General features: G+C 43.1%; 3 protein-coding genes across 19 annotated transcripts; 1 reads left to right on the top strand and 2 right to left on the bottom strand.

Moving 5' to 3' along the window:
• Positions 1-1,316: 1,316 nt before the first annotated feature.
• Positions 1,317-14,089, bottom strand: ATPSCKMT (ATP synthase c subunit lysine N-methyltransferase). 5 transcript variants are annotated; one of them, XM_058831683.1, is made up of 5 exons: positions 13,702-14,089; positions 13,176-13,495; positions 11,143-11,280; positions 8,920-8,970; positions 1,317-4,159 (listed from the first exon to the last, which is right to left on the bottom strand). In XM_058831683.1, the coding sequence occupies exons 1-5, from the start codon at positions 13,742-13,744 to the stop codon at positions 3,962-3,964; spliced, it is 750 nt and encodes a 249-aa protein (XP_058687666.1). In that variant the 5' UTR covers positions 13,745-14,089; the 3' UTR covers positions 1,317-3,961. The 5 variants fall into 5 exon arrangements, with proteins under 5 accessions (XP_058687666.1, XP_058687668.1, XP_058687667.1 ...); XM_058831685.1 differs by having other exon boundaries at positions 13,859-14,089; XM_058831684.1 differs by having other exon boundaries at positions 13,891-14,089.
• Positions 14,090-14,193: 104 nt separating this feature from the next.
• On the top strand, positions 14,194-22,012 carry CCT5 (chaperonin containing TCP1 subunit 5). The gene is made up of 11 exons (XM_058831663.1): positions 14,194-14,374; positions 15,058-15,118; positions 15,211-15,375; positions 15,877-16,075; positions 16,830-17,022; positions 17,913-18,062; positions 18,387-18,506; positions 18,905-19,090; positions 20,076-20,213; positions 20,606-20,786; positions 21,728-22,012. Exons 1-11 carry the CDS (start codon positions 14,270-14,272, stop codon positions 21,853-21,855), a joined length of 1,626 nt encoding a protein of 541 aa, XP_058687646.1. The 5' UTR covers positions 14,194-14,269; the 3' UTR covers positions 21,856-22,012.
• Positions 22,013-38,939: 16,927 nt separating this feature from the next.
• LOC131575762 (serine/threonine-protein kinase SBK2-like) lies at positions 38,940-49,671 on the bottom strand. 13 transcript variants are annotated; one of them, XM_058831669.1, is made up of 6 exons: positions 49,493-49,580; positions 49,115-49,202; positions 42,430-42,511; positions 41,072-41,267; positions 40,154-40,356; positions 38,940-39,894 (listed from the first exon to the last, which is right to left on the bottom strand). In XM_058831669.1, exons 2-6 carry the CDS (start codon positions 49,141-49,143, stop codon positions 39,325-39,327), a joined length of 1,080 nt encoding a protein of 359 aa, XP_058687652.1. In that variant the 5' UTR covers positions 49,144-49,202; positions 49,493-49,580; the 3' UTR covers positions 38,940-39,324. The 13 variants fall into 13 exon arrangements, with proteins under 13 accessions (XP_058687652.1, XP_058687653.1, XP_058687659.1 ...); XM_058831670.1 differs by lacking the exon at positions 49,115-49,202 and adding an exon at positions 45,385-45,573 and having other exon boundaries at positions 49,493-49,569; XM_058831676.1 differs by lacking the exon at positions 49,115-49,202 and adding an exon at positions 45,385-45,573 and having other exon boundaries at positions 42,299-42,474; positions 49,493-49,569.
• Positions 49,672-70,601: the final 20,930 nt, after the last annotated feature.

The raw sequence follows: 70,601 nt of genomic DNA, 5'->3' as shown, positions 1-70,601 counted from the left end.
CACTTTGAGCGCAGAGCTGTTGCAGTAGAGAGAAGAGAATTTGCCATCACCTAGACTGAGCTGCTGCCTCTTCTCCTTCCCTCTTACTTGGTGGCCTCACACCCCCTGTCCTGCCGGGACATGTGGCAGTGCCAGGCACCGCAGCAAAGCTGCTGATACACCTCAGCCACCAGCCCAGGATCTCTGCTCATCCCTGCTGTTCCAGCTGAGTGTTCCTCAGAGCCCTGCAGGAGCACTGGGACTGCCTATTGGTGTCTAAAAAGCTCACTTGTGGTGAGAGACTTCTCCTGGGTCAAGCTGTTCAGGTATAAGCAATTTATTATAAGGGTAAAGAGAGGGAGAGACCTGTGCCCGCCACCAGCCTCGGCGTTCACGTGGTCCCAGGGGGAGGGGGGAGAGTGCGGTGAAAGAGGGAGAAAACTTAGAGATGGGGAGGGAGGAAACAAGAGTAACAGAGGGAGAGCAGGGGAAACCGGGGAGGCTTATGAGAGAGGGGGGAGACAAGAGAGGGGTAAGAGGGGGAAAAACCATGGGAAAACTAGAGAGGGGTAGGAGTAGGGAGAGGAGTAAGAAGAGAGGGGTAGGAGTTAAGAGAGTGAAGTTCTTGTTACAATACATCTTTTTCTGTAGTGAATATTCTAATTCCTAGTAACCAATCACTATGAGATATACCTACTAAATAATTTACATACAGCCTATAAGCAGCACCGTATTAACATACAGTGTTGCATTTTAAACTCTAAAAGCTTTACAAGTTCTTTCCTTGCTTCTTGAACTTTGGATTTTCTATCAGCAGAAGGACATTGTTTTATCAGCAGGGATTCTCCTTTAACTGGCTAGGCTATTGTTCTTTGGTCATATAGTAACTAGTACTCAGCATCTTATCACTCAAAGCAGGCTTTCATTTCTACTTTGATTCTAGGCTTCATATTTTCAGAATCTTCTGCTAAACAATCACATTCATAAGGTTTCCCTGTTTCATCCTCCCCAACAACTGCCCACCTGAGGGTGTTTGTGAAGCAAAACCTCTCCTCCATGCCTTCTCGTCTCAGCTGAGAAAGCTGTCATGAGATCCCTGGTTGTGTTTTCTTGTTAATGCTGTAGTTATTGTTGTTTGTTTACCTGGTTATAAATATTAGTAAAGAACTGTTATTCCTATCGCCAGATCTCTGGGGAAATGCCTGAAAGCCCCTTGATTTCAGGATTATCATTATTTGGAGGGAGGACATCTACATTTTTCATTCCAAAGGAGGCTCCTGCCCTCCCTAGCAGACACCTGTCTCCCAAAACCGAGATACTTGGGTAAAATCAGTGCATACAATAGAACAATGTAAGTTTAATAATTGATACGTAAGTTATATAACAATAGAGTATAAAAACATGTTCAAAAACAAGTTGGGTCAGATTTGGGTATGTGTACCTCTGACACCCAGAGCTCTTTAACAAAGTACCTTCATATAATCATTCCATGGTTATGTGTTCCTGAATGCTAACATCACTACAAAAAAAAAAAAAAAAGGAGGGGGGAAAGAACAAAGAAAACATTTTTAATTATCACCCTGACCTTTTACTACTTATAAACAAATTAAATTCTTCAGTATTTCAGGAAAGCATTAGTCATTCAGCACTGTAACACCTTTTTTTGCTAAAATCTGGCAGGGCAAGTAAAAAAATAACACAACTCCCAAAAGGCAAATGATCCTACTAGAAGATACAAAGATAAAATATATGTTTTTCTGTGTACCTAAATTACTTTGGTGTTGAACAGCATGTGTAGCTTGTTTCCTCCTTTTGGCTTCAGAACTACATTATAATATGATTATGGTAATTCTCTTTCAGAATTTCAGAAGAAACCATTTTTTGTTTTGAAGTATCATATCAACAAAATCATAATACATTACTACAGCAATTGGAAGTATATCAATATAATCCAGACAGTGATAACTGGTCACAGTAAAGTAGTGAATCTTGAAAACCATCAAATGAACATAGCAAATGATAGAAAAGGACAATATGTCAACAAAATTATTTCCCAGTCCTCCTGTGTAAATTAGGACATTTTGCTTTCCATTTCACACTTAAGCCATGGAAACAAGAAATACAGCACATTTCCTTATATCATAAGGAATCCCAAACCTTCAGACTACTGCCTAATTCAGTGTAGGCTCCCAAAAGTAAATAGTCTGAACAAGAAACAGCTCTCTGCTTTACTTTAAAATAATCATAAATCTCTCTTTGCCTGGAGGACAGCACTTAGTAATCCTAAAGCTCAGGCCATCAAATCATTAATTCTACTGTGTCCTCCTCAAAAAGTATTCCTGGAGCAATAGGTAGCAACTAGGAAGAGCACATCCCAAAACCTTTACCACAGACAAAAATGAGAAATTCAGTTTTACCTTTTAACAGGCAAAGGTTAATGAAATAGAAAAATATATAGTCAAATACAGGAGAGAAGTATATAATAGCTTCATTTCCTACAAGCTAAATTTAATGAATACAGGTTGTAGAAACCTGGGTCAGAGCACTGCACTGCAGATGACAACACAATTCAATAGATCAAAATACTTTTCCCTCCTCTTTCCCTTTATGATCATTCAGGGAAGAACTTTGCTTAATTAGCTAATTTCTCCTTTGTTAGTCTCTTCATTAGAAATAATTTCAGATTTACTTTGTCTGAGGTTCTAGTTTTATGGCCCTGGGATATTAAATTCAGGCATTTTAGATAAACCACTCTATCCCTGTCCTGTCACTCTATCTCTGTGGAACAATCATAACACTTAAATCATTATAGAAAGAATTTAGTGCAGTTTTACAAGATACTTCATGCATTCTTGCAGCAAAAGGCTGTCAGACTGTTTACCAGACACTGGTGTTCTTCAGTACACAGAGTCTCCATGTTCACAGTTGTGCCTTTCTATGCAAGGCTGAAATCACCTCTCCTTTGTGCACTACACACCCATTTTCCCCTTTCTTGTACTGCTTTGTGTACATTTTCAGGACAAAACTATGCTCCATTTCAAATCTTCATTGTAGGTTTATGTTTTAACTTCTTCCTGTCCCCTCACATCAAAAACCTAAAAGCATGGGTACATGCATCATTGTAGACTACACATCCCAAATAGCACCCAACTTCTCTTCAAGCCAGATTCTACAGACCAGCCTAATTTGCTTTTTCATATTGAAGTTTTCCACTTCTATAAAAACTTTTTTGCAATTTTGACTAACTACATATTCTGCTTTCAGCTGGGAGTTAGTTTTCTTCCTGATAGCTGGTACAGCACTGTGGTTTGGATTTAGAACAGACTAAAGCTGATAACACACTGATGGTTTTACTTGATGCTGAACAGTACTTAATCCAAGCCTTTTCAATTTCTCATGCTCTGCCAACAAGGAGGTATGCAAGACGCCAGGAGGAAGCATGGCCAGGACAGCTGAGCTCAAGTGGCCAAAGGGATATTCCACACCATAGAACATAGTGTCCAGTATATAAATTGGAGAGAGTTGGCAAGGAGGGATCAGGGACTGCTATGGGATGGGGTGGGCATCCATCAGTGGGTGGTGAGCAAGGGTACAGTGCATCACTCAGCTTTCTTGGGTTTTACTCCTCTCTTGTTGTTATTATTAGTAGTAAATTTATTTCAATTATTAAATTATTCCTATCTCAATCCATGGTCATGGGTATGACCTTTTTTTTCAGTTTTCTTTCCCATCCTACTGGGGGAGTATGGGTGAGTGAACATCTGTGTGGTACTTCACTGCTAGATGGGGTTAAACCAGGACACTGTATTAAGTCATTTAACTACACCTTTTCAGTAACCTTTGTGTGCTTTCAGACAACCACTGTACTTCAGTTTTTATAGTGAATACACATCTTCATATGCCAGGATTCTCTCCACATTAATCTTATCTTCAACAGGTCCAGTCAAAGCCAAAAATTTCTGTAAGAAGTCAAATTAGATGTTTAAGATTCTGTCTCTGGTGTAATTTCCAAGCTTTTTGTTTCACATCTTCTAGAATGTTTCAAATCATAGGCCCACACAGTGTCTATTCCCTCTCCAGTAGTATGATCTGGAATCCAGCAAGGGAAAGGGAAGCGACAGGCAATGACTCTGGCATGGCGTTCAAGTTCTTCTTCCAGCTTCTTCTCCAGCTGTGGCATCTGTTGAGTTACACGAAGAACCTCTCAGAAACAGTAACAAACAGAAGCATTCTCTCTAGAATCTAATTCAGGTGCTCAAGAGAAATCCAAGACTTCAGCAATTTCTTTTGAAAAATCTTAGGAAAGTAATCATGACACATATTTTGGCTTTGATGCCTTGACAAAGAATATCTAAAACCAGAAAATGGTTATTGTGCCCCAATTGGTGAGATCAAGGAAATCATAACTTTAAGATCCAAAAATTAAATCAAAACCTATAAATTATCCCTTAAATTAAAAAAAAACCAAAACAACAAAACAAACACAAAACCAAACCAATTAAAACTGCAGGGAAAAGACTTTGTATTTCCAATTCACAATTCTCTTCAGTGGGATTCTCCTCTGAGGGAATGAAAGTTCAGCCCCTGGAATTTATGCTAATTATGACACCCCAAGGTTCATGAGCTTGTGTGATACTCAGAGGCCATCACTGCTCAAAATTTACAGTCTAACACCAAGATTGATCCTGGGACACTCAAAACATCACACAGAAAACAACCCAAAGCAAACATTCTGCTGTCACTCTATGGTAAAATACTGTTATGTTAAATAATATTGAAACTGAGCTCAAGTAAGTCAATATAAAATTATATATTAACATATATGCATGTGAATCCCTTCAGCAGCATTCCATGAAACAGAATGTAGAATCATGGAATGGTTTGGATTGTAAGGGACTTTTAAAGGTAATCCAGCTGAACACCCCTGCCATGGGCTGGGACATCTTCAACTAGATCAGGTTGCTCAGAGCCCCATCCAGTCCCCATCTACTGCCTCTCTGGGCAACCCATTCCAGTGTTCCATCCCATTCATAAATTTTTTCTTACTTATATCTAATATGAATCTGCCCTCTTTTAGTTTAGAACTATTACTCCTTGTCCTGTCCCTACACACCCTACTAAAAAGGCCACAATAAGGTCTCCCCAGAGTCAATGCTCCTCCAGGCTGAATAACCCAAATTCTCTCAGCCTGTCTTCATAGGAAAGGGGCTTCTCTGAACCCAGTCCAACAGATCTACATCTGTCTTGTGCTGGGGTGCCCAGAGATGGATGCAGCACTCCAAATAGGGTCCCACCAGAGCAATGTAGGGGGGCAGAATCCCCTCCCTCCCTTGCTGGCTTTGGATGCAGCCCAGGACATGTTTGGCTTTCTGGGCTGTGTGTGCACATGGCTGGGTCATGTCCAGTCTCTCATCCCCCAGCACCCCAAGCCCGTCTGGTCAGGGCTGCTTTTGATCTGCTCATCCCCCAGCCTGGTACTTGGGATTGCCCTGACCCAGGTGCAGCACCTTGCATTTGGTCTTGTTGAACCTCATAATATTCCCATGGGCCCATTTCTTGTCCAGCTCCCCTCTGGACAGCATCCTGTCCTTCAGGCATGTCAACTGTACCACTCAACTTGGTGTCATCTACAAACTTTTCTTAGAGTACACTCAGTCTCACTGTTTTATACCACTGATGAAGATATTAAGCAGGACTGCTCCTAATACAGACCCCTGAAGGACACCAATTGTAATTGATCTTCATCTGGACATTGAAACATTGGCCATTACACTCTGAATGGAGTTATCCAGAAAATTCCTTATCCACTGAACAGTCCATCCACCAAATCCATCTCTCCCCAGTTTAGAGAGCAGGCTGCTAAGGGGAGCTGTCTCATATACCACTATGCAACTCTCTTTGGCTGAACACCTGCAGTCCAGCTTTCCTCTGTTCACAGAAACTGAGAGGATATGAATGTCAGGGGAAGCATCACTAGTTTTCTAGAACAGAGCAACACCCTGACCAGTCAGATGCTCTTTTTCTAGTAAGTGCTTTGCAAATTCTGTCATGGATTGAGAAATGAATTAACACATGCAGACTTAAATTTATTTTCCATCCTAGATAGTGATTATGTTCCAGGAAAAAAAAAAGAAACCTAACAGATCTAGCCACTTTTGTCCTTTGGAAAAGGTTGATGGTGTATTTAAGTACATCAGCAGTCCAAATCCATTTGGAGGTCCTTTTATTCTTACATATTGTACCTATCTGAATGAGTAATTTTAAGGGCAAACTCTACAGGCTACTTCTGTAACATGTAAAACACTATTTACTTTGGTTATCACGATGTAATGTATAAATGTTTAAAAAAACTTAAAGGGCAATAGTTATTTAGAAATATAGCTGAATTTAAATCAGAGACAAAAATACATAAAATTTCACAAAAAAGATAAAAAAAACAAAACCCAAAAGAATATTATTAGAAAATAAGACTGACTAAAGAAAAGGTATTTCCAAAGGCTTCAAAGAGCTTCCACTATCACATACATGCAGGGTGTGCCTTTGATGTAATATCCTATTATAGCTACGTTTAGGCTAACAATGGAGTATCTTAAGAAAATTACAGCCATAGATCAAATGTACCAAGGAGTTACCTCCAAGTATTTTTAAGGCTCTGATTTCATCCACACTGCAAATGATTTTAAACATTATTGCTGCCTTAAACACCTAAAAAATAAGCCTACTACCATCTTAAACAAACTAGAAAAAAACCCCACTTTGTTATCTAAAACTGAGTTGAAACACCAGAAAAACTATTGTTACAGAAAATATATAGACATGGACTAATTTTTAGGAGTAATTATGAAAATTAGTGACACTGTATGTCCATATTGGCACAAATTAGAAAACATCATTAATAGTTCAGCCAAATTTAGCCAAAAATAATAATATCCTTGAACCAGTCAAACTAGATTTTAAGCTAAATATATCAGTTACATTAGGTGTTACAATCATACTGTATTTTATGTGAAGCCAGGGTTTAGGGGAATTTTTTGGTGTGTCAAAATAGACATATAGTTTAGTAAACCTTTTGTACAGTATATAATCAGTTAAAATAAACAGGAGCTGCAAACATGAACACTTGGCAAGAATTACATCATCCTATCCTGAACAAGTTAAGTATCTATCAGCAATAACTTTGAAACAAACACATCTTCACCCCAGATGTTTGCAAGAACAAGACAGGTCTTAGTCTTCCCTGAAGATCAATAAACTCAGGATTTTAAAGCTAATCTTAGATATGAAATAAAAGCACTGTGCAAAAGCATCAAATCAGACCAGCACTATTAAAAAAGCTAAAGTGATCTACTGTTCCTCAGTAAAAAAGAAATGCATTAAGGTTTCTAGAAAATTAATTTAGTCATTCAGGAGGCTAAGCATTAACAACTTCCAAAGTAAATTTAAAGGGCAAACAAATGCTCAGGAAATACAGAGGTTCATATGTTTGCATCTGTTGCATTTATGGCAGTACTTTTGCAGAAGGAATTTAACCTAGTATTTACTGGATCTACAAAAGTTATTCTGAGCCCTATACCTACCCTTTCTATCACAGCTATTACTAATGTATCCCGCTTTATTACATTTAAAAGTTAACTCAGTATTTCTGCTGGTTTTACTCACATTTTCCCAGGGCATTTGTTTATTCCTAGTTTACTGAGCCAGCTTTCCTCACCAGCACTTTTCCCCTCGGTGCAATGGCAGAATTCCTGACTGAAAAACCCAAACATTTCCAATGCTCGTTGCCGGAACTCAGGCAAGGGAGCACGTAACATCCAGGGCTGGCAACATGAGGAAAATCATGGTGCTCACTAATATCCCACCCATATCCACTTTAGTTTCCAATGCGAGTTATAATTGAAATCTGAAGTAGAGATTTACTTCTGGTGCCATTGAAAAAACAATCAAGCAAACAAAAAAGCACAGAACAGGAAGGTTTATTATGCCTCCTGTTACTGCTGCAGAAATGTTTCTAGTGTATGCTGTATAGTATGGCATCATATAAAGCTCTTCACTCACTTCATCTCGCCTTAGTAAAGGAACAAGCAATCCAGAAGCACAGGATGACAGAATAGGTTTGTTCAGCCTGGAAAACAGAAGGCTTCAGGAGGATCTAACTGCAGCCTCCCAGTACCTGAAGGGAGCCTACAAGATGGAGAGGGTCCTTCTACAAGCACATGTAGCAACAGTATAAGGGAGAAGGCCTTCAAACTGAAAGTTTGAACTAAGAGTAGGTTTAGATTGAGTATTGGGAAGAAATTCTTCACATGAGGGTGGGTGAGGCAATCAAACAGGTTGCTCGGAGAAGTTGTTGATGCCCCAGCCATGGAATTGCTCAAACCAGGTTGGATGGAGCTCTGAGGAACCTGATCTAGTCAAAAGTGTCCCTTCTCACAGCAGGGGGGTTGGAACTAGAGGTTGCATGGAGACCTCATAGCAACCTTCCAATATCAGAAGGGAGCCTACAGGAAAGCTAGAGAGGGTCTCTTCATCAGGAATTGGAGAGATAGGACATGGGAGAATCAGTAAAAATTGAAAGGGGAAATTTAGGTTAGACATTAGGAAGAAATTCTTTACTGTGAGGGTGGTGAGACACAGGGACAGGATGCCCAGGGAGGTTCTGGGCAGTGTTCAAAACCAGTTTGGATAAGGCCTTGAGCAACCTGGTCTAGTGGGAGGTATCCCATGCACAGGGCAGGGTGGGACTTGATAATGTTTAAGGTCTTAATATTTTATGATTCTATGATTATTATACCTTTGACCACCTGCAGGTTGATTCATTTTGCAGATTAATGTATTAATACTGTGTGCCTTGGCATTAAAATAATTAAATTTTGTAACAAATAATTAAACAGTATAATAAATAAACAACAACAATATAATAAAAGTAAAAAGTAAGCTTACCATTTGAGGTACTCCAAAAACAACAACATTTCTATAATGGGAAAAAGAAACCTGAAATAAAATTTGAGCATAAATCTTACTGAAAATGGCATTTGTAGTTAGAGAAACTCTCGCCATTCTTTTCTCCTAATCCCTCTAGCTGCAGTTCAATATGTAAGGAAATCCCTTACCAACTTTTCATCCCAAGAATTTCCACATAAAGAAAACTTCATAGTGTTGAACAGCAACAAACTTCTACTGTCTGGCCAAGAATATGGAATAGCAATTCTAGAAGCACAGAAAGCATTAATTTAGAAAATACCTATGTGACTTTACTAATAACTAAAGGGTTATTTTCACAACTCCTGTATATGATAAAATCATGTATGCTTTAGATTTCCCCCTTCTTTTGTTAAATCTTAGCTAGCTATAAAAACTTTCTAGGCATTCTTATGACTGAGTTCTTCTATTCAGTGCCATGAAGTTCTCCTATGCTCCTCTCTGCACACACACACCCCCACAGCCAAAAAAACCCCTCACACTTAATTCATCAGGCCCAGGCTTGCTCAAGGAGGCTTTACTGATAAAGGAAGCACTTGAATAAAGCACAAAAGCAGCAGAACAGCATACACCAGACTCCCAGCACAAGTCCTTTGCTCAAAGCCAATACAGCATCTTGTGGTCAGACAGCATTTCAGCTCCTTCAGGAAAGTATTTCCAAATTTATAAAATCTCTCAATCATCCCAGGTTCATTCTTGTATCATTCACTATTGTGATAGATTGGAATTTAAGAAAACAAAGAGAAACACCTAAGGAAGTTAAAACTGCTGGAGGCTGATGGGAGTTTTTCTCCTAGCCAACAGCTGGCCATTTCTAAGAATTGATAGCAGTTTTAACCATTGAAAAGTGAGATCAACCTGTGAACACCACCTTAAGACCTAAGCCTGGGAATTTCTTTGTCTCTTTGTTTCCTGGTTGTGAAAGGTAACTGAGCTTTAGCTGGCTTCCTGTCCTCTGCCCAGGCCGGGGCTGGGGCTGGGCTGAGCCTGCCGCAGCTCCCAGCCAGGAGATGGGGCCTGCGGGGGGCTTGCCCCGGGCTCTGGCCAGGCGAGGCCGGTCCCTGGCTCGGCTGCAGTTTCTGCTGTGACTGAATTCACCAGAGACTGCAGAGTAAAGAAAAGAAAAAGCTCTTGACCTGCAGCAGGCTGAGACAGTGACCACACTCTCCAGAGCAGCCATGAAGAATCTTCCACCGCAGACAACTCCAGCTGCTGCTCCGGCAGAGATCATAGAACCATCTACAAAGCCTGGGCAAGATTTTAACCTTTTTATTACCCAGATGAGATTTGCAGATTAATCCTTTTTTCCAGAGAAAGAAAAAAAGAGTAATCAACGTGTAAAGAGACTTTATAAACTATCAGAGACAGTAAAGAAAAGAATTAAGCTTCAGAAGAGGTAGAGAATAAGGAGATGCTTTATAAGCTGAAATATTTTTCTGTAAAGCTATGGAGATGGACAATAGTGTTCTGAAAAAACTCCTTTAATTCATGACAGAGTATATTGGGATGAATGGAGTGTTCAAAGTGTGGATTTTGAGCAAAAGGTAGAGTAATTGTGATACACTGAGGTGCTGGAACAGAGGGGGAAGAAGTAATAGTTGAAGATTTGTGGCCATTGTAGAGGCAAAGAGAAAACTTCTGTTTTCCAGAGAAGCTCACAGAGACAGATGAAGAAAACTTTTACCTTTGAATAACTCATCCTTAAAAAATTACATCCCTAGACTCATTGACCCATACACACCTCAGAGTGATGTGAAATGGGAGGAGTGAACTGATGACAGGATTTCGGGGCAGCTGGCATCAGAAAAATAGGAAGCTATAACAGAAATAGCTTTCTTGTGAGAAACTCCATAGATTAGCTGAAGAAGACTTCTGTTTCTCTACAAAGGCTGATGAAAAGACTCTAGCAGGAATTGGGACTGTTTTAAACACCAAAGTTCCAAAGTTTTTTGTCTCTATATTGTCATGTGAACAAGGAAATGGTTGAGAGTGGGGGATAAAGGAGTTTTCTGGAGGTTTATTCTGGTGTTCTTATTCTTGTAGTTTTGTTAATAAACTTTCTTTCTTCCTTTTAAATTTTAAGCCTGTTTTGCTCTTGTTCTAATCCACATCTCACAGCAAGAAATAAGTAAGTTTTCTAGTAATTTTTTTAGTTACTGCTTTAAAACCACAACAACTACCTACCTTCCATAAATCTGAAATATAAAATTTGGTGTTCTGATGTACCCCATCTCTCCAGGCACAATATCTGGAGTACCAGACTAGCCAGGGATTCAATTCATAACCGACAGCCTGGAATCCCTTTTTTGCAGCTGCTATCACCTACAAGAAAGAAAATAAATCTTCACTGAGAAACATATATGTCTATTCGCCTAAACAGGAGCACACAGTTTTATTTAAAATACAAATCAAAGAGCACTTTTCTAAGTCATCTTGGTTTTAATGCCCAACAGATTAGCTACATAGTGAACAAAAACTCAAAACTACATTTTACTATTATTACTAGTCCAACTGAAATATAGTCAGGCAAACAAAATTAAAACAAACATTCACAGGGCAAAGCTGTGGGACTGCAGTACATCTCTGATTTACATAAAAGTTCAATTTAACACATTAATGACACTGTCTTGGAATTAGAATACCAACATTGATCCCTGAGAGAACAGTGAAACTCGCAAGCAAAACCACTCAAAATTAGACCACTTATTTGAAAAGCAGTGAGGGATAGGCACTTGAGCAGCCCCTGAATCAAAATGACATACCAATAGAAAGAGTCTGAAAGTAATCTGTTGATCTACATTTAAAAAAAAAATTAAAAATGCAGTGATTTCTAGAATAAAGGTTTAAAACATAATTTAAACAGTTACTGCCAACTTCTAATCAGGAATTGCCTGATGAACTATCAATTACAAAACAAGCAAGGTAAAATCAGGAAGTACACATTTCTTAACAGAACTTCTCAAACAGCCTTACCTGGACTGTATATTTTGCACTGTTAAAATAATGAATCTTCCTTCACATACAGAGCACTTGCAAATTCACCAAAAGAATCTGACATTTTTACCACACTTGGAAATGTAATTATTTTCATATTTATCCACCGATTACACCTGAGTAATTGCTAAATAATTAAAAGCATCTGAACTGACTTTTTTCAGAACACATGCATCAAGGAAACACCAAGTGCTCAATTTTAGGCACCTAGCTTTCCAAATAATCTTCAGTCTCCATTTAGGTACCTATATAATATACAGAATTAATGACACAGTACCTATTAAAATTAGATACCTCTGATGAGAGTCAGCAGCCATAATGATGAACAGAGAGAACATCAGACACTGCAGTTCTCTCATGCCTAGGTTTTTTCGTCTTTTCCTATGCAGGTACAATTCAAGCAATCTTCACAGATTTGGGGTTCTAAATCAATTTTTTTTTTACATGGACAAATAGTTGACTCATTCACATAAAACATGGACAAAGACAGCATTCAAGAACTTGCATGTTTCCATCAAAAACCACCACCCCGTTGCTAAATTTGACTTGAAGCAGATAGTTATGAAAAAGCACGCAAAACATCACAGCAACAAAAGAAAAATCAAACCACATCTTTCTCCACTATATCCTCATCACATTTAACAAATTGGGGCTGAAGCAATACTATGGAAACACAGCATCACTTTTTCTTTCATGATTCTCACCATTTCTCTTGGTGTTTATTCTAGTTTCACCACATGGATTTGGAAGTAGCGAAGCCAGCACAAAGATGTGAAGACTACAGTTCTAACCACACCAGGATTTTTATTTTTATAATCCATCACTCATTGTCCATTTCTTTTCGCATTTCTATCATCTTTATACATTAAGAATCTCACAGCCTCACTTGCTGCAGCTACACACCTTTGTGGAATCACAGCTATTTGTCAATCAGTACCAAGACTCTGATTGCATCTTCTCAAGTGAATGCACTGTGATTCCCTCCAGTCATCACAATGACATTTTGTCCACTACTTTGGTCAAGCTACAGGTAAGGCTGCAGCAAAATCTATTACTCATCAAAACTTCGAATTTTCTTTCTCAGCTTTGATCCTTTTCATAAGACTCTGACACAGCCATCGGATGCCAAAGACAAGACATTTTTAAGTGTGAGAAAACGCAGCTCCAGCATTTCGCACTTTTTAAAGAGGTGATCTAAAGGGAAGGCAACATCCACAACTTACAACGCGGCCATCTCCGCTACCGATGTCAACTAGGGAGCCATTTCTGTTTTCCAACATTTTCAGCACATTCTGGATCTGAGCGGCGGTTGCAGGAACGAAGGGCAGGCACACCTTCCTCAGGGCCGGGGTCACGAAGGGGGTGGCCACAGCATAGAGGGCCACCAAGGTCCCTCCCACACCCGCCGTGACCAGCAGCCCCCAGCTGCTTCTCCGCGAGCCCCTCTCGCCCTCCTCCTGCGGGACCTCTTTCGCTAGCGCCTGGGACATCGCGCCCGGGGACGGACAGAGACTGTTTTCGGTCACTTGAAACAAGTCAGTATCTTGTAGGAAAGAGCAAGCACGTGAGAGAGTTGAAAAAAAATACCGTATAGCACCACTTCAGCCGATCCCAGGGAAATGGTACAGCAGCTAAAAAGCTGAGGCACGATGGGGCAGGAGTACGGTTTCTATTTAAACCCCTGGCCCTCCACATGCGGGAGGGGAGTAGCGCGCCCCAAATCAGCTCAAGGGCGGCGCAAGCAAGGACCTCCCCACCACAGACCTCCCGGGAGTCCGCGATGGGGACACATCCAGGAGTTACCGTTATTCCTTTGCGGACAAACTTTTTCCTGGTACACCCCAACTCGCCAATGCTCAACCCAGAGTTATGCTCAGCCTGCAAACTTTGTACGGAAGGGCAGTACCACTTTGCTATGAAGGGGTGGGGGACCGAAACCTTTCCGAAGGCGCTCCGGTGAGAAGTGCCGAGCACGCTTTTTCCACGGAGTGTCTGTCTTCCCTCCTCTGCCCTCACGTAACCCGGCGCAGCACGCTACCACCGCGCCCAGCGCCCGTACTCCGCTCCGTCCAGTACATACTCCCTCCTTCCCTCCCCACCCCCGTGAGCCGGGAGGTGCGGCAGCGAGCGCCACATTCCCTCCCCAGCGCCGGACGGCTTCCAGAAAGCTCTTCTGGGGGCGTCACAAGGGTCCCGCCCGCGAAATAAGGCGTGGCTGTGGCAGTTGCGCAGGCGCGGCGCCGTGCGTGGTGTCGTGAGGGGCGCGGCTTCCGGGCGGTGCGCGGGGGTGGCTGTAGTCGGAGCTGGCGGTGTAGCCATGTCAGCTATGGGGACTCTGGCGTTTGACGAGTATGGGCGGCCCTTCCTCATCCTTAAGGATCAGGAGCGCAAGACTCGCCTCATGGGGCTGGAGGCGCTCAAGGTGAGCGAGCGGGGTGGCCGCCGGGGCTGCCCGCAGGCCCGCTCTGGCTGGGCCGCTCCGCGCCATGCTGTGCCGTGCCGTACCATAGTGCTGCGGGGGGAGGGGGAGGGGAATGGGAATGGGAATGGAGTCTGGACTAGGCTTGTAAGCGGGGGAGGTGTGGAGGAAGAGAGAAGGCATCGCTTCGGGGCTGGGAATGCGCGGCACGGCGTCCGTGGAGTCTCCGTGCTGTGGATCCGCCCCGGAGCCGCGAGGCTTTGGGGCCGTTACCCCCGTGGGTGCAGCGCGGCCCTCCCCGTGGCTCCGGCCCAGCTCCCCACTGCTGCCCTCCCCTCCTTAGACCGCCGCCTGAAGCTCGGCCGCCGAAGGAAGGCCGGGGCTGAGTGCCTGTTGTACAAATCCCGACGGAAAAAGGAGTGGACACGGGAACAGAGAGGTTGTGGATGCCCCATTCCTGGCGGTGTTCATGGGGAGGTCGAATGGGGCATTGAGCAACCCGGTCTAGCGGAAGATGTTCCTGCCCTTGACAGGGAGTGGGACCTGGATGATCTTCAAGGTCCCTTCCAAGCCAAACCATCCTGCGATGATTTTATGATGGGCAAAATTCTAGTGCCTTATTTTTTAGTATTGCCGGCTTCTGTTGCTCCCTGCTGATTTCTAATTTATTGTCCTTTGTTTTACAGTCTCACATAATGGCAGCAAAGGCTGTAGCAAGTACTCTGAGAACATCCCTTGGGCCCAATGGTAATAATGAAAAACTTCTAGTGGTTCTCTCTTAGTAATTGTTGGGGGGATTTTCAAAATTTTCCTTCATCCTTTGAACACGTGTTTTTTAGGCTTGGATAAAATGATGGTGGACAAGGATGGTGAGGTGACTGTGACAAATGATGGTGCTACCATCCTGAATATGATGGATGTGGATCACCAGATAGCCAAGCTTATGGTGGAGCTGGCTAAATCTCAAGATGATGAGATTGGGGATGGAACTACTGGAGTCGTTGGTAAGAAAGTATTTTAAATTTAGCTTCCTCTTTCAGGTTTAAAATCAAGCTGCTTCAGCTATTAAAAAAATATGTGAGAAATAACAGTAGCTTTTCTGTAGCACTTCTTTGGAGTATTTATTTTTGCAGTATTCCTGTCAGTTCTTGTATTAGAAGTCTTCTAATCAGGAAGAAGTATTTTGTGTCTTTTTGAAGTTTGGTTACATTTTAAGGTAGTGCTGAGAGCCCCCTTGATACTTTCAAAAGTTTTCTGCATAATTTTGTTCTGTAATCTCTTTTGTCCTTCCTCGATCCCTGCATTTCATTTTGTTCTTAACATAATGTGGTTTTCTTGCTAAGCAAAGCAGGTAGGGATTTTTCATGGGGTTTTTTGCTATTTAGGAAACCTTGAATTTTTAAAATCTTGCAGAAAAATCAAAAAGTGGTCCTTTTAATCTGTTGATATTATATTTAAAGTTATGCTCCAATCAAGAGTAAAACTTCTTTTATTTTTTTTTATAGTTCTGGCTGGGGCATTACTGGAACAGGCTGAGCAGCTGCTAGATCGAGGCATTCACCCCATCAGAATAGCAGATGGTTATGAGCAGGCAGCACGAATTGCCATTGAGCATCTAGACAAAATCAGTGACAGCTTCCCAGTTGATCCACAGAACACTGAGCCTCTGATCCAGACAGCAAAGACAACTCTGGGCTCTAAAGTGTAAGTCACAAAAACTGAATATTGAATGAATATTTATCCTTCTGTTGAAAACCCTCTGCCTGTAAAGGAGAAATCCTGGTGTTTTGGTGGATTTTTTAATTGTTTGTGTTATTGGAGTGATGCTGAAGGCTCTTCTATGTTTTGTTTTGCCTAATTCCTCAGTGGACTCCTGTCTTGGGATAAGAAATTGTGAGTCCTTTGTCACCAAAGGGTCAATTCCATGAAATTGAACAGCTGCAGCATCAATTTCACTCTAACCTGATAGTTCCAGGTTTCTGCATCATAACAGGTTCAAAAAGTAATGTAAATCTGTTAAAAGTAATAGCATGTCATCTTTCGGGTTTTTTCCCACTAAAAAAGTTTTAACTTAAAATGGTTCAGTTTCCTTTATGGGTTCTGTGCATAGTTCATAAATTCAGACATTGGAAGGGCCTCCTTTGCAGAATTGTCTTATGAGTGGTTTCTGTTTTTTGAAGGTTCTTTAGTAGTTTAGTTCTCCTGACTTGTTCAAAATCTGTGTTGAGACTCCCTTGATAAAGGTTCCTCACACTGACCATGTTGTGTGTTCTGTTTTCTGCCATAGCCAGCACCTTCTATTTCTGTGAACAAACAAGCAGGACCACCTCTTTTAATATAGTGTGTAGAAGTCGATTACTACAGTGGTACTTCTTGCTTTTTAAGATTGATAGAATCACCTTTTTCTTCCAAATTGTGGAAATGGGGTACAACTTGATTATATTTTTTTCAAACCTAGAGTGAACCGCTGTCATAGGCAAATGGCAGAGATTGCTGTGAATGCTGTACTGACAGTAGCAGACATGGAACGTAAAGATGTTGATTTTGAGTTGATCAAAGTACAAGGCAAAGTGGGTGGTAGACTGGAAGATACACAGTTGGTTAAAGGAGTGATTGTGGATAAAGATTTCAGTCATCCACAGATGCCTAAAGTAAGTGATGCCTGTGTGTGTGTCTCTTGTGTGTAATGGCTTAAATAAGAATTTCTAGCCTACCTCAAATGTTGCCCTAGTATATATTAAATATTTACACAGTTGTGGTTTGGCTTGGCTTTTCACCCATGTATCAACAGAGGAAGAGGCAAGGAACATGAAATTTTCCATACTGGAAGAGACTGAATTAGAATTTACAACCAACAATATTGAGAACTTGCGGTGGAAGGGAGGAATTACTGTACTGGGAGGAATTAATGTACTGTACTGCTACCCTGGTGCAGGATTCTGTGTTATGTAGAAACAATTGCCCTTGGTGTGTGGTATGCTTAATATGCTTAGTGCAATGCAGTGTCAAAATTCTTAACATTATGAGCTGCTGTGTTGTCCTGTTAGGAGCACTCCTAACAGAAGCGGTTCTTGTTTTATGTTTGGCATAGGTAAGGTCTCCAAGTCTTTGGGCAGTGTACTACTACTGTTTTAAAATATTTATCTAGCAGGTGACAGTGTTTATCCTGTAAGAAGGAAGACTGGTAGAAAATACCAGTTATGTAATGGCTGAAAAGTTGTTACAAAGATGAGTAGTAGTCTCAGTGGTCACAGTGGATAGGGATGGTTTAACTGATTTTTTCTTTCGTTTTTTAAACATTGAACCATTATAAGGTATGACATGTTAAGGGCTTAAACGGTGTCTTGGAGCTATGGAATTTGCTGTTAGTGGTTTATTGAGACTATTGACAGAATTAGTTAACTGTAGAATAAGTCAAATGATCGTCACGTCTTTTCCTATGTTTGTGTTTATAAAGATACATCTGTATGTTTTGCAAATACAAGAAAGATATGTTAATGAGGTCAAAAATCATCTTTTTTTTTTTTTTTTTACTTGCCAGGAGCTAAAAGATGCTAAAATTGCAATCCTTACTTGTCCATTTGAGCCACCTAAGCCTAAAACCAAACACAAGCTTGATGTTACATCTGTGGATGATTACAAGGCACTGCAGAAATACGAAAAAGAGAAGTTTGAAGAGATGGTGAAGCAGGTAGCCTTCAGGATTATTTCTGTTTTCTTTGTTTTTCATAGCCTTTAAAAAAACAGCATAGTGCATTGATTTGTTCCTCTAAATGAGCTGCTAATCCTGGTGGGAAGCAACATACAAGCAGTTGTAATGCTATGAATCAAAGTTAATTTAATGTAAGAAAGAGATACCAACATGGTTTAAAATATATTTTGATCTCCGTGTGTACCAGAGAGCTCTTCTTGAGAATTGCCTTTAGAGAAAATAGGGAGAATAAAAACCATGAAGAGTGTTTTTCATTCCTTTGTTAGCTCTGATCAAAAGGTTGATGATTTGTGTTGCTTTTAGATAAAAGACACTGGTGCAAACCTTGCCATTTGCCAGTGGGGTTTTGATGATGAGGCAAATCACTTGCTGCTCCAGAATGAGCTGCCTGCTGTTCGTTGGGTTGGTGGACCTGAAATAGAAGTAAGTAAAACTGGGCTTTATACTTCTGTTGTTAAAACATTTATGAAGTAATAGGCTGTACTAGCTAAAAGTTCAGGCATATCACTGCATAACTGTGTATATGGGTGGGTATTGGAGAAAAATCACTGGGGATTTGTGACAAGAACCTACCATGAAGGGGGTTATGGTTTATAATTGGAGCATACGTATATTACTTAATAAAAGTTTCAGGTGTCTAGGAAAGTTTGTGCTTTTGTCCTGCTGTTTGCAGAAGCAAAACATTGGCTGAAGTACTTGGAAGTGAAGGGAAGATAACCTTTTGGAGTAGGCATTTGACAGATGTTTTTACGCTAGTGTTATGTTCTGAAAAACTAGATTGAAAAATTCTTTTAAAATAACTCATGGCTGTTAAACTTCAGTTAATCGCCATTGCAACAGGAGGGCGCATCGTGCCTCGCTTCTGCGAGCTCACAGCAGAGAAACTGGGCTTTGCGGGTGTTGTCCGAGAGATCTCCTTTGGAACTACCAAGGACAGAATGCTCCTCATTGAACAGTGTCAGAACTCCAGAGCTGTGACCATTTTCATTAGAGGAGGAAATAAAATGGTGAGATGCTTGCTTTGATACATAGTTGCAGAATGTGTAGTTGCTTTGAGAACCATATTAGTACAGTCTTCTCCACTTGGTCTGAATTTTCCTTGCAGTGTGGGCAAATAGGAAGGGGTAAGGCTTGTAGGCAGTCAGGACTGTGTGTCAGAACTTGTTAGATTTACATCCTATGTCTTTAAGTGAAAACTTCTGTTTTCTATTAGACCATATATTTCATAAATACGGAAATAATTTTACTTGTGGATGCTCTTGATTATTTTTTCTCATGCCGCGGTCACTTTTATGAGTGTAAAGATATACAAGCATCTTTGAAATATTTGGTTTTATTGTACTTAGTTGTATCACTTCTGATTTAGTCCAGTTAAAATAATCTAAAATAAAAACTCTGAACTACTGCAGACCTTATATCCCCACACTCTATAGCCCCCAGTCCCCCAGAACTCAGACCACTTTAAATGCTTATGTACTTAAACTGGGTTTTAGTTGCACTGTTAGTGTTAAATTGTATTTATTATAGGTCAAGTCCTACTGTAGGGGAAAAAAAAGAGTCTGAAATTTTATTTTAGGAAAGCAGAAATACTGCTTTAAAGGTTAACATTTCTGTTAAATCTACATTTCTTGAAGCTGGGAGTTGATAGAAACTGCAGTCTGAAAATAATGTTGGCATTTAAAGTTCAGTGTGTCTTAGTTTTGTGTCTTGTAAATATGCAAGATTGTAAACCTTGCCATGTATGTTTTTGTTATTTCAAATTAGACTTAACAGATGACAATATAATTTTGTGTATATTTTTATTCCTTCTTTGCCACTGGATGTCTAACATCCTCTATTTTTAAGTAGTATAACATAGCAATAGTAGAGCTGCATTGGAGCCATGAAAAAATCTTACCATTTATTTGCAGTTCCCATGTGTGTATTAGGAACAGCATCTTCACAGCCTTCAAATGTGTGTATTGTCAAACACATGCTGTTCTGTAATTCCAGATCATTGAAGAAGCAAAGCGCTCTCTTCATGATGCCTTGTGTGTAATCCGGAATCTCGTTCGTGACAATCGTATTGTATATGGTGGTGGCGCAGCTGAAATATCTTGTGCCTTGGCAGTCAGTGAGGCAGCAGATAAGGTAAGAAAGGAAAGTTTTCTTAATGTTAACGTTAAAATTTTCTTTAATATATGAAGGATTGAGCCTGCCTTAAGAGGTTCCAGAAGAACTTCAAAGATTTTCCAGGAAGTTCAGTAAAATGTGCTTTCTGATATTCCGTGATAACCAGTGTTAAAAGTTATCCTTCCTGTCTCTGTAAAATGTCATTAGCAGTACTTTTTTTCCTTCTGTGCTAGGTGCAGTTTAATTTTTTTTAATTTTCAAGTAGTTACCATTCAGAGGTATTTGCTTAGTTGCTGTATTCCAAATAAAATCTGTTTATTCTGTGTCTGTAATTTATATCTAGTAGGAAAATGTGCTTTTACTAACATTGGAGTTTAATAGCTTATGAATTTGAGTTTCTTTTCCTCTAGTGTCCATCTTTGGAACAGTATGCTGTGAGAGCTTTTGCAGATGCCCTGGAGGTAATTCCCATGGCCCTCTCGGAGAACAGTGGTATGAATCCAATACAGACAATGACTGAAGTGCGGGCGAGGCAGGTGAAAGAAAATAATCCTGCCCTGGGCATAGATTGTTTGCAGAAAGGAACAAATGGTAAGAACTGCAATGTGGAGAAGGAGAAGCATAAAATATTTTCTTTCTCAAAAGATCAAAATGCTCATTGTGGTTTTAATAAACCTGTGCATCATTCAGGTTATCCTAAATCTTGTGCCTTGCCATAATAAATGGGAATGTGCTTGGAGAGTATATGTATGTCTACCATGAGGAAAATGTTTAATTGTCTGAAAACCTCTGTTTGGTGGCAAGAAAAGTTGAGGATGTTGACTGGTATTGTAGTACAGGAAAGAAGGCTGCTCTTAGATTGATGCAAGCAAGCTGTGCTTTAAATACTGCAGTTTTAGTGATCCAGGTTACTCTGCAGTCCTAGAAACAGTTGTTTTGAGAAACAGCTTGAGGCAAAGTAAACAAAAGGCTGGAAATATTTGTAGACAATGATGTTCACATACAGGTTTATATAAGTCTGCATATATAAACCTGGAGCAAATAAGTGACGACTAAGAAGCCAGTGTATAAAACCTTATTTTCAACTGGATCTACACTTTCCACCATCTTACCTACTCTTGTTTTTTTTCAGAAAAGAATGTGGTAAACTGTACATTCATAACCCTTCTTTGATTAGGTGTTCCTGCTTGATGGCATTTGACCTTTCACTTCTTTAGCATTTGCTCAGCCTTTAGGGTGCTTTTAATATATGTGTATGGAAATTTTGCTTTTTACAAATCTGCATTACTTTTTGAAAAGCACACTCTTAGTTGAGTTCTATCTTAGTATCCTAGGATCTTTGGTGAGAACCCAGATGTAAAAGTCTAGTTTGTACAAATTATGTTTGTAAACCACAGTGGCCAAGAGTAGTAATCTCAGAATGTTCTTTGAAATCAGGTGGAATTTATTATTGTGAGTTACTAACACTTGTAGGTTAAGTGTTATATCTAGATTTCACGAGGGTGTCTAATTCTTTGGCTTCCTTTTGGCAGATATGAAGAAGCAGCATGTTATAGAGACCTTGATTGGTAAGAAACAGCAGATTTCTCTGGCAACTCAGGTTGTTAGAATGATCCTGAAGATTGATGATATCCGTAGGCCTGGAGAATCTGAAGAGTGAAGGTTGAAAAGCAGGAAACATTAAGGGGCCACAGCAGTAGCGAAGATGGTAGTATTCTGATGCTTCATCTTCAGCTATTTATTCTGGACACTTTTTGTTTCACATACTGTAATGGCGAGTTGTTTGAAATAAAACAATTTAGCACTGGTGATTTCAAGACTTGTTTCAGAAGCATTGTTACATTTTTTCTTAGGGTGAATATTAATAGAAAATACTTCTTGAATGTATAGGGGGAAAAACATAAATAATGCAGCAATAAAATGTAATTAGTCATTTTCCATTGTTCCTTATGGGGAAAGTGCGCAGATTCTCATTTTAAGAGGTCTGTCACTCTTTGATTAAGCTAGCAGAAATTATTTTAATTATTTATTTTAATTAAATATTAACTAATTATTTAAGCCTCCAGTAATTATCATATGTTAAATATATTAAGTGTGATGTTTCAGTCTGAAGATTTAAAGGAACTGTATTCCATGCTTCCAGTTGCTTCAATTTTTTTCTCTTGTTGCCCTTTTCCTGATTTTTGAGAGTTAAGGAGGGCTTTTTCCCAGGGTTATACACATTCAGCCAAGTGAGAGTTTTTCCCAGAACTTTGTCTGTAGTACCACAGTGCACTTACTCAAAAGGTCCCCAGTATGATACTAGAGTAGTAGAGTAAAATTGATTAGTAAGGTGCCTTGCCTGTGAAACTATCAGTAAGAACCTAGTGGCAGACCGGAATTAATGTGCAATTTTTTTTAAAGATTTCCAAAGTGAAGGAAGTGTTACAAATACCAACTGAGCATGACTTGTGTTACATAGGGCAGAGGAAGCTCTACTGGCCTCTGTTTGCCAGCTAGCAGGTCATGTTCTAATTTGGTTTTGCTGTGACTACCTTTGAGTCAAACAAAACCCTTCAGTGACTGTTGACAGAGGAAGAAGGGTAGAAACAAGAAATTTACGAATTACAGGACTGATTTTATTTCTAGAACTGTTTGTGGATAAATAGTGCAAAGCTTTAATGTCATTGATAAAAAATTAGTAGTGGGTGTTTCATCATTATTTTTTTGCCTTTTCCAAAATTAGCTTCATTTAGATGCAGTTCAGTGGACAACAACAGTTGTTTACTGCTGCCAAGCTCTGGCGTTCTGAATCTATTCAGGGATGTAAGTGTGACTCTAAAAACCTATAAATATGTGGGCTCATGTAGAGCCATTTCTTACTTTGTTTGCTAATACAAAAGGAAAACAGCTGTAGGTAGAACTTAAAAGGGAGCAGTGTACTTGTACTAATGTACCCCTTTCACCTTATACTGAAGTTGTCCATGTGATAGGAAGTGAGAAAACAGTTATTCCAATTTTACTTGTTTTTAATCTTCTGTCCCTTGGTGTGGTTGAACCCCCTTTACCCTCTAAGCCCCACATAGTTACAGGTTTTGACTGTAAACTGCTGCTTAATACAGAAGGAACACAGGACAAAGTACTTAGAAATTTGAAAAAAATACTTTCAATTTGAAAATTGAAATTACTGATCCTGCTTGAGGAAATAAACATTTTCTGCTCTCTATATATAAATATTTGTTCAACTACGTCTTAGTATGGAAGTCTGAAGCTTGGTAACGGGACTTTGATAAAATTGTAAGAAGTGGAAGTTACTATTTTTTTCAAGGGTTTGTACTTTAGCATAACAAATATGTGGCATTAGCACTATCAGTACTGCATAGAGGCAGCTGGAGGACAAATGGCTTTCATCACAGCATGCAACTGGAACTTTTAAACCAAATTAATTAAGCAACTTCAGCTCAAACTGGTACAGGTTCACAGCAAGAGTATTTAAATTTGTGCTTGACAGAACAGTGAAAATACCCATATTGATAATTTGTGTGTTGTCTGGCTCTGGAAACATCTGAATAATGACAAGGTTTGGGGTGGCAAACACTGATCAAATTAATCATGGTGCATTGGTAACCATTGGGAAATAAAAGCCTGGCCTAGTGGTGTGTTTGGAAATGAGGTCTGTGAGGCTTACAGTTCATGTCCTGCCCCATGACTTCTGGGAAAATGCAGGGTTCACCACGGGAGGGCAACATCCACCCATCACTGCAGCAGCAGACTGCATCTGGATTTTTTTAAAGCGATCTGAGGCAGCCAGCAGGTCTTTCCCAGCACCACTGACATGGCACATGGATGTCATCAGCAAGAACTTCCCCTCAAAGGTTCAATTACTTGAGTAATTTCATCCTCTAGATCCTCTAATCTAGAGGTAATTGATCATCTTAAATCCAAGTTTTCACATCTTCCTCGGACCCTTAACCTAGCTGCCTTTACGTCCTGCTACTTCTAGTTCACCTGGTATCAGCAGCCCTTTCCTAGCCTTGTCTGTTGGTCCCTCTTGCTGTGTTCCAAAGCCTGGGTTCCCTTCCTCCTCTGATCTCACACCTCTGGGCTGATACACTTGTCATTGCAGGGGCATTAAAGTAAGGCTGCCAGGAGCACAGTGCACAGCACACAGATTTCCTCCTTTGCAGTCACACTCAGACCTCAACAGCTGGGGGTCCATATGCATTCAGGGGTGAGCTTTTTACTTCGGGTGCATCACAGCCCAAGTGGATTTTTTTCAGGAATAGGGTTAAGCAGAGCTGTGAAGCAGCTTTCTTGTTTCTTTACAGACACTTTTTAATACAAATGCATTCTTTCTCTGTTGAAGGAAAAACTCGCTTTTTGATAATTCCTGCATACTGTGTGGGGAAAGATGCCTTATAATGTGTACAGTTCACATCCCAATGTGACCAGCTCACGGATAGGATCTTAAGTGGAGCAAGTCAAGCAGGTCTTGCTAATCCTCAGGTCTCCCTCTAATATCAAGACATTTGAATATTAGGATACCTATTTACCTAATCTAGTCTGAGTAGCTCCAGAACCTACCTGGGCTGTATGTCCTTACGCTAAGTCTGCACAGAGAAGGGGCCACCATAGTAGCCGCTCTCCTCTGTGGCAGGATGGCAGGGCTGTCCCTTGCAGTATTAAAAATTGCTGTTACCTAGGCTGCAGGGATGGTTATTATTCCCTCTTGACTCATCATCATCTGAGGAGCAATGATTCAGTTGTGAGGTTTGGGTCTAAGAGTTTAGGCTTGTTTGGCCTCCCTGCACAGAAGCACCTCTCCATGTCATGTCTTGGAGGGTTTCCCAGGAACTCTCTTCCAGGGAACATGTCTCACCATGTTAAACAGCTAATTAAATGGATTGACAGTGTTTGCTTTATAAGCAACTCTTTTCTGTGATATGAGACACTTCACTAAACTCAAATGACTATGGAGTAAAGCTTTAGTACATTCTCTGTAAAACATGGTGTCCTGGTTTAGGGCAAATTTGGCTGAAAACCTCCAAATGGGGTCCCTCTAGAAAGCAAATTCAAGCGGCCTGCCCCAGCTGGTTTGGGAAAATATTTCCTTAGAGAAAAGTGGAAAAAACCTGTTTATTTAACAGAAATTGAATAATATTAAACAATGAAACCTCTTGCTGTTCAAAGAGATGGCACATCCAGAAAAGTCCTTGTCGCAGGGTGTAGCTCGGCTCACTCAGATTCTTATCGGTCCCTCCTGCACTGGAAAGTGCTGAGGCCCAGGCCTCGATGGACCACAGGCATGAGCTCCCAGTGTTTTTCTGGGTTTTCAGTCCAGAGCAGGTTTGAACAGATCCAAGGAAAAAACAGTCCAGGAAACCCCCCTGCCTCAGCTAGCTAAAAAACTAGAAGTAGAAGAGATCTCTGTCCCGCTGTCTGTCCATGCTGCAGACAACACAGTCCGGAGCAGGATGCGGGGGAGTGGGTGCTCTTTCTCAACACAAACTGTGCGCTTCTTCTTTCCCCCCGCTTTGCTCTCAGAGCCAGTCTTAAAGGTGCAGAACTTAAAATATAACATCAACAAGGCGACTGCAGATACAAGCTTCACAAAGTCACCCCGTGACACATGGACTCTGTGATGCCTGCCTGGTATACATGCACTAGAATCTGTGTGCCTTGTGAAATTCCTGCCTGAGCTATTTGGGACCAGTTGTTTTGTGTTGACCAGTATTTGTGTTGCAGTGAGGCTTTTGGCTCACAGCAGCACAAGCGCTGAGAGAAACAGGTCTCGGCCAGCTCCCTGGTGCCTGGGTGCTCACTGATCACGAGAAAATGCTGGGGGTGGGAGAGAGCTGGGGAGAAGCTCTCCCTCTACTGCTCCAGAGCTGCATTTAAGTTTAGCCCATGCCCTTGCTCCTTGCCTGAGCTATGTCTCAGCTATGCCTGTGCCTTGATGATACTGATGCTGGTTTGACTTTCTGGCTTGTCCTCAGTCTTGCCTTATCAAGTTGGACTTCTTGGTGATCTTCACTTTTCACTGACCCTGGTCACTGTGACTGAACCTGCTCTGCTTTTTTTCTTTTTGGGTACCTTGAAGCCAAAAAGCTCTGGAACAGAACAGTGGCCCAAAGTCTGAAAAGAGAATTTCAGCTAGCCATTTAATGAGTTGTTACTCTTTGGCATGAGCAGCTCTCCTGGAGTGTACAGTCAAGAAGGTCTGTTCAAACAAAAGAAGAGTGAGCAAAGGAAAGATGGGAAACCTCAATTAAATCAGCGCAGTCTGATAACTTGAACACAGGGAATGGTGTGTATTGGGAACTTTAGTAAGGATGTAAAGAAATACATTAGAATTAGGAAAATAGATGTCAGTATGAGTAATGCTGTCATGGACTGCTAAAGACATAAGCTCTGAGGGATGGGGTATTAGCAGATGTGCTCTCTCCCTCCCAGGAAAGTCAAGCAGCTCAGTAACACAGGATTTTAAACACTTGGTGTTTATTCTAAGTCTTTTTCTGTTTGAAGTAGGGCCTGTAATGGGATACAGTGGTTTTTGACAAGAAAAATAATTACTTCTTCAGTATCATCTTCTAAAGTATTCCAATGTGGTGGCTGCATTGAATTGCAAAGAGGGAGCAGCAATGAGGAACTTCCTCCTCTGCAGGAACTGTCTGTGCTGCCAAGGATCATATATTCCCTTCCCTGGACTGCAATATGTAGTGTCATTCTCAAATCCACAGGGGAGAAAAAATATATTAAGGACTGCTACACTTAAAGTCTCCACCTATATGCAGACTCCTCCTAAGTCAAAATCTGCTGAAAGCTGGGAAGTATCTTTGAGGAATTGTGACTATATGCTTGCCCTGTTCTAATAACTGTTTTTTTTAAGAGACAGGATATTGGATTAGTTTAAACTGTTGGTCTAATGTGGAAAAATAACTATGTTGAGACAAGCTCATCAAACTTTGTGCTGTACATAAACTTAGCTGATGTAAAGAGCAAGGAGTAACTGGCTAACACTGATGAACTGGCAGATTGTTTTTGATTCTCACAAGGCAATTGTCAAAACTGTGAAGCTATGACTTTTGAATAGGTACATGTTGCTATATTTTATATATTAGTAAAGGCCTGTATGCACAAACCAGCCTTTGAACTAAGTCGTAATATTAAGGGCTAAAGTCCTTGAAACCTTCATGCAGAAGAGAGAGTAAAGTAAAACAATATCCCTGTGTGTAAGAGAAAAAATGTAAACTGTGTGTGTTAGCCAATAGTAGCTTGTTCTGCCTGCAGACCCTGTAGAACCCTATAAAAGTGTGCTAAAGATAGAAATAAACTGGCATTCACGATTACTTCTGTGAAGAGTGGTGAAGAGCTGGCGGTCTCTCAACAGGTACATCTAAGATTTTTATATTTACCTCCTTTCCTGGAACACAGTCCAAAGTTACAGGAAGAGTACATTCTGTCCATAGCCTAATTTCTGTAAGAAAACAATTAATTTTTATACTTGGGTCAATCTTGTACAAGCTCAATAACAAAAAACTTTAACTCATTAAAATTTACAAAAATGCCACTGAAGCAGCATTGCTTTACTTCTTCAAGTATTTTGACTAGTTGGATATTAAATGAATAGTCTTGAAAAGATTTCCCTGAATTCACATTTAATTTGAAATTATTTGGTTTTAAAAGAAAAATAATTATAGCTCAAATATTTTAAAATCTGGTTTGAATTTAAAGATTTTGTGATTTCTGATGCAGAAATACACCATGTGAAGAAAATGGTCTGTTTCTCTAAAAAACATAAGTAACCAAGCTGATTCCTAAAAAAATGTCATTTATCTTTTCACTCCAGATCATGAGGGAGTGGTTTTCCTGCTGGCACAAACAGAGCCCATGTACACAGGGACATTATCTAGTGTCACCTCAGCTGTTCTGATCTCAGGGCATCAGGGTCTCACACTATCTCAGTTTCAAGATTTGATTTATGTGCCTTATGGCACCTAGTTCTCAGAGTCTAATAAGAAAAATGCCCAACATTAAAACTGCTTAGTTTCCACACTCTAAACTGAACTGTCTCATGGTGAAATTCTCTACCAGCTACTGGTACTCATCACTCACTGACTCTTCTCATCACCCAGCTTACATGTGAGAAGTCCTTTGCCGTCTCCTGACCATTCCCCACCATGTGCACCACTAACCCCCCAGCTGCCTGCTGCCAGGTGTGCGTGCCCAAAACCAGCAGGAGCTGATGGTCCCCACACTCAGCTGGATTTTCCAATTAAAATAATGCTTCTCCAAGGACTCTTCAACCATGTCTTGATGTGCTCACCCCCAGAGGTCATGGATTCTCCCTGCTCTTTGCTGGTCTTTGAATTTGAGTCTTGCTCTGAGGCGACATTAGCTGGTTTGTGTTTTCCACATCCAGCTACTGTGTTGGCTGGCATTTTGCAAGTGCCTTGACTGGACAGTTAGATATGACATCCTCTCATTAACACGTCTGCTGTAATTGGAAGAAGGCCAAAGGCTGGGAAAGGCAAGTTTCCACCACCGTCTTTGGTTTAAAGGCAGCACTAAAGGTTAAGTGAGTGCAAGTGCTAGTGACTGGGAGTGAGCACAGAGAGACAGAAGGTGATGTATGGTGAGCAGTGGGGAAGCAGGACTGACTGAAATGACTGAAAACCCACTTAGGAAACATCCTTAGCTGAGTAACTTCAACAAAAAGTTGCAATGGTACATCCTCTTAGCACTCACTATGCTGCCTTGCTTTTCAGCTGCATTGACTGGCTCCTAAGAAAAACTACTGCTGCAAGTCCCATGGGAGTTCCATTTTTGACTCCCTAGAATCTGAGTCAAGCTCTCTCTCTTGCTATTTCATGCAGAGATCATGCGAGTGCCCAGAAGATGGACAGATCATCACATCCTTGCCTTCTTTTTCTTGAGAAAGAAAATTTGCAGCAGTTTCTTCTCTTTTGCTAATATAGAAACCCATGTAACCTCCACCTCCTGATTGTTTAGGAAGAGCAGAGAACAGAGGATGTACCTATTTCAAAATTGAGCAGTGAATATTACTGCTTTTGAGTAGAAGCGCAGAAGTGCAGAAGTGATTTCGTTCCTTGGCTGAAACTAAGTATGAGAGAAGATGAAGCTCAGTTCTTGGGGGAGCACTTTAGAGCTGATGGAAAACAGGTCATGTTACTAAGTCCCAGGCAAATCTGGATTCCTGAGGCAGGAGTTATAGTGGGTATGGGTGTTTGAATCCTTGGCACACTCCCAGCACTGGAAGCTTTAGCTACTGCAATGCAGCAGTGAGAGCATCCAAGGGACTGAGATGTGGCAATGAGAATTCCTGTAGTGAAACAGTCCCTTTAAGGTAATGCAAAAAGCAGATCATACCTTACTCCAAGAAATTAAAAAACAAAACTGTAGACCTGAAAATTGAGAAGCTTTGAGAAGGTAAACCCCTTTCTTAGCAAATATTCCAAGCTATTCCCTTATCTCTAGCCTAGTGACAACATGGTAAGGAAAGAAAATGTTTGAATGTGAAGAATGTGAATGTGAATGTGAAGAAAATAAATTATTCTTCTCTGAGGCTGTGAAGTCTGTCTCAAGACATGTATTTCCTGATTTTTTGTTTTTAAATGCTTCTTTTCAGCCCTGTGACACAGGCAAGAAATTGTCTGATTTAGTGACTGTCTAGATATGACAGGTGCACTGGTGCTTGCCTGACAAGCTATACAGAAGAGCAAGATTTGCTCCTCTAATCTAAGCAATATGTGTCTACATAAGTTCTTCCCTTGTCTGCAGGCTGACAGGTGGTAGCCCTTGCTGCATAATTGCAAGAAAATTATAAGTCAGTGAAATGGTGACCAGATTTATCTCTGAAGTAAATACATGTTCAAATCACAAAGAAGCTAAGGCTAATGAGGGAGACTAGCAAAGCAACAGCTTACTGGACAGCATGAAAATTTCTTCCAGTATCCCATGAGATCCAGAATAAAGGGAAGAGCAGGAAAAAAGAGCGGAACAGTATCCAACTTAAAGTGAGCCAGCTTTGCAAATGCTCTGTTTTTGCCCTTGGTAAGGAAGGGTTCATCTCCTCTACAAAAGAGTTTCTAATTTCACTCTTTTTCTTTACCATCTAATTAGGAGTACCTATGGGAAATTAGCAGTTTCCCCATGCCATTTTCCTCAAATTGTAAGAAGAAGCTGAATATTTAAAAGCAGGGATGTGAAATCCAGCCTAATCCAACCTGAGCATTGGTCCTGACCTGTTACTCTCCCCTGCATAATTCTAATACAAGGATGATACCCAGCCATCCTCTCCTTGTTAGCAAGATGAAAACAGTCCCAAGAGCCACTAAAGAGCAACAACAAAATCTGTATCAGAGTTTGGCAAAATGAGTCACCACGCCAAAAACTGGAAACACAGGAAACTGGACCTGGGTCCATACAGACATTATTGCCCTTACTTTCCCTAACGTGAGGTAAGCAGGGAATGAGTGGAAAGGAAAATGAGCAGTCAGGGTCAGCACTTGCAATTCTCAGCCTAACTCTGGAAGAACAGTGATATGTCTAATGATTAATGAGACCTGAAGTCAGGATTACTAAAATATTTTTCCAACCTGCTGGGTGATTCATGTTGCAGCTCAAGACTTCCAAACTGCTTATCAGTGAGGTTTCCACTCATGGAACCAAACAGATTTGTGGTGGTGGTGGCAAGCTACCCTCTTGAGATGCCACCATTCCTTCCACTAATGCCACTTGGCAGCCCCCACACACCACATGCTATAAACTCATCTTTCTCCTGTCACAGAAAGAAAGGAAAGGACAGGGGCATCCTGTTACAGCCAGGTCTCTGCCAGCCCTATCGAATTCCTGACATGCCCTTGTGTAGCCAGGAACCAGTGGGAGGGTGGCAGAGGCTCAGAGGTAGGGCATAATAGCTGCCTGTCATGGCTCCCACTTCATCCCCAGATGTCCATTATGGAGCAGCACAGAAGAGACCAATCAGTTCAGCAGTTCCTGGGGCAGCCCAGCAACAGTAAACTCAAACAGGGATTGGCAATGGATACCTTCAAAGACATGCAGAGAATCACCAGGAGGTCCAGCTTCCCTCTGCACTCACCTCCCCTGGTGCTGGGAATAGAAGCCATGCAACGTGCCTGCTGAAGTCCCCTCCTACTCCACTACCAGCAGTACCCAAACAGCAGCTGCTCTTTGTGCAAGTATCCTCTTACATTTCCAGCTGAGGGATAAACAGTCCTGATGGGATGAAGGCACTGTAGCCCTCTCTGAAGTACTATGATTAGTTTGGATGTGAGAGAGTGGAACCTGAGGACATGAGTGCATGCTGCTTCTTTCTACAGTCCCCAGATCAGTGATGCAAGAAGGTAAACTGATCCAAATGAGTGGCACCTCTCCCAAATCAGTGAAAGGAGCCACTGAGTTGTACAGTGCTGCTTCTTGAGAATATAAAGTCTTCCAGGGTTTGGTATAAAGGGATATTACTTTTGCACCAGGATAACCCCAGCAAGGGGAAAATGTGGATGGGCAAGTGATACAGAAACAGGGCTGAAAGTGTGAAAAAATATTTTAAAAAATGCAATAAAGGGAGAGAAAATAAACTGTACCATAGACATAAAATCCCTGAAAGTTCCTTAGAGCTGAAGGAGGAAAACTTACACTTCTTTCAGTGTAAGAGATGTTAGTCCACAGCAGTGGGAGCACTGTAATTTTACCAAAGCCTCAAATCTATGGAGTGGCTCTCACCACTCACCTGGGATAATCTGTACCTCTGAGGATAGCATAGCTATTCCGATCATGTCTCCATGATACGTGTGTCTGCAAAAATGCTGGACTAGGACAGGTGTGTGTCTGTCTGTAGTTTGATCTGTCATGTAAATCTGGTGTATTGTAAAATACTCAGAATACTTACTCCTGCACTTAATCTGTATTGTCCAGTTCAAAGGCATGGAGGTCTACCGTTTTCTCATCTTGCTCACTTCCAGGGCTTTGGGCAGGTAAACAAATCCACACCTCAGAGAACTGACATGTAGGCAGCAAAGGGCTTATCAACTATAAAGGTATGAACAATTAAATATGTTTTGGTTTCTTCCAAGAGGACTCATCAGCCAAAAGTCATGAAGCAACTGCAGAAAGGGGTGCAGGGTAAAGCAGAGAGAGGCTCTGCTGAAGGAATTGTCAGGAGTTAAGCCTGTCCAGGATGCCCCTGGGAAGGGAACTGTGAGTTAGTTCTTCATTTAGCAATCTCTGTGAGATTTACTGTCCTGAAGAGGAAGATAAAATAGTATCTTAAAGCAAATGTCATCTGCAACAACTGATAGTGACAGAACAAGGGGATGTGAAAGCTACCTGCCGCAGCGACAGAAAGCCCGGAGCACCGCGACTTCTCCAGAGAAACAGCCCTGAAAAGGGCTGGGCCGAAGCGCGTGTGAGCAGCTTCGGGCAGTCGAGTGATTCCAGCTCAGCTCAGCGGCGGCAGGCAGGCGACACGGGAAGCAGGGACGAGAAAGCTGGTCCAGCGTTCCGCTAAGCACAAACCTTTATTCAGGCAGAGCTTCGGCAAAGGGAGCTAGCAACAGCGAATTCGCCGAACAGGGGAAAACCCGGGGTATTTATAGGAGAGGAGAGGGGCCGGGGGGAGCCCGAGATACCTGTATCGGGGTGGGACAGCAGGGGGGAACACCAATGAAGCACAACAGTTTAACATATCTAACTCAAAGATCCCTGGGAGCGATACATTGTGTCTCTCTTACAGAGAAGTATCTTGTCTCTAGGGGAGAGCCAGGATAGGATCTCGGGCTCGGTGGGCTCCTCCGCACCCGCAACTACCATTTTTTCTCTACCTGGATTTTGAAAGAGCAAATTCAGCAGATGTGAACCAATGCCTGGACATTTCTGTCCTTGCTCTGCTTCCATCGACTAATCTGCCAGTGGAAGGGAAGACAACCAGCTGTGCCAGACGCTGGGCAACACTGGGGTCAAGGACACAGGACTGCTCAAGCATCAATTTCAAGACATCTGCACCTCCTCTATTCATGGCAACATGACTGCTTTGCTTGAAGCCAGCTCTGTATATCTAGATGTCAGATACACACTTTAAAAAATGAATGTTTTACCACTCTAGGTCAATTTTCTCCTGAGCACCTCACTTAAATAAATCTATTCAGTCATGAATCATTTTTCATGCTATCCCCTAAGAAATATGTCAGCAAAGTACAGGTGGAAGTTGTACTCTGAGTTAGCACACAAAAGGTGGCTACCATGGAAGCTGCAGCCTTGTGTGAGTCTACCCTGAGACACAGGTGCTAGCCAGAAACATGAGTCCTTGGTAGGGGGAAGCTTGTAAACAGCAAAGAGGATTTGAAGTGCAGTTAGTCTGTGTGACAGCCATGACTGCCTTCTGTCACCACCCTGGGCCAGGCCAAATCCCCTTTCCTCCCTCTCTTGCACAAAGCTGAGCCAAGGCACAGGGCTTATAAACATGCCCAGCTGCCTGTCAGCCCAGGGGAAAGAAATCAAATGCACCACAGCCACAGGTAGACCTGTATATGGGCAAGCCCAGATTATTATTGGCTGGTGTGCCTGGCTGTCAGATCTTGGTGCATCCTAAGTAGGGAAATCTAGGATGCTGGCTAATACTAGTCATTAGGGGATTTAGTAGTAGTCTCTTCTCTTCTTGTGGTCAGCAGTAACACTGATAGCACAGCACATCACAAGGGAAATTAAAATTACAGTATGGGTAGCGAGGTACTGTGCAAGCTATTGCATATGAAAAACATGGAGGCAGTTCCTTTGATCTTCCTGTCCAAGGTATTTCCCTCTGATTTCTGCATCTCCACCCAGGGATACAGGATAGAGGTAAAAAAAGGCTAGAAGCTGAAACTCCATGTCAGGGACCAAATATCTTGTGCCCCAAGTCACTTTCAATTGTGCAGTTCTTTGGCATGACAATGGCATTTTATGATTTCTCATGGCTTCTCAGCTACAGGCAGCTCTAGAAGACATCAGTTGGGCTGCAGTTGTCACCAACGTGCCCCTACATAAGTAAGAATGAAAGGTAACAAAATCCACCATTTTTATTTCCTAGCTACTTTCTCTTCCTATCCTTGTGCTCAGGAGAGTTGCTCATAACAAGGCCATATTTTATGGTTTTTAACAAAGCTTTGGTCTGCTTTGTCTTTGAAGTGAAAGTCAAAACTCGAGAACTAGCAGTGTGGGAGGAATTAGGCTCACACATCATGCAGTCTTACATCTGCCCTGTTATTTTCCCTGGCCTGAGATGTTTTCTCCCACTCATTTCTTGTAACTCATGCTCAGTCCTTCTGAAATCTCAGGCCCTGACATTTACATGCAGAGTGGGAAGAGTCACATGAGTGGTTAGCATGTGGTCTTGTTCAAGGAATGCTGGGGAATACCACCCTTCTTAAGAAACTGATTCAGTCATAGTAATGACATTTAAGGGGTTTAAGTAGAAAAGAATGGAAGTAACAGTTTTGGAGTTGACAAAGCAGAAGGAAAGTTATATGCAAGCTTCTGGAAATTACTCCAGAAGCCTAACTGCTAAATCCCTGAAAGCTGGATCTCTACCCTGCTTTTAGTTACTGTTCTACCTTCCACAACAGAGTGACTTTCATTATTCTTCCTGTAGAAGGAGGAGATGACATTAACTCTACTATGCAATTTGTTCCTACCCTGCTGTTTGTTCTGAGTTCAGCCAGCATAGCAACACAGTCTCTATTTTGGGGACAGTTGCCCAAATAATTTGCCTACAGGCTCTCTTTAGCATTCAGTATTTTAATTCTGAGATGATTCATCTGGGACATGGCTTAACCATTATCAGGACTTAGGTCATCACTTTCAAATCAACCTGAATTTTCAAATCTCTGTCTAGCCAAGATGACTTCTTCACTCTCACTTCTTCCTAACAACACTTCCTAACTGGGAGAAGAGTTACAATCAAACTATCTGTTCAGTTAACAGATCCAGGGCTCAACACATCTGCCTGCATGGCTGGCCTATACTTTCCCTGCACCCTGCAGTCTCTGATCTGCATATTCCCCAGACTGCTGCTGAGTGTAGCTATTGAGGAGCCACATGGACTGTATAGTGCAGAAGTGGAAACAGAATGCATAGTGAGGTGCACAAGGAGATCCAGAAATAGAGAGCATACATCCCACCAAAAGCCATGGGATCTATGCTCCTGGCCCGAGCATGCAGTGTGCTGCAGGCATCAGGGCACCAGGGCCTGGATTCAAACTTCTTGGACCTGCAGCCAGAACTCACAGTGTGGTGAGCTCGGTAATTAACTGATTTCTCTCTTCATTCCATCCCAGAGAGGAATGAAGTACTGCATTTTTCCCTCCTCTTCAGATCCACCTGATGCCCTTTTGGGGATGACACCAGATCCACCCCATCCCCTTTGCCTACATTGGCTGAAATGTTGCCTTTTACAGTGCAGGGCACCTGGCCAGCCCTCCTGCAGCCAGAGGCTGCAGCTGCAAAGGGCTGGTGTGTTTGCACAGCTCTGTTCCATTCAGCCCCTCCCAACAGCTGCTCAAGAGGCACTGGGGGCAACCATATCCTTTTCCAGACCCGCTGGGGATAGTCTTTGTTAGGTCTGTTTATTCATTGATTTAAGAAATCCAGCTGCAATTATGACCAAGCTATTGAGAAAAGAATCCTTAGTTGGGGACTTTGTTCAGGGCAGGGCTTTTTGCCACTATGGTCAAATTCACGCTTGCTTCATTGCAGCCTTGTCTCCATCACCAGCACATGGATGATGCAGTCACAGTGCTGATTTCATCACTTCAGTAGGCATCACACAACTTTCTGGCAGCAGAAACCTCTTCTACTGAAGTCTCAAGGCTCTTTGACAAAGGAGATGGAGAAACAATCCTGGTCATTGCCACATTATCTGTCACATTACCTTTGTCAGGCAGCACTGAATCCCTGATCCTTGTTGGCATATTTGGCTCTTGTAAAAAACCAGCCTGGGTCCTGATGGCATGGGGCAGCTTGATTTGTTTCCCCAAAGATGTCAGTGTTCCATCAGTTCAGGTTTACTTTAACTTGGAGTAAATCCTAAAATCTTGCTAACTTTTGCTTGTCAAATGGTTTTGCATTTGGCATGCAGTTTTGCTAAGACCATGCTGAGCAATTCCAAAGGAGATACATTTGGGAGCCCTAAACATCCTTAGCTACAACACAGAGTGTCTTTAAAATAAAAAATGTTGTTGAATCACAGCATGGCTGATACCAGACAGGACATACAAGATTGCCTACACCAATCTCCTTCTCAAGAGGGACAGATAGAGAAAGTTTACCAGAGCCTTATCCAATCATCTTTTGAATGTCTTCAAAGCCATAAACACACAACCAATGTTACTAAGTTTGGCCACTATCACCATAAAGCCTTTTTTTTTTGTTGTTGTTTAAATGCCTTCCCTCTCACAATTTATACTTGTGCCTAGAAGTATAAAGAAGTACAAGATCCACCCTGACTCTTCTCTCCAGACTCAACATTCCCCATTCTCTCAGCCTCTGCACATATGAGGGTTTCTTATAGTAGGCAAGAACCATACTAGTGGACTGTTTGGCTTCAACCTCTCATGGCTCCTCTTGGATCATTCTCAAATTAAAATAGGTCATTAGTTGGTGGTATTTTCTTCTCAGTATTCTATACCATAATAAATTCACCATCCAGTCTTCCTATTTTAGATAGTTTAATTTGTTAGTTTCTTTAAGGCTTTCTTACATCTTTAAACCATGGTCCCACCATGGGACCCAGTTTTTTTCTGAGCTGTCTCCAGTTTTCCAGCTTGCCTGTAATTGTAGTGCCATACCCAGGATTTCCCCATGAGGTATCAAATACTGATCACTCACTGCTACTTCCCACACTCATATTTAGGCCAACAGGAATCTTGTTAGCTGTTTTCACTGAAGATTTCACCATCCCTACTTTCTGCCCCTCTTTGGCCATGCAAGGAGCCCTTTTTTTTTTTTTAGTAGGACAACACAGTAAAAACTCATATAATCTTATGACCTTGTAATCTCTGTGACTTGGCAAGTTTTTAGGGTCCTTTTGTAAGGGTGACTTTTATTCCTTTTATTTAGTATGTTCCTACTTAATTATATTTCTCCTGCCTGTAAGAAAATGTATTTGGTTTGAATATACTTATCAAGTCATTCAGATCTCTTTGAGTAGCTTGCTCTTCTTGCTACCACCCTATTCATGCTTATGTCATCTGTAGAGTTTTATCTGCTTTGTATTTTCCTTAAAATCACGGTTGGAAATGTTAACCAGTTTTCATGTAACAACTGATCCCTGCAGAAACCAAACAAAATTGAGCATTCCAATCAGACAATTATTTCTTCTGCCTATTGACAGTTCTCAATCCACTTAATCTATTTTATAAACTTTGCATAATGCATCTTCTGAATCAATACAACATATGATAATTCTCTATTTATCAATAGATCATGCCTTACAAAACTCTATATGAGTGTATGAATTTACTGTATCAAACATGACTTTATTATAAAATTGAATGTCTCATTCCAAAAAGCCACATTCCCGTTCTGTAATTGTCCATTAGCAAGCATCTGTAAAAGATTTTCCATTATTTTTCACTGGGTAGTTGCCAGCTACCTGGTCTTTAGATCCACTGGTCTTAAAGCTTCTCCACTTGAAATACAGGAGCTGTGTTGGCACCTTAACATTCAAAGCCAAATCTCAGCAAGCTGGAGTTGAGCAGAATTTATTATGATTTCAAGTAATGAAAGATTCTGAGATGGAAGTAAGCAGAAGAAAATTGTGTCTTGGACAGTGTGAGCAATTATGCTCAATGCATAAATTCTGCAATACTGTTTGGTAAGGTAGGTTGAGGAGTTGGAAGGAAGACTCAAGGCATAAATGATGCAGGGAGCAGGAACAGCACAAAATAGTAATACAGAGGCGATGTTGCTGAGAGAGAAACAAGCAAAAGGTGTTCACCAGATGATGGACAGTGCTAGTAGAGAAGTTAAATAATACTAAAATGCCAGTGGGTGAGAAGAAGCTGGAAAAAAAAAGACCTGGAGATTGGGGAAGCGTAGAAGAAAGAGCATGTGCAGGAAAGGACCGGAGATGAAAAAAAAAGCTGAAATACTAGAAAGTGTAGTACTGGGACACTGCATTTTTAGAAGTTATAAAGAGTGGAAAATGAGCTGTGGATGTTTCCACCAAAAGACTGGGTTAAGTGCAGGAAGGGATTATTACCAACAGCAAAATCCTGGGTATTGAAAAGATGTAGAAAAGTAAAAAGGGCTACTAACCTTTAATTCCCTCTTTGCTGCTCCTTTTCAGGATTAAAATGTGCACCTAGGAGGATACTGGGGCATTAGGAGAGGTCTGGATCTAGGGAAGGGTTAAAGAAGTGATAGGAAACGGGAGAAGGAAGGTCTTTTAGAGGGGTAATGAGGCATCTAAAAGATCATGAAGGACATTGTCTTAGGACCTGAAGGCAATACAAGGGAAGAGGTGTGTTTGGGCAGGCATGGGATAACCTCAACACCATAACCATTCCTCAGCCATCATCCACGGCCACGTGCTGGGGTCTCCCCAGCCCCTCCACCCCACCAGCCTGAAGCCACCCTCCAGGGGTCCTGGTGTGGGCAGAGGCAGCATTCAGAGATGGCCCCTGCCTTGGACAGCTTGTCCTGAGATAGCTCCAAGTTCTAACCTGCTCCCTGCTTTCCAACAGCAAGTGTGTCCCAACAAGCATTTATTATGAGGGAAAATGAGCCACATACAGAAACACAAAAGTATATATTTTGAGACATGGCAGGTGCTGCAGCCTAAATAACTCCCTGGAGTTCCTGTGGCTAGGAAAGAAGTGGATGCTTCACACACAGTCATTTCCATGAGAAAGATGTTTTCAGGCCACAAGGAGGTGGCACTGGGAAGCACTGAGTCATGAGGTGAGGACAATCATCTGGGGAAGAAGCTTGACTGTGGCAGCAGGGACAGTGCTGCAGAGAAGATGCTCTCTGGGTCACCATGGTCTCTCATGCCCAGGCCACCATGGTGCCCAAACCCTGAAGCCCTTTGCAGGCTGAGACCCTCTTTCCCTCTTGCCATGGGGAGCAGGATCTAGGACTTCACGGCAGCCTCCTCACTGTGCCCACCCTCCAGCCTCCAAGGGCGGTCAACATAGCACAGCACCCCACTGACGGGGCCACGTTTGGTGGGATCTAGAGCCAGCAGGCTCCGCAGCATCCCAGTAGCCTCGGTTGTCAGGCGCTTCCAGTGCCGGGGCACATCCTTTTCCAGGCCTGTCTCCTGCCACTGCATGAAATCCTCAAAGAAAGGGTCCTCTGGCAGGCTCTGCTCCCAGGGGAAGTAGCCAGTCAGCAGGCAGAAAAGCAGCACCCCGAAGGCCCAGGCATCCATGCTGCTGTCAATGGGCACTCCCTGAGCATCAGCAGTGTTGCTCAGCTCAGGTGCAGTGTAGGGGATTACCCCAGCCACCAGCTTGAGCTTGGTACCCTTGGGCCGTGTGAGCCCAAAGTCAGTGAGTTTGACGAGCCGGCAGTCGGGATCGAAAAGCAGCACGTTCTCAGGCTTGATATCACGGTACACCAGCCCCCGGCTGTGGATGAACTCCAGCGCACTCACGAGCTGCTTGGCACACTGCTTTGTGGCCGGCTCAGGGATCCCATCCTGTGCAGGGAGAGAGACAGGTGGGATGGCACACACAGGGCACCTCAGCAGCCCTGCTAGCTATAGGGTCTCACCAGAATGCTCAGCATTGGTAAAGACCTTTGCATTTCTCACCTTGCAAGCCCAAGGCTGCTTTAGTGCTGCAGACTCCAGATAGACCCACAGCCCATTGCCTTTATCTCCCACCCTCTGACCCAGACATCCTTCAGAGGGGCCAAATGCTATAGCCCAGTACCCATGGCCTTGTAGCAACACTCACGTGGGGTTTGATGATAGAGATGAGGTCTTTGTGGAGTGCTGGTTCATAGAGGAAACCATAGTACTGGCTGGACTCAATGGCAATTCCAAACATGCCAATGATGGCAGGGTGGGTGGCGAGGGACAGTGCTACACAATACTCATACAGAAAGGTGTGCAACTTGGTACTGGCTTTGGGGAGCAGCTTGAGAGCCATAGGAGTCCCTGGGGATAGGAAGAGTGGGTTTGACTCCTCTGAAAATCTCACCAAGATGAGATCAGCCACAGATCTAGGCAATCACAGCCGCAGAGAGGTGTCTATTTCAAAGTTTGTGTGAATGCAAACAGGACACTTGTAGACACCAAGTCTGGAAACACTGGCACTGCCACTGGTGTGATTTTTGAGCCCTGGGCATGCACAGGAGCCCTGGGCAGAGTAAGGACATTCAGGATACATGGGCACATCAGTCTGAGCTAGGACTACCAGGAAAGAACAGTGTCAGGGCACTCATATGGCCAACCCAGGACCTTCATTCACACGCTCTGTCCATGGGCCTTAGGGCACCACCGCAGCTCAGGCTTGGGGCTCCTTGACTGAGCCCTGTGGTGGGATTCCTGTTTCCATCTATATCACATGCATGCTGGTGCGTATCCATGGACTATCTTGATCCTGACTTGTGGATTAACTTCCTTGCTTGACCTTGGACCTGTTTTATCACTATAATCTTGCTGGTATTCTGGGCTGTCCCCTGGGATCACCTAGTTTCTGGCTGGATGTAATGGGATGGTTCCTGGCTTTGGAGGTTCCCATTGTGCTGGTCTTCCTGGGAATCCTCCCTCCCATGCTTGGTGCCTGGCCCCAGTGTGCCAGCAGCCCACTCTGTGCCCCGGTGAGTGAAAACAAGGCACAATAGTTCACAGGGCACTGTCAATTTCTTACCTCTCTGCCTGTGGGTCACTAGCATCACATGGCCGTACTTGCCCCTGCCCAGCTCCCGAATAACCTTATAGTGCTCTGACACCTCAGTGTGCACCAGGCTCTGAGCAGTGATCTCCAGGAGCTCCTCTAGCCTGGCTGGTGCTGCTCCCCCTGGCACTGCTGCAGTCACAGCTGAGCTCTCAGCCATCACTGAGTGCTGCAGAAACACCACAGCTAGAGTCAGGAATATCACAGCACACAGAGAGAAAGCCAGATCAGACATGCAACACAAACCATGCAGGACATATTTCTGCCACTTGGAGCCTGAGCATTCTTGATGCTGCGCTAAAGTTGAACTTGCACTTTTATACAGCACATCTCTGGGCAAAGCTCCTCATCATTGAAAAGGTCTCTGTATTGAAGGGAACTTCCCTCAGCCCTCTAATCCTTTTGCCTAATATAGACAACAGGCAAAACAATAGCAGAGTCCCAGATTTTCAAGTGTGACCCAGTCACCCCTCCTTGCTCTCCTTAGCCTACTGCAGCAAGACCTCATCTCTCTACTCAGAATTCCACCTCTACTGCTTACTGGCGAAAGTCCTTGAGGTAACAGACGAGACAGATCTGTCCCTTAGGCAGAGGCACAGCTAGCATGTGACAAAAGGCAGAGTGCCCTGAGGAAGCCAAAGGGAGCTCACTACCTCACGTGGCTGATGACGTTTCTGACCAAAAGTCACGCATCTGTGCAGCCAAGTAATTAATACAGGAAGTAACATAGGACATCAATGGCATTTTGAACTATAGCCAGCTGCTTCAGACCCATTTCAGAGAAGTCTTTTTTCACTTTTCCCACCCAGCTACAAGGCAGCATTTTAAGGCTTCTGTAGCAGCACTCTCTCCCTGTCCACCTCATGCTCTGAACAAGGCACTTTGGGCCTAGGAGTTCCTCCTGGCTTTGGAGCAAGGTCACAGAACCAGAGTCACAGGATGGTCAATGCCAGAAAGTACTTCTGGAGACCTCCTACTGCAACATCCTGGTCAGAGGAAGGTTAACTAGAGCAGGTTGTGCCCAGCCCAGTTTTAAATATCTACAAGGATGGAGGATCCATAGCTGCTGTGGGTAACCTGTTCCAGTGCTCAATTATGTTTGTAGTAAGAAAGATTTTAACTTATGCCTAGATAGAAATTCTATTTCAGGCCCACTGCCTTTTGTTCCATCACTCAGTATCATCTGACACTGTGATACACCTGGTTGTGTGTTTTTGCAGGTATTCATATGCATCGATCAGATGATCCTCTCAAGTCTTCTCAACTTGAGGCTAATCAAGTCCCATCCCTGTTAGCCTCCCCTTCAATGAGAGATACTCCCATATCTTAACTGTCTTCATAGTCAGGATTTGTTCCAGTATGTCCACATCTCTCTTCTGCAAAGGAACCCAAATGCTGCTAGATTCAGTCATTCTTCAAAATAAATAAATTTGAAAAAAAACATTTAAACCTTGGAAATATACAAGGCTGGATTTCTACAGGAGCCTGAGACTATCTGTGGGAAAGTTTCCCTTCCCTTCCCTTCCCTTCCCTTCCCTTCCCTTCCCTTCCCTTCCCTTCCCTTCCCTTCCCTTCCCTTCCCTTCCCTTCCCTTCCCTTCCCTTCCCTTCCCTTCCCTTCCCTTCCCTTCCCTTCCCTTCCCTTCCCTTCCCTTCCCGCGCCTTCCCTTCCCTTCCCTTCCCTTCCCGCACCTTCCCTTCCCTTCCCTTCCCTTCCCTTCCCTTCCCTTCCCTTCCCTTCCCTTCCCTTCCCTTCCCTTCCCTTCCCTTCCCTTCCCTTCCCTTCCCTTCCCTTCCCTTCCCTTCCCTTCCCTTCCCTTCCCTTCCCTTCCCTTCCCTTCCCTTCCCTTCCCTTCCCTTCCCGCGCCTTCCCTTCCCTTCCCTTCCCTTCCCGCACCTTCCCTTCCCTTCCCTTCCCGCACCTTCCCTTCCCGCACCTTCCCTTCCCTTCCCGCACCTTCCCGCACTTTCCCGCACCTTCCCTTCCCGCACCTTCCCTTCCCGCACCTTCCCTTCCCTTCCCGCACCTTCCCTTCCCGCACCTTCCCGCACCTTCCCTTCCCGCACCTTCCCTTCCCGCACCTTCCCTTCCCGCACCTTCCCTTCCCTTCCCGCACCTTCCCTCACCTTCCCTTCCCTCACCTTCCCTCACCTTCCCTTCCCTTCCCTTCCCTTCCCTTCCCTTCCCGCGCCTTCCCTTCCCTTCCCTTCCCTTCCCTTCCCTTCCCTTCCCTTCCCTTCCCTTCCCTTCCCTTCCCTTCCCTTCCCTTCCCTTCCCTTCCCTTCCCTTCCCTTCCCTTCCCTTCCCTTCCCTTCCCTTCCCTTCCCTTCCCTTCCCTTCCCTTCCCTTCCCTTCCCGCGCCTTCCCTTCCCTTCCCGCGCCTTCCCTTCCCTTCCCTTCCCTTCCCTTCCCGCACCTTCCCTTCCCTTCCCTTCCCGCACCTTCCCTTCCCGCACCTTCCCTTCCCTTCCCGCACCTTCCCTTCCCGCACCTTCCCTTCCCGCACCTTCCCTTCCCGCACCTTCCCTTCCCTTCCCGCACCTTCCCTTCCCGCACCTTCCCGCACCTTCCCTTCCCGCACCTTCCCTTCCCGCATCTTCCCTTCCCGCACCTTCCCGCACCTTCCCTTCCCGCACCTTCCCTTCCCTTCCCGCACCTTCCCTTCCCGCACCTTCCCTTCCCGCACCTTCCCGCACTTTCCCGCACCTTCCCTTCCCGCACCTTCCCTTCCCGCACCTTCCCTTCCCGCACCTTCCCTTCCCGCACCTTCCCGCACCTTTCCACACCTTCCCTTCCCACACCTTCCCACACCTTCCCTTCCCTCTCTCCTAGACTGCATTTCTAAATCTTATCCAATTCAGAAGTGCCAAGACTTTGGCCCTACTTTTCTGCAAAGGCTTTGGCTTGGTGCAAGAGTCAACAGCAGTCAAATTTAGTACAGTCCATATAGAGTACAACAATGAACAAGTGCTTGTATGGGAGGGCATAAATGGAAGGCTGGGCATAACTCACAGGGAGAAATGGTCTGGAAAGTATTTTCAAGATTTTGCTTTGAACCCTCCTGTTTGCTGCCCAGCTAACAAGACTTGTGAAATGGAAAGAGCATGTCAGAACCCACAAATGTATCCACCCTTCCAACAATATTTCCAAACCAGTGCTTCCTCATTTAGGTGCTATAGAGAGAAAAATTTAGGTAGAATACAGAGAGAAAACCTAAAATGTAATAGACCTGGGAAAGGCATAGACCTCCCTTTGATACTAGGTAAGTTAAAGCCACATCAAAGAGTGGAGTGGAACAACAGGAGAGATGTCTGCTTGTCATTTGAAAAACATATTTCATTAATATTTGTGAAAAATATCAAAAAATCTTTTCTGTGAGACAGTGTTTCTCCTATATCAAATTAATGGTCACATACAAGTTCTCGACAGAAAATTCTTCACAATCTTCTTAGATAACTGAAATTCTCAAACCTGAGTTAGGTAAAATTTCTTCCCTTGTATGCTGGCAACTTGTTATTGCTATTTAGCCCAAAGGTTAGAATCTTCTTTCTGTGTCGACTTTAAGTATTACTCCATGCTTTTCAAATATCTACTAATTAATATTAATAAATATATATTAATTAATATATTTTTTTTGCATTTAATTATTTACAAGATGATTCATCCATTTTATATGATTCTTTACTTCTCTCCTATTTACTATGCTAAAACTTGCTTTTGTGCATGGGAGGATATGCTTTTCTGTATATTCTTGGTTCTCAGTTCACTTTAGGGAGTCAAAATATTTCAGTCCATAAGCTTTTGCAATACAAAAAAACCCAGAACAACCCAAATCCCAAAAAATTCTTATATCCTTCCACTTCACTATTCAGGTCAACTGCAACACATGTGGAACAGATCCACCCTTCCATCCATGGCCCCGATGGCATGGAAGGGCAAATGGTCCAGCTTCAGAGTAGTGAACTAAAGTGAATGAGCCAGCTTGGAAGAACAGATCATGCAGAGGATATGGCTAGAGTTTCTTTAGGGCCTGTGACCTGTGGGTGTGATAAGAGCTGCGTATGAAGGAAGCCCCAGCTGCAGTCACTCCAGAACAGTTTGCAGACTTTGGCCCTTTGTGCCCTTGGGAGTCATTGATTACAGTGCAAAGTCCATACTTGAGAAAATAGCTGACATTGTCAGGTCTTTCTTTGAGATGCCTCTGCAATTAGCTAGGAAGGTGAGGATCAAATTTGGGTCGCTGCTGAGTAGAGTGTGTTTGGGTGCTCTGCATCTACTTCTGATACCTTCTAAAGTGTCATTTTCCCATTGCAGATTGACAAGCACTGAAGAGGAGGTCACCAGGGCCCTGGCCAGGATGCATTCACCATTTGACAGTGCTGTATTGAAGGCAGCAGGCAGAGTCCTATTCAAAACTGTTCTTTCCTCCACCATCCTTTCTGTGCTTCATCCTTGCTAGAGGTCTTGTTTCCAGGCTGCTGACAGTGAGAAACTGTAATTCCTCAAAAGAATCTCTAATTACAGCAGCAAAAAGCTCACATCCTTTACACCATCATGAGATACTTTTGAACCACCTGAGAAGCTGAGGGGGATCTAACCTATGGAGATACAATGTCTTAGTCCAGGTGATGTTATTCTGGTTCTTCAACCAAAATGATTAATATATTTAGTGCAGAAAAGCACTTCATACATCTCAAAAGCCAAAGAGAATGTGATCTCTATATAACAGAGACAGTACTATGATGACAGAATCACAGAGGTGTTTAGGTTGGAAGGGACCTCTTGAGATCATCTAATCCAATTTCCCTGCTCAAGCTGCAGCAACTGAATAAGGTTGTTTAGGAAGGTGTCCAGCCAGGTCTTCAGTATCTCTATAGATGGAGACTCCCATCAATGACCACTGCTTGGAAGAGTCTGGCTCCCTTTTCTTTACTCCCTCTCATCAGATATTTATATACACCAATAAGATGCCCTCTGAGCCTTCTCTTTTTCAAGCTTAAGAGTTTCAAATGTTTCAGCCTCTTCTCATATCAAAGATATTCTATTAAAAATGGCCTTGAGCATATGGCATGTGAGGTCCACTTTCTTGTCTGACCTTCTGCAGGGCCTTAACACAAACCAAATAACAAATATTATCTGGCGAACCTCTTTCAAAAAGTCATTCAGGCTTGATCCAAAGACAATTGGTCAATTATAAATGGCAGTGTGAACATTCTTGCTCTTACGTATTTGTATGATAACCTAACCCGAATTTACCTAACCTGCTGCTGAAGCTTCTCAGATGGAGAAAAGATGTTTCTAATATCTGTTAAATTTCTCCAGACTCCTGCACAGTTTATATGCACTGTGGTCAGAGGTAGGACCACAAGCTATGAAAATATATTTTCAATTAATTACATTGTGTAAAACTATAAGACTGAAGCTCAGGTTATGCATATAACTGATGCTTTACTTAGGCTTCACAAAGCAACTGTCACACTGTGCTTCTGTAGAGCCTGCATCAGTTAGTTGAAAAACAGACGTGATGCTTGCCACAAAATGTCATCATATTTTGAATTGAGAATAAGCATCTTTATGCTCTCTGATCAAGACACCTCTCAGTCTTCTTATTGGTTCAATGCCTTCAAATAACTTTCTGTCTAATTGTCAAATCAAGCTCTCAGATTGTCCAGCCCGCTTGTCCAGCTCTCAGATCTGTTCTCTTTTCTAAAGCCTCATCATTTTTCTCCTCCCATCCCCCACATTAAAACCCCAACTGTCTTGGGGGAAATGCCTCCTGTCACACATTTAGCTAGAATTTCCCCCTGCCTTATGCTGTGGCCTCAAGATCTCTTGTTGCAGGAATGACACACAGACTGCACTACCTTATACATCCATTATGAGTCCAGAGCTTTTCCAAATTACTGGGGAATGCTGGGGAAAAAATTAACTTCCTCCTCATGCCTCTTTATGGGTGATGCCTACCTGGTTTCTACATGAATATTTTTGCATCATGTTTAATAAAGCACATTTTGCTCAAATGGATTTAGTGTACCAAGTAATTCAGACCACTTCACTCAGTTGTTACCACACTTCTGCTTAGAGGCTGTATAAGGACCCCACCTGAAGGCACTTCCCACTAACCTCTAAATTGTTGATTTGAAGCAGTTCTTATCCAGATATTGGTTCATATAGCACCTGCCAGAAATGTCCCATTCACTGGTCATTTCCTGAAAGCTATCTGTACAAATTCCTCCTGTCATTGGTCTAAACCAAGAAGCCACACATTTTTAATTAATTTTTAGAAGCCCAGTATATAATGGAAAATAACATATTGTATTGTTGTTCTCATCCTACACAATTTTTTTTCAATCCTAACTCTAATACTTTTACCTTTGTCATTGAACTAGAAGAAAACACTGAAATCACACAGAAAATGTTTGCAAATGGCACAAAAAGGGTTTGGGTAGATAATGCATTACTTGGTAAAACTAGTGCATGTACATACACATGAAAGTGTTTCAAATGACCAAAGAAGTCAGGATTCTAGTATACCATTGGATAGATGACAGCAAAAAGAAGAAAAAAAAAAAAAAAAAAAGAAAAGTCATAGTAATTATACACATCTAGATTCTTCATGCTGATTAATGGCACTACGTAAATCCAGTAACGTAGATTTGGTATAGCCTCACTACTTTTGCAGGCCTTAAGACATTGGATGATCCAGAACTGGAGTAGAAATAATCTAAAGTGATATAGATACACATCTAACTTACAGATACAAGTCTACTAGCATAACAGAACAAGGAATACTGATTTTACAGATTCCACTTTTGCATTCACTTTGTTAAAGAAATGCCCAAAAAGAACCAGATGCAGGAAACATCAGCAGTGAGAGGCTGATGCCAAAACTAACATTTTCCAGATGATAAATTTAAAAAAGTAAGCTTCCGTTAAACAAAACAAACAAACAAACAAAAAATAGAGACAGCTGTTCAGCTTCATGTAGGCTGAGATGACTGTAACAAAAGAAGAGAGATCTGTTCTGAGGCAATGTGCCCCTTACAGTGAACTCCAATTTCTGCAGAGGTTCCTATATACAGATACCATGACACAGTCTGAAATGTAATCTCTGAAAATCAGCTGAGTTAGGGAAGCTGTATTTCTGAGGAGCTGGCAACCTGTTAACAGCTTCTTCACTACAGCTGAGAATATCACACACCAGTGGAATTTGTATTTTTATAAAAAATGTATTTTCCCATTTGCTCTGCATTTTTCTTTATCTACTTTTTATGATGTTTCTTGAAATATTAAAAATATATTGATATAAAGAAAGCCTGGGTAAATGTCCTGAACTCTTCTGGAGGCTGATAGATCAACAGAACCAGTTACTGGATGTTTTCTATCTTTTTAATGATATCGGTGAGCCCACAAGTTCAGCAAGCTACCACTGGTGTCCCCAGTTTGACAGAAAAAGGACAAGAGAAAGTCATGACAATAGCAAGAGGGCTGAAAATTACAGAGGGAACTTCCAGTGAAGCCGTCTTTATAGCTTATCAAACAGATAGTGAAGAATTTACCCTATAATCTGCATACACCTTTCTGAGTACTGGAATTTCACTAAAAAGGGCTCTCTCAGTTACATCAAAACATTATAAAAAAAACAATAAATGAAGCTGAAGTGAGGTGATTTCAAACCTCTATTGTGGTCCAGATTCTGTGAAGAAGGATATTTACCCCTAAAAATCTCGTCAAACATTATATAAGAACATCCTTCCATTTTTGTAACTTTTGGTTCAAGAACGGCATCTTTTTTTTTCCTTAAAAGGTCCACTCTGATGCAAACCACGTTTAATACAGCAAGGGATAAGAACAAATTATCACAATGTTTGTTTATGGATTATTGCTGGTAGATTTATGAGCTTTTTTCTAAAACTGGTCAGGCTAGTGCTTAATCTCGCTGCAGAGAATGTCATGACTGTGCCGGTAGCAGAACTGCGTATTGCTATTCTGGGCAGAGACACCCAGAAGCCTCACCGGAGAGCCCCGTAAGCCTTTCCGAGCATGCAGCATGCCACAGCCTCCACACAGCAGCCTCCTCGGACAGCAACCGGCAGCAACCTCACTGGGACCAAGACACATTACACCTTTCTCCCAGCCAACGCCAGGACCACAGCACCATCCCACTGAACACAAGTGGACACAAAGCGACCTTCCAGGGAAAACCCACAACGAGCTCGCCACCAACCCGCTGGGGGAAATGGGTGCACTCCGCATTGTGCCGGCACACCACTCTCGAGTCTCCAAAACCAGTATGAGAGGGGTGGGTACCCTTTCACATGCCTGTCCAGTGTCTTTCATCCTCCCACCGCTGTGACTTCCCAGTGGCCTTTCCGCCTGAACTAAGCCTCTCACCTTCTCCATCAGCGCAGGAAAGCCAGCCAGCCGCGACTGCCTCGCTCCCCTCGCTGCAGCCGCTGGGCTCAGCTGCGCCAGCAGCCGGTGTGGGCTGCCAGGCGCTACGGGGCTAAGCGTGACGCTCCGCCCCGTCCCCATGGCTCTGGTTCTGGGAGCACTCTGCCTCCCTCCTGAAGGTGACCTCCGGGAGGGAAGAAAAGAGGGGGAAAGGGGGAAGGAAAGGACTACCCATCTACTCTCTTAATAGTTAGATGTGTTTCAGGAATCAGGGTGGGATTGTTTCTGCTCTAACCATAGCGTTATAAATCCCCAGGGACCCACTGGCAGACCCACCTCGTTCAGCCCTTTGCTCCAGCTTGGGTTCTCGTTACAGCTGAAGGAGTAAAGTAGCTCCCTGGGCTGAAACAAGGTCCTTGCTCCAGGACTGTGCCAAGTAGGAGTCTGTTCCTGATGGCAGGGATCAGAACGACTATGGGCTGCCAGTGCTTGTCCTTGGCTACTAAAGGTGCCCATGCCAGTGAGCATCAGAGACCAAGCACAAACCAAGGCTGACTCAAGGACCCCTCTTGTGGTCCAGTGGGTCAGGGTCTTCACACACACTGGTACTGCATTGTGGTGAAGCTGAAATCACTAATGATAACTACGATGACTTGCAAGCATTTCATCTATTCTCAGTAACTGCTCCCAGAGCATATTCCTCTGCCAAGGTCTTTCTTCTTCCACTTGAGCATGGAGATGAAAACAGCTCCTGGGTGCATGGACACTATGGAGGCCCTGGATCTTGGCTCTTGAACGCTGTTTTTTTTCTCAAGGAAGTGGATCAGTTTGTGTATCTGAAGCAGTAGTGCATGCAGCTATTACATGGGTGTGTCACAGCACTGGCCTCCCTAGAGCCAGAGCCATGCTGGGCACTTGGAGTGATGAGCCTCAGCACTCCTTGGGGGCAAAGAACTGGGAGGAAGGCTGGGAGAGGTGAAAGACAGTCTAAGAGAAAAGAACAGCCCCCATAAATGTTAATACTCTGGATATCCAGCACAGGACTGAACCTTCTCACCTGATTTCAGAAGGAAGAATAATTATGCCAAGGGCTCGTCACTCAGTGCTCTGCCCTCACAGAGGGGCAACAAGGTGAGATACACTGGACTGCTGGCACAAGCCTATGAAGTGCCAGTCTGCTGTCACTCAGAGATGGTGCAAATCAAAGGGCAAGAGGAGTAGCAGACTCAGACTCCCAGCTGTCCCTGTGCTTCTGGATAAGAGGTGGGGAGTGAAATCGTTTTGCTGATGACCTAAAGGTCTCGTGCCATTCAAGGCTGTGTCTTCACACCCATTCGGAAAGGTGTGATTTGGAACAGCCTTCAATGTGCAAAGTCCCTACAGGCAGGAACATTTCAGCTAGGAGTGATGTGAGTGTACCAAAAGAAACCTATCCAATATCCAAGAACTCAGCACTGGGATAAATTTAGTGTAACCACTGTTCTCCAGGAACAGGGACCCTGTATAATCTAGTCTCTGGTGGAAAGTGTGAGACTCTTGCCTCTACTTGAGAGACAAGTCAGAACCAAAAAATGTTACTGGGGACTTGCTATAATTTACAGTAACAACACAATGCTGGGAAAGCAGCCCAGTTTCCCTGACTCCCCCAGTCCCTGTCTCCTTCTCTCCAATCACTATCTTAAACATACTTCCAGCTATATGAACAAGATACAGTAGTTTTCCTTATTTTCCAGTTAATTTTTTGAGATGCAGAATCCCTACATTATCCATTCCTATTGAGATGGGCATCTGCTGAGAGATTTGGTTTAGAGAAGAGACTTCTTCTGCAGCCTTACCTGCAGTGCACTGACAAGTAGCAATTTTACTGAGGGCTTGCTCCTGATCTGCCATTCATCTGACCCTACATCTGCAGACCTTGTCCTGCATTCCTCATTAACAGGGAATATGTCACGTACTGTGTATCACATGTGTGTTTGAGAATCCCTGACCTCCACTCCCTAAGCACTGGGCACAGGACAGCTGTTGGACTCCTTAGAGCTGCTGCTCTACTAATGAAGTCCACACTAGTGCACTTCAGGACCTCCATAATGTAACACATACACCTCTTCCACCCACACTGCACACATTTTGTCCAGCTGGCAACAAAAATGTTGGTCAAAGTCAACACTGACATATTGACTGAATATGGAAACATGATGTAACCAAAACTGCCTTAGTGTTTTGGAAAGTTTGGTCCCAGGCTGTGGAGGAGATAGAGCTAGGAAGGAGGGAGGGGTGTGGGGAAGGTGATTTTTGAGGTTTTACTTTACTTCTCATGACCCTGCTCTGATTTTGTTAGCAATAAATTCAATTAGTATCTCTCATTCAAGCATGTTTTGCCCCTGACAGTATTGGTGAGTGATTTCTCCTGGTCCTTGTTTCAACCCATGAACCCTTCATTGTATTTTTTCTCCCCTGTCCAGCAGTGGATGGGGAGTGATAGAGGGGTGGGTGGGTGTCTGACATCCAGCCAGGGTCGGCCCACTACAGTGACACACACAAGCATTGGATATGGCCTATGATATGTAACAAATATTGTATGAAAATGCATGCTTTTCCTCCTCTGAATTATGGTTGGTTTAACATGATGAATATCCTATCTCTTGCATGTCTAGCTCAGAATAGGCAGTACGCAGAAAAATAATAGAACATGAAAATTTCCAAGAGCCAGACATGGCAGCCAGTGTGACAGCCATAGCAGTGACAACTGCATGAGAAACAGCTGGACTAAAGTAACTACAGTAAAGGGACATAGTCAAGAAGGGCTCTCCTTTTCATCCTTCTTTTTCCCCCTTATTGCACATCCTCAGCTTACACACAGCAAGCTGTTTCCCTCACATCAGAACAGCAGCAGTTCTTCAAGTACAGGCATTCACAGCTCTAAAGGATCAGCTCTGATCCCCTGATAGAGAGTGCTCTGTAGTCAGATGATGCCAGATGTATGGTTCCAAAGGAACACTGCCCCTCCAAAGTGAAATCCACCATTTTCCAGCAAGTATCTTGGAATCACAGAGAGAACTAGCTCTCCCAAAACACTTTCAGAAGGATACTCCGTTTCTCAAGTGTTGGCTTTAGTGTGAACCGTTTTTCAAAATATACCTGGCTAATGACTCATGATTTCCACAAGAGCTGGGTGAGGAGGTCTGCACTTCTGTTTCAGGGTTACCCAGCCCCACACAGCTATTTGGTTCTCATTCTTTATTATCAGAGGCACCAAAAGCATGTAGGGGGATGGAAGATTTGATGCCATTTGAACCAAACAGAGCACTCTTTGAAGGTGTGGAGGCTTATCAGCAGGGGTATGTGTGAGAGAAAGTTGCTGAAATATGAACGTCAGGCTCCTTTACCTGAAGGGCCTAAAATGGCACTACTCTTTTAATATTGTAGTCTATAGCAATGTTCAGTTTGTCTCTATATTTTCAAACTGACTACAAACTGAACATTGAACATATACAAACTATTTTACAAACTGACTACATTTACTCAGAACATCTGTGATAGCAGCTTTTTAGAGCAGTCACAATCCCTTCACTTCCAGCACTAAATTTTGCTCAGCCTTTTTCAGATCCAGTTTTGTGCCTGACACTGGGGAATCACTCTTTGACTTTCCCCATTGTCCTTCTTCTTCTATTAATAATTCTGTGAGCTGCCAACACTTTCCTCCCTCCCAGCCTCAGCAGATAGGTAGGGAAGCCAATCTGCAGGGTACTACAAAGTGTGGGCTGCCTCAGAGCTGGGGCCCTGAGCTCTCCTTGGCACAGGCAGGGTGCTTAGAGGAGTCCACCAGCTGCACAGACCATTTGTGCTGGGAGGTCATTCAGTGCTACCCTGTTACTGAGGAATCTGCTGGCCATCTTCCTGACAATGCCATACAATGTCCCACCTCACTTTCCAGCTAACACAACAGTCACACTGAGCCTGGGCCCTGCTCCCCAGAAGTGCTTCCCAGCTATATTCCCCATCTTTGTCAAAGTCCCTCACACCTGAAACCTCTGATCACCCACTGAACACTGTACATGATTCAAAGTGTTCTGCTTGTTCCCACTTCAACCTACTCCCTTCACATTGCTGTTAGGTGCATTGGCTGCAGAATGATTGAAAGAGACAGTACTAATCCAATGGAATCCATGTGCACTGATCCCAGTGCCTCAGAGCAATGCTGGGGCAGTGCCCTTCCAACCCAGCACAGGGACAGGGATCCACAATAGCTGTATTTTTAATCTTTTCCATTTTTTCCCAGCCTGTTCTCCAGGGCTTAAAGCAATATAAAATATCCCATAACCATAGTGTATATCGGCCTTCTCACTGAAACTTTATGGCTTATTTGTCACCACAGGTAGGAACTGTTCAGGAGGCAACTCAGCTTGCAGCTCCCTCCCCAGCCTGGCAAGGTGGTGCCACTGCAGGAGGCTGAGTTGTCTGGGGCTCCAGATGGCTTAGTGACATATACTTGGAAAAGAATTGTAGTTGAGATCTTGCAGGAAAAAAGGATAGATTTGCAGAAGGGTGGACTTGGGTGGTGGGGCAGGGACAATTTATTTTACTGGGGAAGTTTTCTTCTGTCAGGGCAGAGAGATGGGACAACTGCTCCTAAGCATCTGGGATCTAGGAGACAAGGTAGAAAAGGCTGGCAGGACATGATCTCTCCAGCCAAGTCTTGTCCCAGTTCCCTACAAGGTGAGAGCAGGCAGGCCCAGGGATGGACTTGGGTTCACCTGAGAATCCAGATCAGCAGTTGAGCTTGTGCTGGCAAAGCAGGTCCAGGTGAGAAGTTGGTTTGGTCAGTATCACTCCTGGTGGTGGCAGTCAGTGCGAGTCACAGTCTGTGGGGAACAGTGAGCCAGCCCACGGTACAACCACCCCTCCAGGGAGGGAAGAGAGCTTTTAGGAGCCACCTATCCCCAGCAGGTTTCCTGTTTCATATTAATTTTATGTTTCTCATTGGTTATCTCCTTGGAACCGCCCTGACTTACAGGGCATAAAAGATCAGCTTCTCTATAAACCCCTTGGCAGTCATTCACAGATTTCTTGGGGCAAAGAGCTGCATTAGAAGCCTCCAAGAGATCAGCTACAAAGCCCCATTTCTCTTTCCTCTGCATTGCTCTGAAGAGTTGATTTTCACTCAAAGAGCCTTCCTTGATAATGGCTCAGAGCAGAAATCACAATTGCACCTAGGGAGAGGCGTGGGATCTCTACATCCCACTGACCCCCCAGCTGTGATAACAGTCCAGTGATTGCCAGGCAGGTATGAGGTCGAGCCTCAAGGAAGCCTGTTCAACTGCCAAGGTTCAGACAAACAATGAATATGCCCACGTATAGCTGGAAAAGATAGACCACATTACAGCTCAGGCAGGGATTAAAAGCCCAGGGCTGAGGTAAAATGGGGTTCCTGGGCACATGGGAAGATGTTGCAGTGGGAGAGCCAGGAGAGGCTGGTCAGGGCCATCAAAACTTATCAGTACCCTTGAAGCAAGGCAAAATGATGGTTCCTGCCTGCCTCTCAGTTCTTCAGCAGCTTCTTGCCTGCCTCTAGCAATGGTCTGGAAGACAAAGGCTCCCATTCCCTGAGGAAAGCTGACCCCTTCTGTGCTACCCTACCTCGTTTCTACAGCTTCATCTGCACAGAGAAAAAGGCCAGCACCCTGCAAAACATCTTCCACCAACAAGCACCTAGGTTCAATTGCTGCTGGGACACTGTTCCCAGTTGCTGTCTGTCTAATGTCAAGGCATTGCACTTGTCTCTTCTGGGGCTGTCTGAAAAATTGCAAGGAAGGAGGCAGTTCAGTGCCTCAGGAGAGGTCACCCATGAAGATGCTGAATGAAACTGTTCCTAGGAGTAATACATGGGCTATGCTTGGAGGAAAAACTCACTTGCTCTCTCGGGTTCCTGTGGAGCGGAAGTGAAGGGGGAGGGGCTGATCTTCTCTTCCTTGGTTCCAGTGACAGGACAGTTCAAAGCTTTGCCAGGGTAGGTTCAAACTGGGCATGAAGAAGCATTTCTTTACCAAGAGGGTGATAAACCACTGGAACAGATTCCTGGAGAGATGGCTAGGGCTGCCAAGCCTGTCAGTGTTTAAGAGGTATTCAGACAATGCCCTTAAAAACATACTTTAACTTCGACCTTGAAGTGGTCAGACAGATGGACTGGATAATCTCTTCTCTTCTCTTCTCTCTTCTCTTCTCTTCTCTTCTCTTCTCTTCTCTTCTCTTCTCTTCTCTTCTCTTCTCTTCTCTTCTCTTCTCTTCTCTTCTCTTCTCTTCTCTTCTCTTCTCTTCTCTTCTCTTCTCTTCTCTTCTCTTCTCTTCTCTTCTCTTTTCTCTTCTCTTCTCTTCTCTTCTCTTCTCTTCTCTTCTCTTCTCTTCTCTTCTCTCTCTTCTCTTGTCTCCTCGAGTCTCCTCTTCTCTTGTCTCCTCGAGTCTCCTCTCGCTACATCTGCAAGGTTATTGGGGGAAGAGGTAAGAAAGGTTTGGAAAAATATAACAGTGGAAACTGGACCCAAATGACACTAGAGGGTGATATTAAACTAAAGAAATACACATTAGTTAAACAGATTCATTTAGCCACTTTGAAATTCAGTCCCATAGAAGTGACCTGTTACATTTAAGACCTTCAAGACTGTTGCTATATTTTATATATTAGTAAAGGCCTGTATGCACAAACCAGCCTTTGACATAAGTCGTGATATTAAAGGCTAAAGTCCTTGAAACCTTCATGCAGAAGAGAGAGTAAAGTAAAACAATATCCTTGTGTGTAAGAGAAAAAATGTAAACTGTGTGTGTTAGCCAATAGTAGCTTGCTCTGCCTGCAGACCCTGTAGAACCCTATAAAAGGTGTGCTAAAGATAGAAATAAACGGCATTCACAATTACTTCTGTGAAGACTGGTGGACAGCTCGGGGGTCTTTCAATATTTGGCGCTCCGACCAGAGACACCCCTGCGGGCAGAGGGGCTTTGGAGTCAGCGGAGTGGATCTGGGCATTGATCGTCGTGGGCTCGGATCGGCACAGATAGGCAGCCTGAGCGCGGTGAGACGCAGTGCGGTAGGACGTGGTAATTCAGGCTGCTGGGGGGGGCCCAGGCAGGCAAGGGCATAGTAGAAGGGTCGCAACCTTCCCTCTTGCAGATTGCCGTCAGCATGGATGTGGAATTTGCGGCGGCAGATAAACTGCTTCTCTGCATCCTCGTTAAACGAGGCGAAGCAGCCCAAGAAAAGGACCTGGATATGCTCATTATATGGGCTAATTGTCTTGGGCATTTGCAGTGCTCACTGCTTTTTGTGGTGCAAAAACGGACTGATACATCGGCTCTGATATGGGAAACGGCAATTACGGAAAAGAGCAAGGACACTGTGTTTCTCGGTTGAACTTGGCAAATTGTAATTAATACCTTAAAAAACAGAAAAGTGAGATATGCTGAAGCTGTGAGCCCCGTAATTCTACCTGCGTCACAGCGGCAGATGCCTTTACCTCCCACTGCTGGGCAAGTACTCCTATCATGCTGCCCTTGGAGAGAGGGAGGGAGAGTCAAAGAGAAGAAAATAATGAGAAAAAAGTTCCACAGCGAACGCTGAAACAACGAACAGAATCTGTTCAGTTATGGCAGGATGTGATACATCCAGAACTATTTGCTTCATTTTTGGAGTCACTTTTAGCACTACAACCTTATTTAAGTTCCATCTTCACCACCCTGGAAGAAAAGAAGCCGGATTTGGACTGGTTTCCACCTGAACCAGGGGGACATGAGGGAGCGAGGTGGGCACAGAGAACAAAGGCACCCTGGGGGTAGAAGCAGTGCAAGAAAAGTTCCAAGGCCACTCTGAACAATTACAGAAACAACTGAGCAGAAACAGGTGGCTCAGACAGCTTCAAAGAGAGACAAACTAGTCAAAAAATCTCAAGCTATATGGTATCTAGTTCAAAATTCATCCTTGTAATTAGAAGCCGATAAACCGCAATGATCGCCGTTGTTAGCACCTGGCCGTGAGAGACTTTTCGTGTAAAATCGCCTGCTTTTGCAAAATCATGCCCTTTTTTCCTCTATCAGCGAACAACAAGAGAGATTGAGAGAAAAAACTGCATTTGTTAAAGTTAACTTTGTGAGGCTTTTTTTTTCTTTCTCTCCGTTTTTCCTCGCTGCGAGAGTATGTAGAGAATGTGAAGAAAGATAAGAGCAGAGCTGCAGCAGCAGCAGAGTGGGCAGTCCACCCCCCCGCTCCCTCTCTCAGGGGGGGCACTGGGATGGTGCCTGGTTTGTTGCAGGGTCATGATTTACTGGGTTTTCAAAATGTTTTTATATACCATTGTAGAGTTAATTTTGTGTTTTAAGTAATTATGAGTTTATGCAATTGCAGTTTTTAGGATTTTACTATAGAAATTATTGTGGTTTTTTAAAAGTTAAGAAAAAAAAAAAAAAGAAAAGAAAAGGTGTTTAAGGTGAATATTAACAGAAGTTGCCTTGCAATAATTGGTTTTAGAACCCAAGGTTAAAACATGGTGTGATTTATGGCTTCTAGGAAAACCTTCTTCCAATTAGTGTTATCTATAGAAGAGATTTGTGGTTTAAAAAAAAATAATTAGTTAAGAGAACTTTACTGTACAGGACAAAGCTAAGTTAAAGTATATATTATCCATTTGCTTGTTTTTTCCACAATTTTAATAAGGTAATTTTAATGTGAGTCCTTTTGTTATATAAAACACATATAACTGCATATATATCAGTTTGGATTTTGGATTTTAGTTTAAAAATTGGACTTAATGTTTTTGAAAAGTGCTACAAAAGCTGGATGGCAACTTGCCAAATCCCATGTTGTTGTGGTTTTTCTCCAGAAAAACTGCACTTTAACATCCTAACCAATTTAAGCATATACTAGGCAAATTTCTATTATGAATAATTTTTTTTAGTAACATTTGCAGTTATTGTGGGTTATTCTCAAAGCTAGATGACATAGAATTGTGATGTGTTTGCTACATTTTTATAATCTTTATAGTGAATCCATGTTATTGTTATATTGTGTTTAAAATTATAAAAGTTATATTAAAGTTATAAAAGTTATATTAAACTTTTAGTTGCTTTTTTGTAGTAACAGAATAAGATTAAGTTATGTTTTCATTTAATATAGATTAAGTGCTAATAGAATTAAGGATAGTCAAGTTTTATAATGTTTAGGCTTGAATGCTTTTAAGTTGTTTTCTAACTTAGATATTCTTTTAAGGTTAAGTTTTGTTATTTCCTTTTGTCATATATAATTATTATTGGGTTTAGATATTGTTTGATTGAAATTGTTTTATGTTTTCTTGGAGACACTTGTTTAAACTGCAAAGTATAGTTGTTTACCTAGAGAGAGGAGGACGGCCACAGCTGAGACAGCTGTGATGGAACACTGGTGAACACCTGCTTGTGGATAGAAGTAAATGCAGTCTGTGACACCCTTGACTTCATCAGGAGTTCTATTGGTTGTTGCAATCTCTGCAATTTTGTTTTTCATAGCTTTACTATTTTCCAGTGTTTCCAGAATTCCAAGAAGATGTACCATTGCTGAGGGTCAGCTGCCATGGGAGAGGCTTCAGATTAAACCAACTGCTGCATGGTTTAATTGGTCTGGTACCTGAGGCTTCTGATCATTTGCTTTGTACAAATGCATTTTAACAGTTTGCTGTACTGTAAGCATCTCATAGCTGCTACTATTGAGAACCTTGTTTTAGAAATGAGTTAAGAGGCATCTTTCCAGTTTAAAGCCTAAGGCCCTGGCCAAGCCTTGACTTTACCTGGATAGAATGTTTGCCAACAGATCCAGATATTTTCTGTCCCAAATCAGTATTTGAGTCACTTTTTGACTCAGCAATTTGACCCTATTAATATGACAGCTGGATCAATTTTGAAGTGAGCTTGGAGAATCATTTCCGGAGGTGATTATCCAATCCTTCACTGATTTTTTGTTTCTGTTTGTTTGCTAACTATGGGATGCTAGTGCAGTGTTTTAGTAATTAATAGCAGTTTTATATTATATACCCTATTAATAATGTTTAAGATTTAATTGATTTTTAACTGGTATAGGTTCTTATTAATTGTGTATATGGTTTTGTGTTGCTGTTGATGTTTATAACAGAAGTACATCTCATTTTTATTTTTTTAAAGAAAAACGGGGGAAATGGATGCCCCACAAGCATTTAATTAGTGTAATTCATTAACTTCAAGGAGAGAAGTGTCTGTGTTTTGTTGGCAGGTTCAGAAAGGTCACCTGTCCATCTGACCAGACTGTGTGCCTCTGAACACACAAGATCCAGTGAATAGAGATGTCATCGCACAGCCGTGGTACTTCAGACATGGATCAGAAGTGGACCTGTCAGGACACAGTTGTGTCTGAACACTATACAGACAGTTGCCAACAGAACTTTTATGTTGTTATTATGATGTTGTGTCTCTACCAATTTTCAGGTATCCTTTGTTTTAAGATTTAGAAGGATTTGAAGAACAACTTGAACATCAAAGCCCTCAGTCACCGATCAACTGCCAGCTGACATCACAGGAGCAGTGAACGTTCCAGGACTGAATCATGCTGGAGAAATTCTGTAGAAGATCTAAAAAGTGTAGAGACTCCATCTAATTGTATATAAGGCAAATTGTAGTTGTGTGTTTACCCTTTCAGCTAATTGCTTTCACGCTTAGACTACATATATACCAGAGCACCTGTGTTAAAAGTAGTTAGATAATAGTTTAAGTGTTTAGCTTGTGTAGTAATTGCTATGTTAGTATAAAGTATAAGTATTCCCTCTTCAAGAGGTAGTGTAAGCATCTTTGAAAGTTCATTTAACGACTGAAGTTCTAGCTGTGAGTTTGCAAATATGGTGTCATTTACATGGTAAAATGCTTAATGGTAATTGTGTTGTGTATAGTCCTGACCAACTGTCTGCTAACTAACATTCAAAAGTGACAGAACATATGGGTCACTCTGGCACATTGAACTGGCCAAAGGTCAATATGTTTGAGCCTAGCCACCTCTGGAGATCCTTTCGCACCTGTCTCGTAGTAGTCCCTGAGTGGGATCCTCCAGCATTTAAAGGTTTAATTAGTAATGAGACTCAACTGAATCGACTGGCAATGTTGCAAGAGTGCAGTCACACTGTTGGCTTCACATTAAGACAACTTGAAGCCTGTTAGCAAGCAAAAATTACCAAAGTTCTTAATGTTACAACCCTCAGAAGAATTAGATTTGTTAAGTTCCACCAATACCTCAGGTGGATAGATAATGTTTGAACCCCCGACAAAAAGTCATTCTAACAAAGTAATACAGCACTGGGTTGCAGTCAACCCTATAGCTGATCTCGTTACTACCACTGTAAGGAAAGCCTTTATTCGTGGTGCAGTCTCACAGGACAATTACCAAAACGATCACCTAGTTCCATATTCCTAATCTGTGGAGATAGAGCATGGAATTAGATTCCTGCTAATCCACATAGAAGACCCTGTTATCTTGGGAAACTCACTTTGTTCCACCCAAGCTTACATCAATTGTTGAATATAGCTAGCAAAATGAAGAACATCAAACAGTCAAAGCGAAGCCTGAATGAATTAAGGCCTAGCAACTCTAAAAAGGCTCGCTTGTTAGACTAAAGAAGAATTGAACCTAACATCCACAATGTTAAGTGAGCTTTCAGCCGATCTGAGTAGTGTGTATCATGCAGTACTATGAAATCAAGTTGCAATTGACTTTTTGCTCTTAGCACAAGGACATGGTTGTGGGGAGCTTGAGGCATGTGCTGCTTAGATCTTACTGATCATTCAGCTTCCATCCATAAGCAACTACAACAGCTACAGGATGGGTTGCATGCCCTGAAGGAAGATAGTGATCCCATCGGAGGTTGGTTCGCCAGCTGGGGCATCACTAGATGGTTGAGGTCTCTTGTGCTAGAAGGGGGACGGACTTTACTTATAGTGTTAATTGAGATGACAGTCTAAGTTGTATGTTATCTTATCCAAAGCCTGGTTTGTGCAAAAAGAGAAAGGGGAAATTGTTGCTATATTTTATATATTAGTAAAGGCCTGTATGCACAAACCAGCCTTTGACATAAGTCATGATATTAAAGGCTAAAGTCCTTGAAACCTTCATGCAGAAGAGAGAGTAAAGTAAAACAATATCCTTGTGTGTAAGAGAAAAAATGTAAACTGTGTGTTAGCCAATAGTAGCTTGCTCTGCCTGCAGACCCTGTAGAACCCTATAAAAGGTGTGCTAAAGATAGAAATAAACGGCATTCACAATTACTTCTGTGAAGACTGGTGAACAGCTCGGGGGTCTTTCAATACAAGACTTCATTTTTCTGAACCAGGGAACTTCTAGAGTCTGAGCTTCAGCTTCCCTTGCCACTGTGGTCCAATGATCGATCTCTCGTGTGATATCACACTAAGTGAATATATAGGTATATGAATGGCTGAGGACCTGAGACAACGAAGAACAGCAGGCAGATATAGGCATAATCTAAAGAGGCAGAAAAATCTCTTTAACCTGGATGGACACACATGACATGGGTAGGGATTTAAAGTTCAACATCCTTGCAATCACATTCACAACCTATTTCTTTGCACAAAAACAAGGAGGCAGGACAGCTATGGCAGACTCGAGGAGGACTGTGATCTTTGCTAGCTTGGGCTTACCTTCTTACTATTCTACCCTGTAGGAGCTGTAGGATCTGTCAGTTGCTGTGGGCTCTTGAGATTTTTCAGGTTGCATAGCCCATCCAAGGTACTGCCTTCTGAAGGATTATCTGTGGCATGATACAAACTAGGTTACCCAGATATGCTGCATTCCTAGGGGAGCTCAGATACAGTTTAAGTCTTCCAAAGAGAGAGTTTTAATCTCCCAAAGAGATTTCATCAGCCTTGGTGATTCCATGGAAACAGGCTTCTCTCAAGGGAGGCTGAGAGCCCTCCATCATCAGAGAACTGGAGAGAGACACTGGTGTGGAGATGTTAGCATGGATTGTTCCAGCGATTAAAGAAGCCCAAAAAAAGAAGGGCTTTTGACCTTGAGTAATATTTTGTCCATAGTAACTCCACCAACTGTGGCACAATTGCTTCATCTTGCAGCATATTTTGGCTCAAATTGTATTTATATTCCAAAGGAGATAAGTTCAGAATTATTCCAACAAAATTATGCGTAGTATAAAGAGAAGCTGGACATAGCACAGCAAAATAAAAAAAAAAAAAAAGCCCAACCCATAAAAACAAAATCAAACAAAACCAACCAAATGATGAAAAACTCACAACCAATGCAAAATAGTAAGACCTGGAATTCACTGTTAATTTCTTAAAGGATTTTATTTCCTGGACAATTCTAAAGACACGTTTTGAAAAACTGGGGGAGCGGGGGTGGGGGTGGGGGGGGGGAGAGCAGGGAGGGGAGAAGGAGGGCAGTGTCCTCAGACTTTCTAAAACTACAGATGTCAGTAATTCCTAGAGGAACCCAGAGCCCTTAAGAGTGACTGTGTAACATTGCCAGACCATCTAGTTTCCTGAGATACTGCTGCTCTCTGCCATTGTGCACATTTAGTTCATTACCAGCTCACTTCTACTATAAAGCCTCATAGCACAGCTGAGCTAGCAGAGATCACAGGCTTGTAATACAGGACACTTGTATTTTATATATTATTTATATTATATATTTTATTTATATATTATTATACATGTAGGCACATCTATATAAGTTCATTTAAGGCATCACTATCAGCATCAGTCTTCTGCTCAGATGAAATTTAAAGTGATTTTCTGCACAGCCCCTGACTCAGATTTGTGACCATGGCCAGCTGTCAGTGACAAATCAGGACAAGAAGTAATAATTTTCTCCATTAGGTGTTGGGAAGGTAGAATTAGAAAGAAATTATAAATATGACTCTTTAGCCAGAAAGGCTAAGGAAGAAATATATATGAAAGCACAGTTTGAATAATTCAAAGAAACCAGTCCGGTATGCCAGAACACATTCTTTCCCCCAGTAAAACTAAGCTGAGACTCCACTCCCCAGCCTTATAAGGAAAGGTCTGAAGGACCCTGAGATAACTAAAAATATGCAAAAGCAGCGATTTCTATAGGTCGCAGACAAATGTTACTGTATTAGTATACTTAGAAAGATTGGTTAGTAAAGGAATAGAATATTCAAATGTATAGATTATATAAGCAACTGTAAAGGAGAACTCTCTCTCTTGCCTCACTCTTTCTACGCTCTTGCCTCGCTCTTTCTGCCCTTCTTTATCCTTTTTTCCCGGCTCTCTCACTTCTGTTCTGTTACTCTCTTTCTTAGCTATCTTAAGTCTTGAACTCATGTATTCATATTTTACTCCCTTTTGTATTGTTCCTTCTGAGCCTGCTTTGAGCTTCATCTGCTGGCTCCTAGCAGGCTCTCTCTCTCTCTCCCACGCCCTGAAATAAACTACTAACATCTAACTCGACTATAGAGGTCTCTGCAGTGTCCTGGACCGTCCACACCCCGAAGCCTCTCTTACAATGAGGGATGACACAAATCAAAGCCTCTTCTATAACAACCACATAAACTCCTTACAAACCATCTCTTGGTGTTCCTGCAGTATACTCTGCTATTTCTTCAGAGGAGGAAATGTCTGGGGTATGTGTGATGATCTGTCTGGACCATGAGAGTGGTGCCTGTGTAATGTTGTCTAGTGGCTCTCCACCACAGCTTGGAAAGATGAATGCTCTCCAGTGTATAACTCCAAAAATAATGGAGTTATTTTATTTCATTGATCTCATATTTAAAGCACCATTTCCTTAGTCTTACGCTCTCTTGTTGGGTCAGGAAATTCTACATTCAAAGAAGATTTTAATTCCTTGGTGAGTGACAAGCTGGAATGGCAATTTGAGCCCTAATCCCTCTTTTGAGTGGTGAATGAAACATCTTGTCATTAGTACATCAGACAGATGCTACCAAAGATATCATGGCAATAGCAAACGCCATCAATCTGAGCCAGCTGGAAAGCAGTAAGGCTTGGAATGGTATTCTCTCCACCCCATCAGCCTGCCAAGGGATCTGCCCTCCCGACCTTCCTCTTAACTGCTATAACATGAAACAGTACAGACATCTTTCTTTTCCTTTCTCTTCCATCTCTTTTCTTGACTTCAGATTCACCAATGCCCAATTTACATGGGGGAAAGAAATAATTAAATGTTCCTCTCTATTCATTCTTGATTTACCTCTTTGAATTGTTTACCTCGCCTTTCTACCAAAACATCCTGATGTGTTTCTCTTCAGCCCCCTTTGCATGTACCACTTGGCATCAGCCCAGCAGAAAAAGTATATTTGGAGAGGCAATGAAACTAGGGCTCAGCAAGGGAAAGGGGTGAGTGAGAAAAATCCCGGGCATCAATTTTTCCCCAAGAAGCTTTTGTCTTACTGAGGAACAACTTCCATCACCTTACCAATTTTGCTTCCTGGCATTATCTTGGGTGGAGCAATTCCTGGGAATTTAACTTTGAACGTTGGCATGTGATCTACAAACCACCCAGCAACAGCAACAAAGCAACAGAAGACCACGTCTCCTACAGTGCCACTGCACATCTCCACAGTGTGATGGAGAAAGGTTTAGTGACAGCAAGAAGTTTATATCTTCAAATCTCTTAGACACATGGCAATAGAAATATCCCCTGCTTTTACTCTCCCATGCTGACTGTCTCTCCTTTGAAGAAGATTTCCCTTTATCTCTCTCCACAGAGACGCTCTACCTCCACTTAGTACTGCTGAAATTTTGCTCCTTTAATTCAGACAGGGCTGATTCCTGGTTCATTAAGTCAGAAAAGTGGAGCAGAGGCATGGCATACTTGTGACTTTCAGGAGACACCATCACTGACTGGTTTTCCCCACCTGAGCACCTGCATTTCCTGCCTAACCTCTCCCTTTCACTCTTCTATTTTCTTTTCTATGCCACCTTTTATTTGCCTATTTGATTTTCCATCTGGCTGTCCTCACAGAGACTTACTCAACAGATTCTTAGTAAAGAAAACCAGCACAGGTAGGATGAACATGGACTAGTGAAAGTGATCTTCATGGGTCAGTCTCAGGTCTCCTTTTCTCCTGTCCAGTGCCACTTTTGCTTCTTGCTGAAGTTCTGGAACACTCTACTTCTGCCACCACACTGATTTTCATCAACCAACTCTGCTCTCTTCAGTGCCTACCACCCACAATTTTCCTTTTCACAGCCAACTTTGTTCTCCCTCTTCATCCCACCAGATATCTCCTCACTTTTTGTCTCTTCATCTTTATCAGACTCCTTCTGCTTCCTTCTTCCCAGGCCTACTGGAAAGATCCTAAAACTCCTCTTGTTCTGTGGTCTCTGCTGCTCTGCATAGCAATTTTCTTAATTTTCTAAAGACTCTGGAAAAAAAAAAAACAACTTTAAAGAAATCATCAACAATCTGTAAGCTCAGAACCTGGAAGTAAAACTGAAGAACAGTGTATTAGTGCAGTTGGGATAACTTGCAATCGCCCTAGCACATAACATTGGCATAGCTTTGCTGAAGTTCTGGGCAAACTATCAACCCAGATGTGAAATTTCATCACGAGCTCTTAATATAGCAGTGGCAGGAAGGGAAGGAAAGGAAATGTATTGCCACAGGTGTCGCCATCTGCTCCACTGATGGTTTGAAAGGATAACTTTGTTTTGGAGCTTCATTAGCTCATTCCATTCCTCACGTTCTGAAATTTAGCATTGTTATTCACTGGGCTTTGATAAACTTCAGTGCCAAACACGAGAAACCAGAAAATAAGCAAACTGTGCTGGAGGCTTCTGAAGGTATAAAGAGGAAGTAGGTACCAAATTCCCATTGCTCTTACCATGGTAGCTCTGACTAATGTGCTTTCAGTGGGTCTACCTTTATTTTTTCTTATCTCAAATAAAATGAAACTAGAATGTTTTGTGTCCCTGTGACAAAACAACCTACCTCAAAAATTGTGTCCTCAGTGCACCTTTCTAGACCCTAAACTACCACTCATGGGCTGTGGCAAAACACACTGAAATCTCATTAGTTAAAGGTATGGATTCCAGTTTGACCACAACCTATGTAAGCAACTAAAGTCCTAAATAGCAAACTTAGTATGCCTGTGAATGTGCCCAAAATTAGTTGCAACAAGGCATTCAGATGATCTGGACATTAATCTGTTGGTGTAGTCATCTCTATCACATCTTCCATCATTTCTCCAAATTCTATCAAATTCAAAATCTGATCAGTCTTCTAGCCCTGAAGCCTCACTAATCCAGCATAACAATCATTCAGCTCCTTCCCTAGGGCCTGCTTTGAAGAAAAAATAAGACAAAAGAGCTCTTTCAAGACCTAGCAGCAGAGTTCCTTGGAGTCAGAAGCTGCAGCTGAGGAAGAACTACATTCATGCAGTTGGTGCTGTGCAGAGGGACACTTTTTAAAGCAAGTGCACAGTCTCTTAAAATCTACCATAAAGCATAGATGCCCTCCTGCCTGCAGGCCAGAAGATGGAGCGCATTTTTTTATATGGACTAAATGCACATTTTTTTAATGGGAATATTGGCACTGCTATGTATGTATGTCAGGGGCGGGGGGGATGGGAGCAGGAGTGCTTTTCTTTGTCTTTGCTGACTATGGCCTCTATGCTAAAAACCCATTCCAAATTAGGAGTCAGAGAAGTTGAGAAACATTAACAAGATGAAACAGTGGGTATCTGGTTTAGGCAACTGTCTTGGTTCTAGAAGACAGGTGTCTGCTAGGGAGAGCAGGAGCCTCCCTTGCGATGAAAGAATGTAGACCCCCTCTCTCCGAATTATTATAATTTTGAAATTAAAGGGTTTTCAGGCAGCGATCTGGGGATAGGAATAACAGTTCTTTACTAGTATAACCAGGTAAACAAACAAACAATAACTACAGCAATAACAAGAAAACAGAACCAGGGACCCCGGGACAGCTTTCTCGGCTGAGACGGGATGGAGGAGAGGCTTGGTTTTCACAAACCCCTCGGGCAGTCAGTCCTGGTGCTCCTGCAGGGCTCCGAGGAAACAGTCAGCTGGAACAGCAGGGACGAGCTGCGATCCTGGGCTGGTGGATGAGGTGTATCAGCAGCTCCACGGCGATGCCTGGCAGGACAGGGGGTGCGAGGCCACCAACCAAAGAGGGGAGAAGGAGAGGCAGCAGCTCCGCGACCCAGCGCACGAACGTCCTTCTTCCCCGAAGCCGAGGAAAAAAAAAAGCCAGCCAAAAAACTGTCCCCACCCTCCTTTTCTGCCCCCTTCCCCGCCACCCTGGGCCCGGCTACTCTTTGTCCTTCGTGAGCACCCTTAAGTACCGGTAGTTAGGCTTCCCAGCACATAATGGGTAAAAATTCCCACCTAACCCTCAACACTATCCACCCCGAATTTTTTCCCATACCAAAATGTTACATCAAATATTAAACTTTTAAATTATACACTAACACATACTACTTTAACTATATACATATGTACATGCAGATACAGATACAAGTACAGTGTCATGGGTAGTTCACCCTAAAACCAGGTCCCCTTGGGGTATGCACCGGGTCTCTCCATCTTTTTGCATCACCCACCAAGTGCAACCCGGTCCTTGAGCAAAGACAACCCCACGGATTGGATTGTCTTTGCTGGAGGCAGAATTAACCCAAACAGTTTTTCCCAGCATACCTCTCATATGTACCACTGGAACCTTATCTCCATCTGTCGTTCTAAAGGGCTCAGATTGGGCAGGGCCTGCTCGGTTAGTGGAACCTCGGGTGTTCACTAACCATGTGGCTTTTGCTAAATTAATTTCCCAGTTCTTGAAAGTTCCCCCACCCAGCGCCTTCAAGCTGGTTTTAAGCAGGCCATTGCACCGTTCAACTTTTCCAGCAGCGGGTGCATGGTAGGGGATATGATACACCCACTCAATGCCATGTTCCCTAGCCCAGCTGTTTATAAGGCTGTTCTTGAAATGAGTCCCATTGTCTGACTCAATCCTCTCAGGGGTGCCATGCCTCCAAAGGACCTGCTTTTCAAGTCCCAGGATGGTGTTCCGGGCAGTGGCATGAGGCACAGGGTAGGTTTCCAGCCATCCAGTGGTGGCTTCTACCATTGTGAGCACGTAGCGCTTGCCTTGGCGGGTTTGGGGCAGTGTGATGTAGTCAATCTGCCAGGCCTCCCCATACTTGTATCTGGACCACCGCCCACCGTACCAGAGGGGCTTCAACCGCTTGGCCTGCTTGATCGTGGCACACGTCTCACAGTCATGGATAACCTGAGAAATACTGTCCATGGTTAGATCCACCCCTCGGTCTCGTGCCCACTTATAGGTGGCATCTCTACCCTGATGACCTGAGGCATCATGGGCCCATCGAGCTAGGAACAACTCTCCCTTGTGTTGCCAATCTAAGTCTGTCTTTGACACCTCCATCTTTGCAGCCTGATCCACCTGCTCATTGTTTCGGTGCTCTTCATTAGCCCTACTCTTGGGGACATGGGCATCTACATGACGGACCCTCACAGACAGTTTCTCTACCCTGGTGGCGATGTCTTTCCACTCATCAGCAGCCCAGATTGGCTTTCCTCTGCGTTGCCAGTTGGCCTTTTTCCACCTTTCCAACCATCCCCACAGAGCATTGGCTACCATCCATGAATCAGTGTAGAGGTAGAGCTTTGGCTACCTCTCTCTTTCAGCAATGTCCAGGGCCAGTTGAACAGCTTTGAGTTCAGCAAGTTGGCTTGATCCACCTTCTCCTTCAGTGGCCTCTGCGACCTGTCGTGTGGGGCTCCATACGGCTGCTTTCCACTTCCGGTTCATCCCTACGATGCGACAGGAACCATCAGTGAACAGAGCGTAGCGTGTTTCTTCTGCTGGCAGCTGGTTATACGGTGGAGCTTCTTCAGCCCGTGTCACTTGTTTCTGCTCCTCTTCATCAGTGAGACTAAAGTTTTCACCTTCAGGCCAGTTTGTAATTATCTCCAAAATCCCAGGGCGATTTGGGTTTCCAATACGGGCGCGCTGCGTGATGAGGGCGATCCACTTGCTCCATGTAGCGTCGGTGGCATGGTGAGTAGCAGGAACTTTTCCTTTGAACATCCACCCCAGCACTGGCAGTCGGGGTGCCAGGAGGAGTTGTGCTTCTGTGCCAATCACTTCTGAGGCGGCTTGGACTCCTTCATAGGCAGCTAAGATTTCCTTCTCTGTGGGAGTGTAGTTGGCTTCGGACCCTCTGTAGCTTCGGCTCCAGAATCCCAGTGGTCGGCCTCGAGTCTCTCCAGGCACTTTCTGCCAAAGGCTCCAGGACAAACCATTGTTCCCGGCTGCAGAGTAGAGCACGTTCTTCACATCTGGTCCTGTCCTGACTGGGCCAAGGGCTACTGCATGAGCAATCTCCTGTTTGATCTGAGCAAAGGCTTGCTGCTGTTCAGGGCCCCAGTGGAAATCATTCTTTTTTCGGGTAACCAGGTAGAGAGGGCTCACGATCTGGCTGTACTCAGGAATGTGCATCCTCCAAAAACCTATGGCACCTAGGAAAGCTTGTGTTTCCTTCTTGTTGGCTGGTGGAGACATTGCAGTGATCTTATTGACAACTTCAGTGGGAATCTGACGCCGTCCATCTTGCCACTTTACTCCCAGGAACTGGATCTCTCGAGCAGGTCCTTTGACTTTGTTCTTCTTGATGGCAAAGCCGGCTTCTAGCAGAATCTGGATGATCTTTTCTCCTTTCTCAAATACTTCCACTGCTGTGTTCCCCCACACAATGATGTCATCAATGTACTGCAGATGTTCTGGAGCCTCACCCTTTTCCAGGGCAGCCTGGATCAGTCCATGGCAGATGGTGGGGCTGTGCTTCCACCCCTGGGGCAGTCGGTTCCAGGTGTACTGCACTCCCCTCCACGTGAAGGCAAACTGAGGCCTGCATTCTGCTGCCAAGGGAATGGAGAAAAATGCATTAGCAATGTCGATAGTGGCGTACCACTTCGCTGCTTTGGACTCCAGCTCGTACTGGAGCTCCAGCATGTCCGGCATGGCAGCGCTCAGCGGTGGAGTCACTTCATTCAATGCACGATAGTCCACAGTCAATCTCCATTCTCTGTC

This window comes from Poecile atricapillus, chromosome 2 (assembly GCF_030490865.1).
Source record: "Poecile atricapillus isolate bPoeAtr1 chromosome 2, bPoeAtr1.hap1, whole genome shotgun sequence".
Taxonomy (NCBI): Eukaryota; Metazoa; Chordata; class Aves; order Passeriformes; family Paridae; genus Poecile; species Poecile atricapillus.
This window is presented reverse-complemented; position numbering and strand designations above follow the sequence as displayed.

Coding starts and splice junctions, on each gene's coding strand:
- CCT5 (XM_058831663.1), top strand. CDS start 14,270: ATGTCAGCTATGGGGACTCTGGCGTTTGACGAGTATGGGCGGCCCTTC. Junction 14,375..15,057: donor TGGGGCTGGAGGCGCTCAAG/GTGAGCGAGCGG, acceptor TTTGTTTTACAG/TCTCACATAATGGCAGCAAA. Junction 16,076..16,829: donor ACAACTCTGGGCTCTAAAGT/GTAAGTCACAAA, acceptor TTTCAAACCTAG/AGTGAACCGCTGTCATAGGC.
- ATPSCKMT (XM_058831683.1), bottom strand. CDS start 13,744: ATGTGTCCCCATCGCGGACTCCCGGGAGGTCTGTGGTGGGGAG. Junction 11,281..13,175: donor GTAGCGGAGATGGCCGCGTT/GTAAGTTGTGGA, acceptor TCTTTCTTGTAG/GTGATAGCAGCTGCAAAAAA. Junction 8,971..11,142: donor ATATTTCAGATTTATGGAAG/GTAGGTAGTTGT, acceptor ATTTTATTTCAG/GTTTCTTTTTCCCATTATAG.
- LOC131575762 (XM_058831665.1), bottom strand. CDS start 49,633: ATGGGGACGGGGCGGAGCGTCACGCTTAGCCCCGTAGCGCCTGGCAGC. Junction 41,268..49,420: donor GGATGAAAGACACTGGACAG/GCATGTGAAAGG, acceptor GTGTTTCTGCAG/CACTCAGTGATGGCTGAGAG. Junction 39,895..40,153: donor TCTCTATCATCAAACCCCAC/GTGAGTGTTGCT, acceptor CTCCCTGCACAG/GATGGGATCCCTGAGCCGGC.